This window comes from Ornithodoros turicata, unplaced genomic scaffold (assembly GCF_037126465.1).
Source record: "Ornithodoros turicata isolate Travis unplaced genomic scaffold, ASM3712646v1 Chromosome14, whole genome shotgun sequence".
NCBI classification, from domain to species: domain Eukaryota; kingdom Metazoa; phylum Arthropoda; class Arachnida; order Ixodida; family Argasidae; genus Ornithodoros; species Ornithodoros turicata.
Window position 1 is genome coordinate 2,043,823 of NW_026999314.1, and position 72,089 is coordinate 2,115,911.

The following is a 72,089-nucleotide window of genomic DNA, read 5'->3' on the forward strand; positions in this document are numbered from 1 at the left end:
CTTGACCTTCGAATATCTGTACTGACTTGCTTTACAGTTTTTGTAGCGCACGGTAGCCTTTATGTCAGCCCTAAGGAGATCAAGATGAGTCCTTAACGGGCGTCCAAGAAGGAGCGCTGCGGGAGCTTGCTGGGTGGTGGCATGCGGGGTATTTCTGTAAGTCAGGAGAAAACTTGCCCGTCTGATTTCCACGGGGCATTGTGGACATCTTTGCGCATGGCTTCCTTCATGGTGCGTACGAACCTCTCAGCTAACCCATTTGTGGAGGGATGATATAGTGCAGACCTAATATGCTCGATATCGTTTTGCCGGGTGAAGTCTTGGAACTCCTTACTTGTGAACTGTGGCCCGTTATCCGAAACCAACACCTCCGGGACACCAAAACAACTGAACATTGGCTCACCACACCACCGGCGCTCCAGCCTCAAGCTGGAGCCTTTTCAAAACAGACTACAGGAAGTATTATCAAGCCGTTAATGCTGGGACACACTTACCTAACACATAGACATTTGCTACGGGGAGAAGATGCACCCCAGTGTGAACACTGTGGAAGAAACCTTACGGTTGTACATATACTCATTAACTGCCCAGCTTTCGAACAACATCGCCAAAATTACTTCACTCAGTTTTATAAATACGCTTTACCTCTTCACCCAGCCCTATTGCTGGGTGATGAGGCCCTAATTCCTTTTGATAACATCTTCCAGTTTTCAAGAAATGTAGGCACCATCAACGAATTTTAGTATCATATTTCCCCACTTTTATATGTTTTGACACCCTCTGAACTTTCTACCCCTGTTTTAAAATAATCAGCTTATTTTTAAGTTAAATTTGTTTTAACCTTCAACAGAGTCTTGGCGCATTATGATCCTCGTTGTCGTTGCGCCATGAAACCCCTAATTATCATCATCATCGTCATCAAGCTGGAGCCTGCCACCATGACCCTTCGCACTTACACCGGGCAGGAGGAACATCCTAGAGGGGTCATCAACGTCGACGTTCAGCACGCATTCCTTCCTCAGAGTGATACGCTAGTAGCGAGGGGACCCAGACACCTGTTTGCAAGTCCGTACGGTACCGTTCGCTGCTAGCGTGTCACCTTGAAGAAGGAATGCGCTGGACTACGTTCCGTAAACTTTTATCTAGTATTGCACAACAGAATTCCATTAATCGTGCCATCCTCGCTTGCTTTGCAGAGAAGTTCGTGCCCCCACTTATCGGGTTTATTCTCTACAGGGCTTTTCGTTATCCTTAACAGATTTTTTTAAATATAAAAAGCTATGCGAGCAGCACACATGTCAAAAATACTCCAAAAACCGGTAGACGACGGTTAAGTCGGAGTTCTCTACTTTTTGTCTAGCGCACATGTCGTTTTTGCAGTAGAGTTATACAGCAAGGATGGCATCCTCTCGAAGGAAGTATGTAACTGTACGGTAATTACTCAAAATTAATTAACTCTGTAGTTCGGAGGCGGGAGTTCGTGTAAAAGCGATAAAGCAGAATAGGAGACAACTCTCGTTCAAACCCTGACATTTCCATTTTTCCATTTTTTAAACCCTGATACGCCCAAATGCGTTGAAATATCAATTGCCGAATTTTGGTATGCAAATGAGCGGAAACCGCGTTGATCGGGAGCACAGCGCTAGTTTCAAGTCAGGAAAGAGGACCGCGTGTTTTGGAGCAATGGAAATGATTAAAGCATGCGCTGATTTTCTGGCCAGATCAACCGCTTTCCGATCCAGCGCTCCGTCAGTGAAGGTGATGCGCTTCCGTGGTTTCGGCTGATTTGCATGTCAAAATCTGACGCACGTGCGCGTTTTGGGATTTAAAGAAATGAATGACTTCAACGAGGAGTGTTTCCAGTTCTGCTATCTCGCTCTTCCCGGAGTTCCCTAATCCGCCTGTTTAAACAAAGCGAGGGCGCATGCGTCAGCTCCTTGCCTCCTCCCTGCTCCGCGCGTGACCTTGAACTGGTTAGAAAAGTACTCGCGCGCCATGCCGGCGAGTTACGTTTCGTATGGGTGCACAAATTACTATCGGATCGACAAGCCGGTTCGTCTTTTTAGATTTCCCTCAGAGATGATGATGATGATGATTGGAAGGTTAGTGGCGCAATGACACGAAATTTCCGGAAGGTAATGTCTTGCAACGGTATTGCTGGGCCATGTTCTTTTGCTGCAGTGGAAAAACAAACTGATTAGCATGAGTACATTACACAAATGTGAAAGGTCTGCGATGGGCAAAGTACATCAAGCTAGTGCTTGCAAGTACCAAGTGCACGGTCCCATTAGTGCTTCAGGAGCAGTACAATGTACCTTACCCAAATGTTAATTTTTACACAGGTCATAGCGTACCTGATCATCTAATAGGCTGTGTATGTTTGCCGAACTAAAGGAGGTACCGCTGAAATATAAAATTTATACACACATTGTCTGGGAATAATCCATTGATCTGGCAGGTCCGTGCATGAAAGCTCGGTTAACGCAGTGCGCCGGGCTTTCCCTGACACGTAGAAGAACAATCCGGCAACGTGATCGCACGTTTCACTCAGCCTGAAAAAGTAACAAAGGGCTGATGGTTAGTTTGGACATAAAGCTCCGGCCTTGTGCAAAATCAGTTCGCGCATACATTAAAACGTGCGACATACGCGGCACTGCGTTCACTCACCCAGCAACGCATGTGCAGTAACCTCCTAGAACTCGCCCATGTACACGGCGAAACCACGCCGACACAATGTGTTGCCTGGTCTTTATCGATGGCAGGCACGAAGAGGAAGAGCTCTGAATCTTCTGAAACAGGATTGACCATTACGTTCCGCATGTGTCCCTCTGCCATGAAAGAGCAGCCACGGTGCGCTTGCTTAGCAAACGATGTATTGCTGTCCAGGTATTCCCACACCTGTTCTTGGTCTAAATTACCACATTCGCTCAAGTCTTTAGTCCATCAGGAGTGCACGAATGGGAGCGGGATGCCGTCTTCTTCGACCATCGTTTCAGAACGTTAGTCGAATCCAACGATGAAACAACAATGAACAGCGGTGTACCCAGCGATACTGTTAACCATAATCAACAGCGGTACAACTGAAGATATAAACAAACAAGATCAACAAGAGAAGGACTACCGGCCGACGACACATTCAACAAAACAGCATACACGCATTTACGGTTGGGTCGCCGCGGGAGGGAGACCCCCACGCCTAGCTGTGCGTGGCTCTCCCGTGTCTGGGGAAAAGGGGACCCTGGCGGTTGAGTGGCCCCGGAGGATGTTTAGGACCCTTAAGGCCCCTCCGGGAAAGCAACACACCGCTTTGGCCCCAGCTTCCCATAGTCGGGTGGTCCTGGAAGGCCCGGCCAGGGCTATCCAGCTTAGTCGCTGCGGCGGCAAGGGTCAACCTCGTGCAGAGCTACGCGCCTGCGCCTGGGTATAGTGTGAGGGCACGTGCCACCGTGCGGAGCACGGTCCCCTGGTTGGGCTCGGTGGTGGGCGGCACGGCCTCCGCACTGAATCACACACACAACACATATGGCGAACAAACCCCTTAAAAACCCCCATGATCGGCGCCTGAAGAGGCGCTGCACCGAAGATAATCCAGCAACCGAGTTTTTCTACCAGAAACAGCCAGCATGGTTCCCTAGAATCCTTGTCATACACGCAGATGAATCGATCAAGTCACTGTCAAAGCTGTCTCCATTTGCAACTGCTAAAGTTCTGGAACAGACGATAGGCAAAAATTACACTGCTCGAAAGCTCCGCTCTGGTGACATCCAGGTGGAGGTCCAAGAAAAGGAACAGAGCGTATCCCTCCAATCCCTGAAGGCAATTGCCGACATACCTGTCACGGTCACTCCGCACAAGACACTCAACATCGTAAAAGGCGTCATTTCAGAGGAAGAGCTCCTGATGTGCTCTGACTCTGAAATTGAGGAGGGTCTCAGGGAGCATGGAGTGGTCAGTGCACGGAGAATAATTATGCGTAGAGACGGCAACGAAATACCAACAAAACATGTCGTACTATCATTCCAACTTCACACTCTTCCATCTACAATACATGCTGGCTACCTCAACTGTAATGTACGGCACTACGTTCCAAACCCAAGGCGCTGTTTTAAATGCCAGCGCTTTGGGCATGGCTCACAGACATGCCGTGGACAAACAACATGTGCAAAGTGTGCGGGAAAAGACCATGAGTCGCCAACATGTGAAAATGCCGTGAAATGCATCAACTGTAGTGGCAGCCACCCAGCATACTCCAGGTCCTGCCCACAGTGGAAGGACGAAAAGGAAATCCTGAAAGTTAAAGTTGAGCAGAATCTTTCTTATACTGCAGCGAAGGCACAGGTGGCATTTTCTAGAAAGGGCTCGTACTCCGAGGTTATGCGCAGGGGAGTGGCGCCACCTCGGAAATCTGTGGAGACTCAGACTGAGTCCCCACACAACACTCCCAACACAGACGTTGGGGACACAGCTCATGTGTCTCCCAAGGGAAACGTGGCCTGCCCAAGGGCTGGCCACAAGGAGGTCGCCAGCCCCAATCAGGCTGGCAATACCTCTTCCGAAGGGAATGGGGGCGGTGAGGGCTCGGTCCAAACCGTACCCCAGTCGATGGATGTCGATGACTGCTGCACGCCGCAGAAGTCATCGCCAACCCCTCAGAATTCCCCAGATCAACAGAAGGGGAAACAGCCGGGTCGAGGACATTTGCAGAAGGTGTCACCGAAGGCACCTCCAGCCAGGGTGCAAGCGCCCTAAGTACACCAAGCATGCTGAATACGCAAAAGATTTTCATGCAGTGGAACTGCAGGGGAGTGCTTCCAAATGTTGATGATGTGCATGACCTCCTGGAGGCGCACAGGCCAATTGGCGTCTGCCTCCAAGAGACGTATTTGAACTCTGGACACACAAATCCGTTCCAACAATACCAAATGTTTAGAAGGGATCGCCCGGTGGTTACGCGATCCTCAGGTGGAGTGGCGATTCTAGCATCCCGGTCTGTTGCTGCAGTTGAGGTGCCGTTGACAACAACATTGGAAGCTGTGGCTGTTCGATTGAATCTCTCTACACCACTTACGCTCTGCTCAATATATCTTCCTCCTGCAGCAGATGTGCAGCGACAGGATATCGAAGATCTCTTGGACCAGCTGGCAGCCCCATTCCTCATTATGGGGGATTTTAATGCACACAGCCGTTTGTGGGGATGTTCAGATGTGGACTCGAGGGGCAGACTTCTTGAGGATTTACTCCTCCGCCACTCCATCACGCTCCTGAACACAACACAACCAACATACTGCAGCACATCAACACGGACATTCTCTGCATTGGACCTTTCCATCTGTAGTGCGACCATTGCACAAGATCTGCAGTGGCACGTGATCCAAAACCCCTATGGCAGTGACCATTTTCCAACTTGGGTCGAGTATCAGTGTGATGATGCTGTGGTGTGTACGCGAAAACCCCGCTGGAGGCTGCAGGATGCGAACTGGGCGGTGTTCAGCGTGCTGGCTGATCTGACCCTACACAACACTGACAACATGAGTATCGACGAGGCCAACGAATTCATAACAAACACGATAATACATGCTGCTACACAATCCATATCCAAGACGTCGTCCTCTCTGCCCAAGCGTTCAAAGCCTTGGTGGAACGACGACTGTAAACGGACGCGCAAGGAACAACAAAAGGCGTGGGATCGTTTGCGTCGATACCCGACAGTTGACAACATGATCCAATACAAAAGGAAGCGTGCTGCAGCCAAACGCACAAGGGAGGAGGCCAAGCACAACTCGTGGAAGGAGTTTGTGGGTACATTGAACTCGCGAACTCCAGCCAAGGTTGTGTGGGACCGTATCAATAAGATCTCCGGGAAATACAAAGGGTTTACAGTGCCTTGTCTTTCGCAGAATGGCGTTCCCTGTACGTCCTTGGAGGAACAGGCTAACGTACTTGGCGGACACTTTGAACACGTGTCTAGCTCCTCGCATTACAGCCAGCGTTTCCTGTCACACAAAACCGCTGCTGAAAAACGCATCATTAAACAACCTAAACAAGATACAGCACCTTACAATGTACCCTTCAACGCACATGAACTTCAGAGAGCCCTACAGGCAAGAAAGAACACTGCACCTGGCCCTGACGGCATACACTATGACATGTTGCGGCATTTAACACCCCAGTCGCAACAAATCTTACTCCACTTTTTTAACCGTGTGTGGAGAGAAGGAACTCTTCCGTTGTCCTGGAAGCTAGCCGAAGTGGTTCCGGTTCTCAAGCCAGGGAAAGACCCGTCTGCTGCTATTAGTTATCGCCCCATCGCATTAACCAGCTGCCTTGGGAAGACTTTCGAGCGTATGGTAAATGCAAGGCTCGTATATGTTTTGGAAGAGGCAGGCATCTTTGACAAACACCAAAGCGGTTTTCGTTCCGGCCGGAGCACCCAGGACAACCTACTCCACCTAGAATCACAAATCAGAGAGGCTTTTGTTCGAGGGCAGTTCTGCGTATCCGTGTTTTTTGATCTCGAAAAGGCGTACGATACCACATGGCGCTTCGGGATTCTGCAAGATCTACACGCATGTGGTATCACAGGGTGCATGTACAGGTGCATCGATAATTTCCTCAGAGATAGAAAGTTTCGTGTCAGTCTGGGCTCAACTTTATCTAACGTCTTTGTACAAGAGAACGGGGTTCCACAGGGGTCTGTGCTGAGCGTTACGCTATTCGTTGTGAAAATGAACTCGATAGCCAGAGCCATCCCACCTGGCGTCCAGTACTCCCTGTACGTAGACGATGTCCAGGTTTCCTACTCGGCATCAAATCTTTCAACAGCTGAGAGGCAGGTGCAGCTCACGATCAACCGTCTATCTAAGTGGGCTGATGAAAACGGCTTCAGGTTTTCCGCGCAAAAGACAGCGTGTGTTGTCTTTACTAGGAAGCGAGGCACATTTGCTGAGCCCTCGCTGCTCCTCGGTGGCAACACACTACCAGTTTCTGATGAGCAAAAATTTCTGGGGGTGGTGTTTGACAAGAAGCTGTCTTTTGTGCCACACATAAACTATATAAAACAGAAGTGCCTGAAATCCTCCAACATACTCAAAGTTTTATCCCATCGATCGTGGGGAGCCGACAAAGTCACACTGTTGCGGGTCTATGACTCGGTTGTGCGATCAGTAATTGAGTACGGGAGTGTCGTGTATGGCTCGGCGCGGCCTTCGGCATTGAAGGTGTTGGACCCCATCCACCACGAAGGCATCCGACTCGCCACCGGTGCCTTCCGGACGTCCCCTGTGAAAAGTTTGTATGTTGAGGGCAATGAATGGTCGCTCGAGAGACGGAGACAATTTGAACATGTGAAGGCTGCGCTAAGGTACAGATGCCAGGGCGATGACCCAGTTGTACACTGTAGTGTGAACCCCGCTCTGGAGCGACTCTTCCTTGCAAAGCCCTCTGTTGTACCCTCGTTCCCGCTTCGTGTGGAGGCGGCGAGTTCCCGTGTGGGATTCAGCCCCTCTGGCGTTCCCTTGCAGCAGGCAGTCCTCGATGCTGCGCCTTGGCAGAGACATCTAATACAATCCAATTTAAAAATGACACAGTTTGACAAACAATCCACTGCACACACTGTCATTCTCCAGGAATTCCTGGAGATTCACCATAACTTCGGGAACCACCATGCAATCTACACTGATGGGACTAAAGTAAGCAATGGTGTGGCGGCCGTTGCCCTTGAAGGTGATTCTATTATGACGGCACGCCTGAACACGAACGCCACAGTTTTCACCGCAGAGCTTTACGCGATTCTCCTGGCTCTGCGGCACATTCAACAAAACGACCTTCAAAATTCAGTGATTTATTCCGATTCGCTAAGCTCTGTGCGTGCGCTGCTTTCATGCTATGACAGCAAGAATCACCTCGTCAAGCGAGTACGAGCGCTTGCGACCCAACTTTGTTCCCGAGGCTTTTCAATCTGTCTCTGCTGGGTCCCCAGCCACACTGGGATCCCGGGGAATGAACGAGCCGACCGTGAGGCTCGGCGAGCGTTGGCACAAGAGGAGTCAGCTCTAGGACTACCCTACCAAGACATCCTGCCAGTGTTAAAGAGAGCTGTCTGCACACAGTGGCAGCAGGAGTGGGACATGGAAGAAAATAACAAGCTACACCTCACACAGCCACACGTTTCTCCCCCGCATCGGACTGAACACATCAACAGATCATCCGAAGTTCTTTACGCGAGATTGAGGATTGGACACACATGGCTCACGCATCACCACCTACTCAGAGGTCAGGATCCGCCAGCTTGTGCGCACTGCGGTGACAGCTTGACTGTCTTGCACGTACTGGCATCCTGCCCTCACTTCGAACACCAACGCCAACAGTATTTCACCGCATTCTACAGATACCATGTCCCACTCCACCCAGCCCTTCTACTGGGTGACACCCCTCTTGTGCCGTTTGATAACGTAATCAAATTTTTGACCACGTGTGGGTTTCTTAGTCAGATGTAGATGATAAGCATTGCTCCGCTTTTATCCATTATCACCGAACTCCTCATGTAAATATCTCATTGTCACACTTGTAGATAGCTTTTAACTGCCATGCTCGCCCCTCTCTCTTATCCTGGTCAATCAATCATCGCTCATCGCTCATACCTGTAGATAGGTTTTAACTACCACACTCTCTCTCACATCATCTTTCCCATAATCATCTCCGACACACTCACCATAGTTTTGGCGCTCTATGGCCTTTGTTGCCTTTGTGCCATTAAACACATAATCAATCAATCAATCAAAACAGGCACCGAACGATGAGATTTCGGGGTTTTCTAACCGCGTACCCTCAAACCCAGACGCGTCCCCATTTGGTTTGTTTGACGACAGACGGCGCCAGTTCTTCCGGAAGGGGATTACAGAAGTAATAAATAAATTTTAGGCAATTCGTCATCCTGTAGTCTCATGCTGTGGGTGGGACGGAGGGCGAATGGATGGATCGTCAGATTCTCACAGCTTTCCTCGTCTGTAAATCTAGTCGTCGGGTTTTCGTTATCTTCGAGCGCAGCTGTCAAAGTGTATCGCAGGCACCGGTGCAGCCTGTCGGTTTCCGTTCCACCAACAACTCAGCATTTTACGAAGGACTGAAATGGCTACTGGTAATGTACCACAGTCGAGGTCATCATGGGCGGTAATGTAGACATGGTGGGATACAGTATGTTGCACCATCCCGCTTGTAAGCATATTATGGCCAGGGAACCAAGAACCGATCACAATTTAAGAACATTGTGTGGCAGGTTTCTCTGACTACGAATGCATTGACTGACCTGTCAAGCCTGCTCAATGCCATAAGTGCTGCTGTGAACATAACATTTTGCTTCAGAAGGAATATGAGTTTTACAAATCCTGGAGGAGTAGCCGGTGTTCCAACCATTACAATATCTGTCACATGGATGGCCACATTGTCTTGCATAACAGTCGGCACAGAGGTCACTGTTAGAAAAAAAGGTGTACATTAACTCCCCAAAAGGAGTAAACCGCTTGTCCCATAGCGAACTCCTTTTTTACTCTAATTTTCACTCCTCCAAGAAGGTGTATTTTTTACTCCTTCTGGGATGGAGTAAATTTGTAACTCTGTGGCTAGAAGGGCAGTATATCCATAACATTAAAAAGGTGCATATATATTCCTTATACAGTAATTTTCGTACCCCCAAGTGGCACTATTTTACCCCTTTTTTATATACCCCCATTTTACCTGAATCATGCATAAAAGGGACAAAACAAAGAGGCATAATGTACAAAAGCCAGTATTTTATTGCAAACATTTCTAAGAGCCAGGAACTGAAGTTATTTCTCGTTGGGTTGATAATCTCGTCCACCGTGTAGGATGTAGAATTTCAGGAACTCCATTGCTTTTACTCTGGGCTTTGTTTCACTCAGCCCTGCGAAGGCGTGCTCGAGAAATGTGAGCATCTTGTGGGATCCCAATGGGTATTCTATATGGAACACCCAAAATGCTGCAAATAGGCAGCACACACCGCTGAGAAATGAGGACGCTACAAATAGCTCTTGTTTGTCCACGAAGACCTTCACCACCTCGTTTTCCATAACGACGCAAGGCGTCAGTGTTGGAACGTCCTGCAGGAACCAGAAAGAAGAAATAGACATTAGTTTTCAATCATCATTGCAAGAGGGCAGGCGGAGCAAACACTGCCAGAAGGTGTTAGCAGTAAGCTTGTGGGGAAAAGTAGTGGCACACCTTCATGCAAGGTTTGCTTATTAGTTCCTGTGCTATCAACAACAAGCAGGTATGGTAGATTTAAAAATCAAGTAGTTGGCAGTGGGTGTGCCTACCCTGGAAACGATGTTGCTCAGCTTTTCCTTACACCTCTGCGCAATGACCTCAAGTGCCCTCAGTACTGCATTACCTTGTAGCAAATTAAAGAACACACATCTCATTTGTAAAAAAATAGGAAACATGAGGAAAAAGTTGTGCATGTTATCTCATTCAATGTAATAGCGAGATTAAGACTACATCTGAATACATGAACTGCATACCAGTAGAGCTTGCAGACAGTGTAACGACCTCACTTGCCTCTCCATGCTGCAAGATTATGTTTGTCAGGCTCAGGAACGCGTTCTCGAATGCTGTTGCAAGGTCCACCTTCCACAGAAGGCTGAATTCCAGAAGCAGCTGCGAACGAATGCAAGTATTAACAAAGTATGTCAGCCCTGGAGACAAGAGAGCAACAATGAAGCCCTTATATAACCAAAAGTGCAGCCACAGTTTCAAATTGGCATAATTGCAGCAGCAAAGGTCAATACCCTATTTGAAAATGTGAGTCACGGCCACTACACATCATCTGCCTGACTGAAAGCAACCCAAGACACAGCTCATCCAAATCAGATAAGTGTGCTCCTAGACTAAGCAATTTTCACTTAGCTCCACTGCCCCCCCCCCCCAATCTGTTGAGACCCTGCCATAGATCCCAATGGTTCCGGAACATGCATCTAACCTATAGCAAATGAGCAAATGGAATTCTGACAACGCAGCTGCCAGGGTCACAGTCATCATTTTTTCATGCCGCTCCTTTGCTGTAAGAAGAAACCTCTCCTTTGTGACTTGGCTTTCCTCTTCCTCTGAATGGCAAATGAGCCACTGCCTATGGTTCTCCAATGACTGCTCTGTCTCTCCAAGGACTATCAAATGCTCATGACCATACACGTAACAAAATGACGAAACTATTCAGAAACTGTCGATCAATGCTTCCTTCCATGCACGAAAAAACTGTACCAAAGAATGTGATTCATGACGTACTCAACAATGCAAAGAGTATGACTCACATGGAGACGGGAGACCCGTTTCGTTGCATTGGGGCATGCTTCCTCGGGTGGTTTCACTCGCTTTTTGCCATGTTTGTCACGCATCGCTAGCACTGCAGGGTTGTCATCCAATTTCTTCCTCATGTTTTTAAATTTGCACTTCAGTGCCTCCACCCAAGAGTACTGTAAATGTGAAGAGGTTATCCATGTTGACCACAAACTATAAATCTAATTCACGAAGCTCTTGAACTTGATCACTTTGGAAAAGATGGCTGCATGGGAAAGACACGAAGGGAAAAAGTGCCCTGCCCTTAATATATTCAAGAACAGATTTCCTCACATGTCCACCCATCTTCCCATTCACGCTGAAGTTATCTCTCAGGTGCGGAAACTTGCAGCTCTGCAGAACGCCGATACAGACGGTGTGAAGGGTACCTGCAACAGCATTTCTTCAGTTGGATTGACATCAACAACAGTGACAACAAAATGAAACGAAAGTTTCCCCTACAACGCCAATTTCATGCATTTTTGGTGCAAGCTCCATTAAGGGATCTGCCATGGAGAAGTGGTGTTTCTTCAGACTTCTGCCATTACTCCTCGGACACAAAGTTGAAGACGGCAATGATGCTTACAAAGTGTACTTATCACTCAGAGTTGCCGCTGACACCATATTAGCGCCCCAGCTGTCCCCATCGACTCTTCCCCTGTTACAGGTGCAAATATGTGACTTCTACCAGTACTTCCGAGACGTATTCCCTGATGTAAATGTAATTCCTAAAATGCATTATTTGATCCACTACCCCAGACTCATCCTGCTTTATGGCCCACTCTCAAAGCTTTCTAGCCTTCGGTTTGAAGCTAAGCATGAATACTTCAAAAGAATGATCAGGAAAACACAAAATTTCATCAACGTGTGTCGCTCTCTCAGTTTGCGCCACCAAATGCAGCAAACCTACCACCTTTCACAACCAGTAAGCACCTTCATCACACAGGGTTGCAAGAATGTTGCATTTGACACGCTGCCAGAGCTTGTACGTGACAGACTAACATGCATGAACTTACAGGATACAGAAGTCTGCAGTGCACAGTGTGTGACAATACATGAAAGAACATTTCGAGTAGGATATACCATTGTTGTAACAGCGTATGACGATGATCTTCCAACTTTTGCAGAAATTTCTGCTATTATTCTCGCAAACATGCATCTATTTGTTCATGCAACAATGCTGACAACACAACTGTTTGATGAGCATCTCCATGCCTACTTAGTGGAACGCACAGCTCAATGCATACTGATCGAAGACGCCATGCATTTGAATGTGTTTCACGAGTATTACTGTGTGTACACAGTGTCTAAAAAATGCTACATTTCCCCCATGTATGCTTTCTTTACAGGGAAGCACCGATTCACTGAGTAAGCTACCAAATGTGACACGAATAATGTGTATGCCCTCACTTTGGTTTGGAATTATGGATACGGCGTGCTGCTGTTATTGTGTGATGTGTCTAGAAAGGCTGATATTTAGCACTCACCTTTGTGTTGTACTAACGTAGACACATGTGAACCACGCAGATATCCTCGTGTCTTGCATTCAAACTTTCACTTTTGTGCCACCAATAACAAGCCCACTCTCGTAAACCTATGGAAAGAAAATGTGCTGCAGTGGGTGTATGACTTGCGCTGTGAAACAGTAGGAATGTGTTGAACTGTGCAGAATAGTGTCTGCATTACACTGCCGACCCGGACACCCTACACGTTCTGAGCAGACAAAAGGTACTGTTGATGACATTGTTGTGTGCTGAGAACTAGATGTTGCATGCTGATAATGCTTTCAGCATCAGTACGTACTATCAATCTATTAATGAAAATGCATGAGGAATTTCCTAAATAATTCTCATTCAAATAAAAACTATTCCACTTGTGACATACAGTCCAAGATTAAGGTGCTCAAGAGTTTACATCACTGCTGAGCCATCAGGCTGCACACATACATGCATAGGCATGACTTCCTGTCCCTCCCTCGGGGGATATTCAGAATGTGAAGTCATATATTGTTCCGTGCTATCAGGTAAACAACACAAAGGAAAAACAAAGGTCAGCTAGCACTATCGCGATTTTTCCTACCTACCTATGCAGCACAACGGATACCAGGTGTTGTCGCTACAGTCCAGCGCGGTTTTGTGTAGACTTGTACGCTCTGGGTGAACTACAGGGACCCTATAAAGTAACAAAAATAGATATGAGCCCCATACAGTGAGGCTGAAATTCCCAGACAGAAGACGAGACTCACCCTGATGGCACTGACAACACTTGGCCCTCGCAAACCCTTGTGGCTGGACACTCGGTCGAACGACTCGATAGAGGTGAAAAGACGTGCGGTAATTCACGGAAATTCAGCAGGTTTTCTGAAGGAAACTGTACAGAACAACTGAAAAGCGGATAACATGCGCACACGTCTCTCAGGCGGGCGCCATCTTTGTTTTGCATTCGCCGGCTTCGCTTCGCCTCCTTGCGGCAAATACGGGAACACGATAGAAAAGAAATGTGCTGAGGGCCATTACTTCCTTGCAGAAACGAGAGGCACAAAATGAGGCTTGTTGGGACTCATATTCCGCGATGACGAATGGACATTCGGTTGACGAAGACGGGTGTGGTTAACGAAGCAGTTTACTCCTTAAGTAGAAGGTATAGCCACAGGAGTTCTCGCAGTTCAGAAGGTGTAAGCTGCAGGCGTTTTCTGTTTGCTCATGGAGGAAACGCATGCTTTACGCCTTCTTCCTCACGTCGTGAACATATGTGGAGTAAAATAGGCGCCTCCACCACTTTTGTACCCTTTGGATGGAGTAAACGCGTCAAGGAAGTGGTAAATGATACGAAATCACCTTTTTCACTTCATTGAGGCTCCTTTTTTTCTAACAGTGTACCTGACCAAGGAGGCCCGCAGGCAAGCTAGCGCGAACTAATTCTTCAGTGACAAATCCAAGCTTTGGGGAACCATCAGCATCCCACAAACTGTAAGACATGCTGACCTGATACGTTTCGCTGACAGAAAATGGGACGTTCTTGAAGTTGAACAGCTTTTTTGATTTGAGAACAGCATTTTTCCCCACAAATCTCATTGTCCAATGGTGCTTGCTTGGACCAACCTTACGGATTTGTTCAACGAGATGTATCAGCACGTGTAGCTTCGGTATGTAGTTCTCTTGCCTATAGCACTCAATAAAAAGCTGGTTGTGTTCCGCAACAACGCTCTCTATATCACGCACACCATCCGTGGTTATCACTGGTGACAGACATAGTTGAATAATCTGACAGAGAAGCACGAGGCACTCCATGTGCCCGGTAGTAAGCTGATCAACGAGGTCTCTTGCAGTTAACGGAAAGTGCAAAGCAATCACAAGGGCTGCGCTGGCAGATGTCACAACGGACAGGTCAATGTCGAATGCACGTGGTTAATCACTTTTGCTGGCATGATGATCGAAGCTGAATTCTGAGAGACATTTTAGTTGCGCTCATGTGAACAACTGTGAACGAACACAATAGGCTACGAGGAGGCTTATCTGCTTAGGAACGATGCCTTCAAGCAAGATATGCATGGGATCCTAAAGGAGGTCAGCAATTCAGAGAAACATCCAGGCTTCTGAGCAACGACCTCCCGTTGATCCCAAATGAAGACGAAAGCTCCTTCCGTTCACAAGTATTCTGTGCAGCATGAATTATCCGGACCTGTTCGTCTATCTCATTATCTTTCCTGAGTGGACAGTGGATGTGAAAGACGTACGTTCGAAGTTCAGATGTCAGGGACATACATGTCCTACAGCAGTGCCGCACATTCCGACTGAACGACTCTTTAAAGACTCCTATATTGTGGCAAGCTAAGCTATCCCCAATGTAGGCCACAATACAGCCGTGGAATAGTTCTTCACCATGCGTCGTCTGCAGTATTATTCCTTCTTTACTGAGGCTGTTCACGGTTGCAATGCAATCAGCTAGCAGCATTTTTTAGGCTGCTGGCGTTTTCAAGCTCTGTGGCAACCAAATAGCTAGAAAGAAAATGCTGTTCAGCTTAGACCGAACCTCAGATGGAATGTTAACGAACATTATCGTAAGCTTTCCTTTGTTCGTACGTTTCATTCCCAAGGGATTTAAGAGTTCAACATCATCGCAATACAGGATCATACTGACAAGACTTTCATGCTTGGAGATCACCGGGTGTGATTTAAACCTGAGACCATCATTGACGTCCCTAAGCACATCGTCGTTGCACGTATCTCGGTTTGGTAATGACAGGTAGCTATAAACTTCTGAATGCTTGGCTAAATTCGACAGCAACTCCTGAAGTGGCACGAAATAGGCATTTGAGCCGCAAGGCAAAGTTATCTCACTTGCAGGCACATATATACCTTTCCTTTTATATGTACATTTTCTTGCTTTATCATTTTCCAGCGCGGAAAAGTTATGACCCAGTCCCTCAGACCAGAGAATATCAGCAACATGATTGACAACGCTGTCGATCGCAGTTTTAGAACATTTGTGGGCGCCGTCTAAGTTTGCGGCATAGATTAGACAATTTTGACAAACTTTGAGCCTCGTTGTCACAAGAGCGTTCGCCATCGCTGTCTAATGGCACGAAATTATCGCTGTTATCAGGGGCCACGGCTTGAAGGATGAGATCACGTCTGGTGGTTTCAGGTGTGGAGCATACGCTGCTACTGTGGCACAGATTGGCAGAGGGCAAAACGCTTCAGGTTAAAAACGCTGTTCTAAAGTTGCACCCTTGGCAGCGATGGCGTACCCTGGACTTGTGCCGAGATGATGCACTTTCGACTTGCATAGATGCTGACTCCTCAGCATTTTGCGTAGTATCACTACATGTGGTCTCATCTGACCCCAAGCTGCTTCGGCAACCCGCATCTAGGTATAAGAAATATCTTTCGTTAGGTGGCTTCACAACAGACTCATGTGACCTGTGTCTAAAGCTGCTACTTCATGCGCAGTGATGCACAGGCTGTGAGAGGTGTCCTGCACACCAGTGACTTTCCCAAGTAAATCTATGTATTGAAAATCAAAGAAAAAGTATAAAAGGGTCATGCGAGGTTTTTCTTTATGCAGTGGGTGGATCGCAAGCTCAAAATAGCTGCAGTGATTACTAGTTAATGCAGCATGAACTGTGGACGAGTGACCGCAGTAGGAACACCAGCCCGGTATGAGTGGGCCGCCGCTATCATTGCGATGAAACTCAAGGCAGTCTCAGGTACTACAGATGCCTCGAGGCACACCACGCCGGTCTCTTTGTTGGCATCTGCAACGAAAGGAAATCCAACTACTCAGTGATGGGAAGTTATTAATTACAACGTGGTTATCTCCGGTTTCTGGAAAGCAAGTTCTGATCAAAATATAGCCGGAGGATTACAAATGTGATGACCTCTCAAACCAGGGAGCGACGTTCGGCCTCTCCATCCCGCAAATGTGTCCGTTCAACACAAAACCCACGCTAGATAAGGAATCTTTCACATGCGGTGCGCTCCTCGACACGCAATCACTCGCTTTTTCAGTTACTTTAGTACCTGAGAGTTACCTTTTGCACCGCAATGTAATGAGGCCACTACAAGTAATTACCAAAATGCACCCACTTGCAGTTACTAATTTACTGTAATTGGGTCGCTGCCGAGAACTGCAGTCACCGATGAAATTGACCGGAGTAGCTGGACAAGTGACTGTGGGTAGCGCCTCTGTGCAGCTTCCGCGGCACCGCGTTGAGATTTAGTGGAGACGCAGGACGTGACTACCTCGTTTACTATTTACTCACAGCTCCCCATCTTTGCCGCCCGCGTAGAACGTAAAACAAAGACAGGACATGCAAGTGTCCACAGGCGCTTTCCCTGATGGGACATTTCATTCTACGGCATGCAAGAGACATTCTACACAAAGTCACCAACTTCCTGAGAAATCGCCCTATCCAACAAATAATGCGCCCAGCAGCGGTGTGCTCACGGTGTAGCCCGCACGTCGTGCTCGTCACATGCGGATCGCACGGGAATCCTGCCACTGGGACGAGCTCTCCACTACGCGCGTATCATGGCCGTATGTCCTATACAAACCGCATAGGCGGCAAAAATAATACAATGTTACTCACCTTAGAAGCCCGGCGTCGGGAACTTGGCGCCCCCATCGCCCGGCAGCAGCCGCAGTAGCCCTCTCCTGCACTCACGGTTGGGTCGCCGCAGGAGGGAGACCCCCACGTATAGCTGTGCGTGGCTTCCCGTGTCTGGGGAAAGGGGGATCCTGGTGGTTGAGCGGACCCGGAGGTTGTTTAGGACCCTTCGGGGCCCCTCCGGGAAAGCAACACACCGCTTTGGCCCCTGCTTCCCATAGACGGGTGGTCCTGGAAGGCCCGGCCAGGACTATTCAGCTAGTCGCCATCTCCCCTTTCCTTACTTCCTCCTTTCATCTCCTCCTCCTCCCTCTCTTTCCTTACTCACCTTCTTTGGCGGCAAGGGTCAACCTTGGGCAGTTCTTTCAATCTCTCATTGAAGCTGCACTTGGGTATAGTGCAGAGACAAGTGTTAGGGTGCAGGGCACACTCCCTCAGTTGGGCTCGATGGTGGGCGACACGTCTGCTGCACTGAACATACCTGTATCTTTTTATGGATAATATCAACTCCAAAAGAACTGATCGGCACCTAAAACGGAGCCGCACCGAGGAAAGACCATTGAATTTTCTTGATATAAGTTGTCCAGAACCTTGGTTTGCCAAGTTCCTGATTATCCACTCGGATAATGAAACAAAACCTGTGTCTAAAGTATCTCCATTTACAGTCGCAAAGTCACTTGAACAGGTGATAGGAAAGGCTTTTCAGGCAAAGAAATTGAGTACAGGGGACATCCAGGTCGAAGTGAACAACAAGAAACAAAGTACAGCACTCTTGTCGCTAAAGAATATTGGAGAGATACCGGTAACCATTACAGAACACCGTACACTGAACACTGTTAAAGGAGTCATTTCAGAAGATGAGCTAATCGAGTGCACTGAATCAGAGGTCGAAGAAGGGTTGAAAGACCAAGGTGTTGTCTCCGCAAAACGAATAGTCATGCGAAGAGATGGCAAGGAAATTGCCACAAAACATATTGTCCTTTCTTTCAAACTGCACACACTTCCTTCAAGCATCAAAGCCGGTTATGTGAACTGTCATGTAAGACCATTTATCCCTAATCCTCGCCGTTGTTTCAAGTGCCAGCGTTTTGGCCACAGCTCTCAAGTGTGTCGAGGACACCTGGTGTGTCCCAAATGTGCAGGAAAAGAACACGCTCCTGAGTCATGCACTAATGACTTCCATTGCGCGAACTGTGACGGTGGCCACCCAGTATATTCTCGGGCCTGTCCACGTTGGAAAGAGGAAAAACAGATACTAAAAATCAAGACAGAACAGAACATATCTTACAAAGCAGCGAGAGCACAGCTCGACTTTCACAAAAAAGGTAGCTTTTCCGACGTGGTGCGCAGGGGAGTGGCACCACTGAGGAAGTCTGTGGAGACGCAGACCTGTTTTCCGGGTCCTGAGCCTCCACTCGACACTCCCCAACAGAAAGCTGGAGACACTCAGGTGTCCCCTGCTATAACGGAGGCCAGCCGTCCAACTGGCCACAAAGAAGCCGCCACGGCCTGCTCAAAGGTCGATGGCGTACAGTCGATTTGGGACGGGGGCGTAAAAGCCACCTCCCAAAAGGGCTTGCAAAGCATGGAGGTAGATGATGACGACAGAATGTCGCAAAAGTCATCATCAAGCCTCCCTGATATACAAGGTAAAGAAAAAAGGGAAAAAGGCAGAGGAAGAGGTTCAAAGACAGGCGAATCGCAGAAGCAACCCCTGCGAAGGGTCCAACCTCCCTAAATGGAACAAGTTTTTCTTAGTCGGCGTAACCAAGTGCTGCGCTCCCTTCTCCTTCTCCTCCTCGGAGTAGCCACTATTATGAGCCACTTCCTCCAGTGGAATTGCCGCGGCTTGTTTTCAAACCTGGATGATGTTCATGATCTTTTCGATACTTACAATGCAGCATGCATTTGTCTCCAAGAAACTTACTTGAATAGAAGCGCCCCAACTCCTTTACGCAGACACAACATATTTCGAAAGGATCGAAATGATACAACTCGCGCATCCGGTGGTGTGGCGATTGTCACACGAGCATCTATTCCAGCCAAGGCAGTTAATCTCGCTACAGATTTGGAGGCTGTCGCGGTGCAGGTGTGCCTCGACAGAATAGTCACCATTTGCTCCATTTATCTGCCACCAACAGCAATCATTACAGAAAAGGACATGCAAGATTTATGCAGCCAACTACCAACCCCTTTCATTCTCTTAGGCGATTTTAATGCGCACAATCCCCTCTGGGGTAGTACAAGGACTGATTGTCGGGGCAAGATGTTAGAGAAATTTTTGCTCTCATCATCCATCTGTCTTTTGAATACAGGGGCACCTACGTATGTACACTCCGCTACACAGTCTTTCTCGGCATTAGATCTGTCTCTCTGTAGTCCATCTCTTTTCAATGTTTTAGAATGGGCAGTGCAAGAAAATCCTTTGGGAAGTGATCACTTTCCAGTAGTATTGAAGTATATGCCTCAACTAGATATCTTGACAACGTGCCCCCCTAGGTGGAAACTTCATGAAGCCGATTGGAACACTTTTTCTGATAAATGCAACCTCTCTTTAATCCCTGTTACTAGGATGACGACTGACGAAGCAAACCGTGTCATTACCAATGTCATCCTAGACGCAGCAACACAATGTATTCCCGTAACTTCCGGTCGTTTGCCAAAGCGACCGAAACCTTGGTGGAACAAGGAGTGTGGAGAAACACGAAAAGCCCAAAATCGTGCGTGGGGTAGATTTCGAAGATACCCAACGAGTGAAAACCTTCTTCTCTTTAAAAAGGCGAGAGCCAAGGCCAGGTGGACGCGCAAGCAAGCAAAGCGGTCCTCTTGGCGCAGTTTTGTGTCCTCCCTATCTTCCCACTCACCTTCTAAACTTATTTGGGATCGACTTCATAAGATCAGAGGTGTAAACATGAGCCGTGCTACCCCTCTTTTAGTAGTTAATGGTCAGCCATGTCAAGGCTTACAGGAACAAGCCGATGCTCTCGGTGAGCATTTTGAAAGCGTTTCTTCTTCCTCTAACTACACCAATGAGTTCCGTAAAATTAAGCGTAGTGCAGAGAAGAAGAAAATTTCAATGCATTGTGGAGACAGTCTGATGTATAATCAGCCTTTCACCAAAGTAGAACTTAATCGTTCCTTAGAGCACACAAAGGCAACTTCACCAGGCCCAGACAGGGTGATGTACTCTATGCTGAGCCATCTGTCTGAGGCATCCAAAGATGTTTTACTCCAATTTTTTAACCAGGTTTGGGTCCAGTGTATATTACCCTCAGCGTGGAAAATTTCTACTGTAATTCCTTTGTTAAAACCAGGAAAGGAACCTTCAAGCCCGGCCAGTTATCGACCCATCGCTCTCACCAGCTGCATCGGCAAAACGTTTGAGCGTATGGTCAATGCTCGGCTGGTCCATTTCCTAGAGGAGAACAAATGTCTTTCTCAACTGCAGTGTGGTTTTCGCGCGGGTTGTTCCACAACTGACCACCTCGTACGAGCAGAAACAATGATCCGTGAAGCTTTCGTCCGTAGACAGCACTGCCTGTCGGTGTTCTTCGATCTTGAAAAGGCGTATGACACCGCTTGGCGGTATGGTATCCTACAAGACATGTACTCTTTTGGAATCAGGGGACGCCTTCTTAGGTGTATAACAAACTTCCTCCAAAACAGGACATTTCGAGTACGGCTTGGAAAAACACTATCCCGTCCTTTCATCCAAGAAAACGGGGTGCCGCAGGGATGCGTCCTTAGCGTCACTCTGTTTCTGGTGAAAATCAATTCAGTAACTAGCATAATCCCACCTACCATGTCTTATTCATTATACGTGGATGACATTCAGGTTTCTTTCTCTTCCACGAATCTAGCAACATGTGAGCGACAGGTGCAACTAACTCTAAATAAGCTTACAAAATGGTCCCATGAGAATGGATTCAAGTTCTCACATGAGAAAACGGTATGCGTTCACTTCTCGAGGGTCAGAGGACTGTTTTCTCCACCTACTCTTAAGCTGAACGGACAGAACCTCACTATTAAAAGCGAACACAAATTTCTTGGGGTCATCCTTGACAGCAAACTGACATTCTTATCACACATCAAGAACCTTAAAACTAAATGCATTAAGTCCCTAAACCTTTTGAAAGTGCTGTCTCACAAATCTTGGGGGGCCGATCGTGACACTCTACATAGGATCTATGTGTCCACAGTTCGGTCTAGACTGGACTATGGATGTGTTGTTTTTGGGTCTGCTCGGAAATCTGTCCTGAAGATATTAGACCCAGTGCATCACCAGGGACTGCGTCTGATAACTGGTGCTTTCCGCACGTGGCCAGTGGAAAGCCTCTATGTTGAGAGCAATGAATGGTCGCTCGAAAGAAGAAGATTTTACTTATCTGTCTTATATTCTTCGAGGGTAAAAGGGTATCCCAATAACCCAGCCATTTCCTCTGTTGAAGGCACACGCTTCAAGCAGCTCTTTCTTAATAAGCCCAGCGTTATTCCCCCATTTAGCATGCGTGTTCTTCAGGGATGTGAGGATTACAATTTCCCACATAATGATTTTACCGTAGTGCAGGCTAGCCCACGGGTCCCGCCCTGGCAATCTCCTCCATGTTTTAATCGTTCCCTGTCTATGTTCAAGAAACATGACACACCACCTGTTGTGCTCCAGCAGGAGTTTGAGTCCCTTAAAGAGAGTCTTGGGCAACACAGAGCTTTTTACACTGACGGTTCCAAAACACGCACCTCAGTCTCATGCACAATGGTAACCGATGGACGCACACAGTCATATCGTCTACCTCACATGCTCTCAGTTTTTAATGCCGAAGTATACGGAATAATCCTCGCACTGAACTTCATCTTAGAAAGTCACACCAAGTCGTCAGTCATTTACACAGATTCTCTGAGCTCTTTTCAAGCAATAGGCAACATAGTGATGTCCAAAAACCTCCTTGTGCAGAAGGCACAGTGCCTTGCTGCTAAGGTAATAAAAAAGGGCCTATCTTTGACATTCTGCTGGGTACCCAGTCATGTGGGTATAGCCGGGAATGAACTCGCTGATGCAGCTGCTACAGCTGCTCTTTCATCTGAGGTCAGTCGTTTTGATGTACCCTTTCAAGATCTCCGACCTACACTTATGAGGGTCATAAATAACAAATGGCAACAGCACTGGAATACACTGCGCAGCAACAAACTTCATCTAGTTAAGCCCACCATTGTAAAACGGACAGAAATTTTTAACAGTCGTCTTCATGAAGTTGTTTCTGCCAGGCTGAGGATTGGGCACACGCATTTGACCCACAGCCACCTCCTCCGCAATGAAGAGGCTCCGCATTGCATGCAGTGCAACGAGACGAAATCTGTCCTTCACATGCTGATTACATGTCCATCATACGATACACACAGACTTCACCATTTTCACGAGCTGTACACCTATCATACACCTCTACATCCCTCCCTTTTGCTGGGGGATGAGGCTCTTTTACCATTTGAACGGGTTTTTAACTTCTTTCAAGACATTGGCATTTTAACTGCATTGTAGTTTTATTATTTGATTTTTATGTCATTTGGTACTGTAACTGTAAAGTCTTGTTTTAACTAAATCACTATACTTTTAACTTGTACTTTTATTACCATTGTCTTGGCGCATTATGGCCTTCGTCGCTTATGCGCCAGGAAAACCTGAATCATCATCATCATCATCATCATCACCTTAGAAGCTTCAGAACATTCCCTTGGCGGGGCCAACACGCGCCACGTGTTTGAAAGGATGACGGTTGACTGCCGTGGCGTGGGTGAGAAGTACCGATCCTTGTTGTCATCCGCGCCGGAGACGATGAAAACGTTGTTTTCTTTTAGACTCCTTTTCATACGATGATCAGGGACTATAGTTACGCTGCACTGACGGTTAAGGAATGCAGACTATTGACACAGTTAGCTAACCGCAATGCGGCCTTATTCTGCCGCGCATTCGTACACCGTAGCGCTTTCCTCCCAGCCAGCTCGCGGGGGCGACGGTGGTGGGCGGGGAAGGGAAATGTACGAGACTGAGAGAGAGCAACAAGCGTCAGTTCGCCAAAAAAGACAGCATAATGGGCAGCACATTCCTCTGGTCGGATGACGTGCCGCGGAATACGTGTCACAATTGGATTTATATTGCTATTAAAATCTGGGGCGATTTGTGCCGCCTCAGATTTTCGGAAAAAAACGCCTAAAATAGCCGTTTTTATCCTCGAAGAGGCACAATAGCCGTAATCGGATTTAGAGTGTACTTTCCAACGGTTGCCCCCTTCATTGACTCTCTTATGATAGCACCAATCCCACAAACTGAACCAGACGGACTCACATCTCTCACGAACATGCTTTCGATGGCCTCACTTTTTTTTACAGAGGCGCTGAGGAACTTAAAGGCATGAACATCCAATATGTCTGGAACGGTAAGAGGAGTTACGAAAGAACTTCTCTGACAATGCCCAAATGTGCTTCCAGATCATGCATATGAAATTATGATAGATTATTTCGGAAGCACACCTGTGAGCAGCAGAAAGGCGCAAAGAGATGTTCAAGAAAATTGTGTCCTTTTTTGGAACTACTGCGACAAGCACATAAAGAAAGTCTCAAACTCCCGTTTTCTACCTGCCTTGCATGCCTTCCATGTCTTGATCAGCAACTAGACGCTCTCGGAGGTCGTCTGTACAATTTATTTCACGCTGGATCACAAGCTACCGGATTTTATGCGAGCAGTGCGTGTCCCCTCTAGAGGATCCTGGTTGTAGGTTCTTTGAAATTCTTTGGAGAGCTACACAAGCAAGCATGGATGCTAATTATTTAGTAGTGATACAGACAAACTACGTACCCTTCTGGCATCCATTAGATATGGGTACGTCTGCCTGCTGACAGGAACAGAAGTCTAAATAAGGCTGCAGTTCTCTCTGACATAGTTAGAGCCATTCTCACATCAATCAGTTCTTCATTTGGAGACTCCTTTTTGTTTTCTTTGAGAAGCTACTCCTCATGGTAGTACTGTTACTATCTTCGCCAGTCGTATGAGAGGCACTGCTTTGCTGTAATTAAGCAAAGTACACATCAAACATAGAAAAGTATAAAGGGAAAGGAGCAGAAGCTAACAACCAAATAGGGGACAACACTGTGCATGGTGGAAAAAGAAATAACTTCACAGGGCATGTGTTAATATTCACCGAGAAAAATTGCTGACTTCTCGAAGGTTTCCCTGACCATTCCCACAGCTTTCAGTTCTTTTGCATAGCTGAATGCCAATCCGAATGATTAGCACTAAAATTGAATATTTCTCCTCTTGTATTGCAATATCCAAGATTTGAACACGATGTTGCTTAGGATTTCTCTGGCTGTCCATATGTATTAGGATTCTTGTTCGGTTCCAGGTTTTTCCACATTGGTGGTCTCCCTGATTTGCTCTCCTAGGAAACCTCTTCGCCAGATTATTACTGTTTCCATGGCTTCTAACTGAGACATTACGTACAGTGGCACTGTCGATATGTAGCTTCATCCTTTTGAGCTCCCCAGCGTTATTGGCACTGTCTTCGTCTGACTTCCTTTTTGCCCGTCCCCCGTACTTGAGCTTGTTGGCTATGACCCTTTCATCACTTATCTTGCGCCGTTCATTCTTGAATTTTGGTGACAGGGAGGCGACGCAGGCTTCATGTCACCAGAACAGATTCCCAAGGCAGACACTACCTTGCCACATGACAAAATGGTCACGAGCACTGTTCTGAGTGACAACCAAGCAGGAGATACCTCGCATCAGCATAGAAGCACAAAATAAGGGTTCCAAGCATACCTGGGTAAATTACTTCTAAAATGTAATTAAATTACATTACCCATTACTCCAGATAGAATTTACTTAAATTACACTACTCATTGCTGCAACTGAAATGTAATGAAATTACATTACAATTACTAAAAAAAGTAATGACCTTACAAAGTCATTACCGCGAGCTTATATTGAGGATGTGGAAATTCATTGTCACACAACACTACGTTGTAACACGAAGATATATTTTAATATGTGCGTCCCAAGTATTGTCACTCCCTCTTTTCGCAAAAAGCTCTTGTTGCAGCGCAGAGAAGCAACTGACTTTCGAAGTGGCCGTCGGTTAGGCTGCCCCTCGTATGACTGAACGTGTCTTTAGCCATGCTGAAAACTCTCTCGACCGATACAGACAGTGGCAACGCGGTGTTGTATAGTCAATGAACATGGCTTTGATGATAGGAAAGGCATCAAGGCAGGAGAACTCCTGTGGCTTGGTGTTAGCCTCCAGCGCCCAAGCTCGTCGGTCCCTGTGCCGTGCCGCCCTCCGATTGAGTGCGTCACCGTTCATAGTGGGCGTTGGAATTCGTTTAACTCGCCTGTCGTTAGCTCTCTTTCTGCCAAGTGCAAACACAGAACACACACTCGATTCTTTTGTACAAGGTAATGAGTACTGCCGTTAAAATTACTGCCCAAATGTAATTAAATTACATTAAAAATTAGATAATGTCAAAATTTTGACATTATACAACCCATACAACCATACAACTGCCCGTTTGGCAGTTGTACTGTTGAACTGAACGACCCCCTATGGACACCATACACCATACGACGTATGGCCTTGTATGTAGTCCACACATGTAAGGCCTCGTATGGACTCCTTAGCCATGTCTCTTTGTACGGAGCCCGTTACCATTTTGGATCAGATATAGGTGTGTTGTATGGTTCTCCCACAACTGCATGTAATAGCTATGTAACGTATATGCAGAGTGTTTGCAGAAGCACAGAGAAATTCTTTGCATTTACATTTTCTTCGAGAAATCTGCTAAGTAACTATTTACAGAGTGGATACGTTCACAGAGGCTCCTGCCTTTCCTGCATGCTTTCATCTTCGCATACTCCTCAAAGCAACCTGTAATGTACAAAACGAAACATAAGCACTAGTTGTGCACTTTATTTAGATGGATGAATTACTTAAATCCCTGGAACATATTTTGTATTTAACACTTATGTCCATACGGAATATCCTCCGCGCTTCCGGAAATGCGAGTTAATTTTTCATTAAGTATTAATGCTCACACACATATATCGTCGTCCCATAGTTGCCCACATGATATTTGTCAAATCAGCTTGCTTACATCGAAAAGACGTCCCAGGGCGATGCCATTCTGACCAGAAAGTAGCTCGGGTGGCCCAAACATATTCATCACCCCAAACGACCTGTACCCTTTCGCCAAGAGGTTGTTTAAAGCATTGAGGACGATAGGCTTCGACAAATCTGCTACTGCATTGTTTAGATGTCTTCCCGGAAAATAGATTCCCATGTCCGGTGGTGGTCTTACTGCCGGCTTGAACTGAAAGTAGAATTGCTTTCACCTCTTTGGCCTTGTAAGGAAAACTAATCCTGTACACCGTCTTATGTAAGCCAAGAACGGACAGTGAAAACTGACGCGCTTCCTATGGTCCAGTGGTCTATATGGTCTAGTAATTCGGGGGAAGAACCATGCTGCATGAAAAAGGCGTCCCTCAGACGAGTACTATAGGGCGTGCTGTTGCGTATGCGAAGTGGAAATCAAATAGAAAAGTGGAGCCCTTTTCGGTCGCAAGCTTTCAGTGACTCATGGTGACTTTAGTCAATCTGGGGGTGGTTTTTTTCCTTGCTCCATGGTGGAGTGCGATTTACTTGTCGATCCGGATTCCCGTGCCTCACTGATTGCATGCGATCAACTTCTTGCTCGGGTTCCAATAATAATTTGTCACTTCCGGACCTGCGAGGCCAAGGTACTGGGTATGGGCAACGGCTTGCACAAGGCTCTTGGTCTGTTGTTTTGTGCTTTTCACCAAGCCCGGCCCAGGCCGGTGTTTTTGCATATTGTCGGACGCCCTAGGTTCGGTTTCACATTCAGCCTACAGAGTAGTTCAATGAGCAGTGGTCGCCATCGTCACTTGCTTTCGCCTCGACTGCAGTGCTTTTGTCAAATAAACTGTTAATGCTTTTTATCATGGTCTGGGGGCATTACGGTCGTGGTTACCACTGCGCCATTAAAACACGAATCATCATCATCATCACTTTTGTCAAATGGTTCGTCCAGTGTCGAACGTTTAGAGGCGTTTCTCCTTTTTGCGAATTGCCAACAAGAGGCGAGCAGTGTGGATGTACTGCGAGTCAGATGGAAATGCGGTTGTTCAGAAATTGCTTGTCTTCATTTCGCTTTCGTGGACCTTTCACATTTTGTTCGCGAAATAAACGACGCGAGAAACGAAATTGCTGACGTCATCAGCAGGCGACAAGAAAAACATATCGTCTGCCTACACGGAGACGCGCCAAGGGTCTTGGGAGCAACGTCTCAACAGCCCTTCGCACCACCGCCATATTCTTTTGACCCCGACATTCGTACGTTTTCTTTTGACCCCGACACGCACGATAAGATATATCAGAAAACAATGGAAATCATGTATCGATAGTGTCAACAATGGGTTCCCAGGTTTCAATAACATGCGCCGCCAGGATAAGGTAATGGTTAACTCAGGTAAACAATGGGAACTCACGTGTCGATAGTGTTTGATGGGCACCTGGATGCACGTTTAATGACATTTAATAACACGCAATGACATGTAATAACGCACAATGACATGTAATAACACGCAAATGACATGTAATAACACACAAATGACATTTAATAGCAGGCAATAACATCTGATGACATTTAATAGTATTTTTCCGATCGGGTTGACGTCAGTCCGTCACCTAGTTTGGTTGCCGCGTCAGAGCGCCAGGTAGTTTCGGTTCCCACCAAGCGCCCTCTAGTTTTCAAGCTTTGGCCGTCTGTAGTTTCGGTTTCGGTTTTAAATGAATGGACGCCAAGCTTGGTTGCTCCACGTGTAGTTCTGGTTTCAGTTTCGAATTCCTAGGTGTTGCCAGATGCCCTCTGGTTTCAAGCTATTGACCGACTGTAATTTCGGTTTCGAACCGCAGCACGCTAGTTTCGCTGTGACAACGTCAACGCATTTTCTGGCGATATAAATTAAGCGTACGCGTAGAAATTTCATCAGAAAAAGAAAAAAAAACATGGCTGACCAGTTCTATGTGAACCTGCTCTCAAATGCATCTTTGGATGTGTTTCCCGACAACACAATGAGCAAGTTCCGAGTAAAGCTAGCCCATCCACAGACGTTGGAGGGTAGGTGGGAGGCCGCTTTAACAGAAATCAACATCCCTTTTGCGATTAAAAATGTAACTGACACAGTCAATAGTATATCGGAAACGACATTCCTTGGTTCTACGATTGAAGCAACAGAGAAGGTCAAGTTCAACGCTAATGAAAACATTCTCTTGTCTTTGAGACAATTTTTAGCAAAACATTTGCAGTATAAGACAAGAATTATACGTGGTAGCGGTCATTATGAGATACAACTTCCTCTGAACTATGGTTTGGAAATTAGCGCAACTCTTGCCGCTAAGCTTGGCATGGCTGAAAAGATAATCGGCTGTGGAGAGTTGGACAGAGGGTCACCCGTGAAGCTACTCAAATACCAGGTGGATACGGAAGAAACGATTAACATAGTTACCTATCGTTCACGAACGGTAAAGTATGAAGTTCCAGAAGGCTACTACGAATCGGGGAAGGACCTCGTTAATTCCATTAACCATGCCTATCGAACAAAACTTCATTTGTCGCAAGATGCTCGTCTCCTCGTATGTAACCCATACAACGGAATTTGTCACCTGGAACGCATGAACGATGGCTATGTGACCTTTCATCCTTATTTGGCTTTGATGTTGGGCTTCGGAAAGAGGACAACTTTCTCAAGTTATGCAGTCGCCGAACGAGACGTTTGTCTATTCCCTGCTCAAAACTATGTTTTCATATACTGCGATGTCATCGAGAACGAATTTGTGGGTGACGTGACAGCACCACTTCTTCGATCGATACCGTTCAGAGTCCAGGGTAGGAATGATGTGATGTCTTATTTATTCACAAACCTGTACTATAAATATGTATCTGCGAAGGAATTGACAACCATTCAAATCGAGTTGGCAAACGAGATAGGTGATTTCATTCCATTCATTTCTGGCTCTGGACGTGTCGGGTTGACAATCCACCTACGTAAATGTATATAACAAACCCACCATGTTGCATAGCACATTTTGGTGCAGGAAAGCGAGAGCATCTACCACACTATACTGCTCCCGAGCTTTATCAGATTGGAGGAGGCATATTTGGTGACGTATTGAGGGGTTTCTTGCCCATACTGACCAAGAAGGTAGCGCCATACGTTGGAAGAAAGCTCCTTGATACTGGAAGACATATAGCCGAGGAAGTCCAGCAAGGAGCATCATTTCGAGAAGCCGTCAAGAAAGGAGTAGACCGCACAGTGTATAAAACTCGTGACGAGTTACTTCAGAGACTCACAGGGAAAGGAAGAAAACGCAAGGCTGTTAAAAAAGCTCGACCTGCGGAGAAGCGGAGGAAATCTGACATCTTTACTTGACAGAAAAAAAAAAAAAAGAAATGTCTATTGCAGTAGTGCATAAAGATTCCTGTCTGTGTACTACAAACCAGCTGGAACTCTTCTCTCTTCCACCTACAAACTTTGCTTTGGAGAAGTCTGAATACGTCGAGTTTTTCCCAGTATCTGCTCCGACATCAAGCGGAGTGATCGAGTACAATGTTCCGGGACTCGGTGGGGGCTTCTTTGATCTTCAATCCAGCTTTTTGCATATTCAGTGCAAGATCTTTCGAAAGAATGGAGATCCAGCGGTAACTACAACAAGCACTTCAACAACACCTGATGCAGTCATACCTGTCCAAGCGTTTGGTTCATCATTGTTTCAACACGTACATATCTACCTGAATTCAACCTTGGTTTCGAGTTTCGAACATTATGGCTACCGTTCCTACTTGGACATCATTACGAATGCCAACAATGTAACTCAGACACACACCCTTTCAGCAATGTTATACGAGCCAGACCCTTTAGGCACGAGTGAGGTATATGCTCCCACATCTGATTCAAAAGGAGTTTTCGCTCGTTACAAGCGAAACAAAGGATCGGCACTGTGTGACATGTACTGCCCAATCTTCAGCGACATATGTCAACAACAGAAGCTCATTCTTAACGGAACCGACATAAGAGTTGTGCTACGTCAAGCGTCGGACGATTTTCGTCTCTTGCAAGCTGATGGTGCAACAGAAAAGCACACTGTGGAATTTTCACGTATCGTGCTCTATCTCCGACGTGTTCAGTTATCGCCGAGTATACTTGTTGGTATAGAACGAAGACTTCAAACAACACCTGCAGTATACCTTCTCCGAGGACTGGAAATTAAGTACAGAACCATCGCCCCTAACCAATCTCAGGTGATATTTGACGACTTGTACAGCGAGCGAGTTCCCTCCAAGTTAACAGTATTGATGGTCAGGAGCGATGCCTACCAAGGTAGCAGACCACGAAACCCATTCAAGCTTGAGAACTTCAAACTAAAACGAGCACTACTGGACGTTGGTGGACAACAGTACACGGATGAGTTCGACTTCCAACGAGACATCTATTCCAAAGCCTATATACACCTGCTTCACAAACTAAAACGCAAGGATATACCAATAGCTCCAGCTGCGTATGCAAAAGAGACATTTATGCTTTATTACCATCTGACTCCAGATGCAGAAGTGAATGCTCTTTGTCCTGTTGTTCAAACCAACGTTCGTCTGACCCTAACGTTTGCTGCCAATCTAACAGAAGCAGTTACGGTGTTGTTTGTATCCGAAACACCACGCGTGCTAGAAATCAACAAAGACAGACGAGTGAAATTTGTCTGAAAAATAAACATGGTGGAGTGGCAGTTCTATGCAGCATTCAGTAGACACTACTGCACCAGAGAACTGTTTCGGGGAACCTTTGCATGCAATGAAATCGCAAGGCAGGAAGCCATACCCGGGATTTATGTGATTAACACAGCTTCAAGGAGCAGTAACGGTGAACACTGGACCATGACTTATGTTTCCGGTGACAATGTGGTTACGTATTTTGATAATTACGGCATTCAGCCAGTCTACAAAGAATTCTACCAATTCATTCATCCTACCAGGTAATTTTACTATAACAAGAAAAGACTTCAGGGCTATGGATCAACTACATGTGGCCTCTACTGCCTGTATGTAGGCAGCATGCTCGCTTGTGGATTCTCGCTCCGAGAGTGCACTCAGAGATTTTCGTCAACGAACTTCACACTGAATGACAAGCTGGTACCCGTCCTTGTACGGAAGCAATTCCCAAGAAAGACAGACAACATGTCATGTTGCAGTGTACTTTGACACAATAAAATTGTATTTATTTCCATGTCGTTACAGGCACAATCTTATATATATATATATATAAAACAGCATTACAACAACAACAGCCAGGTAGGGCAACATATGCATAAAAACTGTCTACATCTTTCCATTGGATGCGTACCCAAAGGGTAACGTGTGGATACCATCCTCACAAATGAAACGCTTTGTGTCTAGGGGATTTAAAGCTACTTTCGTAACACATACACTTTTATTTATATTTTCCTTGCGCACAATGAGGTTCTGACAAACTTTGTACACTTCACCAAGCTTAAGAGAGTCTATGTACATTGAATAATGCAACTTCTGGGCTTCACATTGTTTCACCCCCTTAGCACGATTGTATCGTCTTTTACTATGGAGGTCTAGTGCATAGAGCTTTGGTTTCAGGCAACAGAACCCTAGGATGTGGTCGTGGGGCATTTCGTTCTTAAATTTTCCTAGCACCATCTTGTTTTTCGTAGAATACATCGAGTCATCACAAGAACGACCAGATGTATCAAGGTGGGTATCGGCGAGCTCCGCAAGGGCCTTCTCATCGCTCAGCATCACGATATAAGAATCTGTGTCCATATACAAGAGCCTTGTGTCCGGGGCTACCCGAAGCAAGTTGTTATAATAAAAGTCATACATCATGACTTTAGACAGCTCGAGAATAGTGAACCCCAGGTACAGAGGCTGTCGCATACAGACTATCGATTGAGCGAACTGAAACAAGACTACGTTAGAGCTTAGAGCCCTGAATTGTTTGAGGTTCGGTTTACGCAAGAATCTCAACACTTGCTCCTCGGAAGTTGCTAAGCGACAGTCGACGAACTTTCGTACATTCATACATGTTTTCCCATATACAGAGTTAATTAAACACTTGTACAGGTTACGTTCGAAGGTATTGGTTGCCTGCTTGCGTAGTTCATGATGGAAGTCAACATAGGATCGCAGGAATGGTTTTTGTTTGAACCTGAGCACCCGGTGAATTTTCTCGAGCCGAAGACCCAACTGTAGGTACAACTTTAGACTGCGATAATGAAGAAAATACTTCTTCTTGTCAAGCAATGTAAGGAGTAATTTCGGTTCTATATCATGCTGTGGAAGGTTAAATTTTTTCATCAGGTCTTTCTGATAATCCAAAAGCAACTCATACGGGACGCTCATTTTTTCGGGCGCGAGCGGTAAATCTTTATGTCGTTCGTGGAGCTCTTGTACGTAGGCCAGGTCTACCTCTAAAAAATAACCAACGTCTGCATAATCTGCAACAAGGGTTACATCTAAACCTGCAACCTCTTCGGGTGACAGCCATTCAAAGTCTCCGAATGGGAGTGGTTCACGCATCACTGTGCCATAGAGTCCATTTATGTCCATGTAATGAATTATGGTCTTTGGTTTTTCGGGATCGTACTGATCTGTCCCTGGGACATTTGCAGTGGCCATTCGCGTTGAACACTGGGTCATACCACCACGCAGGCCCCGTTCAATTAACAGATAGGCATCGGGATCGTGGATTAAATCCAGATTAATCCGGCTCATTTTTAGTGCGCAAGACATGCTTAGTCCCGGGAGTGACACGAAATGAAGTGGTTCAATTTTGTGCGTCTCCAACGCCCATATTCGGAAGTTTTGAAACACGTCTGCCAGAAGCAATGCGTCCGTCAGAAGGTACAAATCCGAGTACTCGCCCAGGCTCTTCAGTTGAAATTTTTCAAACACATTTTGCGCATGGCGGTAATCTTCCTCGCTCACTTCTGATCCGTTCAGTTGGTTAAAGAACTGGTCACGTGATGGCAAACAGGGCTCGTCGTAACGTTCAAAAGAGGTAACGTAGTTATAACAGAAAACCCCTTTACGTACAACCAACCTGAAGTAGTCCTCCTCTGCGAAAAACTGACGCAGACACCTGAAGTTAGATTCACCTTTGTCACATAGATTTTTCGTCAATGTGTCGAGACTAGCATTGAGGAAGCTTAACGAGTCTATGAAGCGGAACACACCAATGTCTATAGCCTTAAACTTTTGACAACTGGAGGCTATCACTCTGATGTCTGTCTTCCGAAGCAGGTGCAGATGAGCTACTATGAATCCGAGGTCATAATTGGCATTATGTGCAATGATGGGCACTTTCCGTGGTATCCGCAGTTTCAGATTACATCCCTGACACAATGATTGGCGAAATTCTCCACTTACGTGATCATGGTCTCGCACTTTCTGCTTCTTAGTGAATGGTTCTTTACAGATGTTACAGTGAGTGGCTTCAGAATGTTCGAGTTTGTCTCCTGGGGTCATTTGCAAGGGCACAGTCTCGTGCAACATCGCATACAGCTCATCATGCAAATTACGCAATAGTTCCATGAATACGGAAACGCAGTCTGCACCACGGTAAATATGTTTCTTCAAGACATACGAATCGCATGAGCGTATGACGAGGAGACAGAAGGATGAAGGGATGTGTTCCTCGTAGACATTCCCGCCTCCCGAACACGGTGATAGTACACTCTCAAAGTCGTATACACAGTAGAAGGGAACTTCCGACATCAAGTGCTCTCCGGCAAACGACAGTGTCTCACCCTTCTTTGCGTCGGGAAAGTGGCGCCCCCATCGCCCGGCAGTAGCCGCAGTAGCCCCCTCCCGCATTTACGGTTGGGTCGCCGCGGGAGGGAGACCCCCACGCCTAGCTGTGCGTGGCTCTCCCGTGTCTGGGGAAAAGGGGACCCTGGCGGTTGAGTGGCCCCGGAGGATGTTTAGGACCCTTAAGGCCCCTCCGGGAAAGCAACACACCGCTTTGGCCCCAGCTTCCCATAGTCGGGTGGTCCTGGAAGGCCCGGCCAGGGCTATCCAGCTTAGTCGCTGCGGCGGCAAGGGTCAACCTCGTGCAGAGCTACGCGCCTGCGCCTGGGTATAGTGTGAGGGCACGTGCCACCGTGCGGAGCACGGTCCCCTGGTTGGGCTCAGTGGTGGGCGGCACGGCCTCCGCACTGAATCACACACACAACACATATGGCGAACAAACCCCTTAAAAACCCCCATGATCGGCGCCTGAAGAGGCGCTGCACCGAAGATAATCCAGCAACCGAGTTTTTCTACCAGAAACAGCCAGCATGGTTCCCTAGAATCCTTGTCATACACGCAGATGAATCGATCAAGTCACTGTCAAAGCTGTCTCCATTTGCAACTGCTAAAGTTCTGGAACAGACGATAGGCAAAAATTACACTGCTCGAAAGCTCCGCTCTGGTGACATCCAGGTGGAGGTCCAAGAAAAGGAACAGAGCGTATCCCTCCAATCCCTGAAGGCAATTGCCGACATACCTGTCACGGTCACTCCGCACAAGACACTCAACATCGTAAAAGGCGTCATTTCAGAGGAAGATCTCCTGATGTGCTCTGACTCTGAAATTGAGGAAGGTCTCAGAGAGCATGGAGTGGTCAGTGCACGGAGAATAATTATGCGTAGAGACGGCAACGAAATACCAACAAAACATGTCGTACTATCATTCCAACTTCACACTCTTCCATCTACAATACATGCTGGCTACCTCAACTGTAATGTGCGGCACTACGTTCCAAACCCAAGGCGCTGTTTTAAATGCCAGCGCTTTGGGCATGGCTCACAGACATGCCGTGGACAAACAACATGTGCAAAGTGTGCGGGAAAAGACCATGAGTCGCCAACATGTGAAAATGCCGTGAAATGCATCAACTGTAGTGGCAGCCACCGAGCATACTCCAGGTCCTGCCCACAGTGGAAGGACGAAAAGGAAATCCTGAAAGTTAAAGTTGAGCAGAATCTTTCTTATACTGCAGCGAAGGCACAGGTGGCATTTTCTAGAAAGGGCTCGTACTCCGAGGTTATGCGCAGGGAAGTGGCGCCACCTCGGAAATCTGTGGAGACTCAGACTGAGTCCCCACACAACACTCCCAACACAAACGTTGGGGACACAGCTCATGTGTCTCCCAAGGGAGACGTGGCCTGCCCAAGGGCTGGCCACAAGGAGGTCGCCAGCCCCAATCAGGCTGGCAATACCTCTTCCGAAGGGAATGGGGGCGGTGAGGGCTCGGTCCAAACCGTACCCCAGTCGATGGATGTCGATGACTGCTGCACGCCGCAGAAGTCATCGCCAACCCCTCAGAATTCCCCAGATCAACAGAAGGGGAAACAGCCGGGTCGAGGTAGAGGACATTTGCAGAAGGTGTCACCGAAGGCACCTCCAGCCAGGGTGCAAGCGCCCTAAGTACACCAAGCATGCTGAATACGCGAAAGATTTTCATGCAGTGGAACTGCAGGGGAGTGCTTCCAAATGTTGATGATGTGCATGACCTCCTGGAGGCGCACAGGCCAATTGGCGTCTGCCTCCAAGAGACGTATTTGAACTCTGGACACACAAATCCGTTCCAACAATACCAAATGTTTAGAAGGGATCGCCCGGTGGTTACGCGATCCTCAGGTGGAGTGGCGATTCTAGCATCCCGGTCTGTTGCTGCAGTTGAGGTGCCGTTGACAACAACATTGGAAGCTGTGGCTGTTCGATTGAATCTCTCTACGCCACTTACGCTCTGCTCAATATATCTTCCTCCTGCAGCAGATGTGCAGCGACAGGATATCGAAGATCTCTTGGACCAGCTGGCAGCCCCATTCCTCATTATGGGGGATTTTAATGCACACAGCCCTTTGTGGGGATGTTCAGATTTGGACTCGAGGGGCAGACTTCTTGAGGATTTACTCCTCCGCCACTCCATCACACTCCTGAACACAACACAACCAACATACTGCAGCACATCAACACGGACATTCTCTGCATTGGACCTTTCCATCTGTAGTGCGACCATTGCACAAGATCTGCAGTGGCACGTGATCCAAAACCCCTATGGCAGTGACCATTTTCCAACTTGGGTCGAGTATCAGTGTGATGATGCTGTGCTGTGTACGCGAAAACCCCGCTGGAGGCTGCAGGATGCGAACTGGGCGGTGTTCAGCGTGCTGGCTGACCTGACCCTACACAACACTGACAACATGAGTATCGACGAGGCCAACGAATTCATAACAAACACGATAATACATGCTGCTACACAATCCATATCCAAGACGTCGTCCTTTCTGCTCAAGCGTTCAAAGCCTTGGTGGAACGACGACTGTAAACGGACGCGCAAGGAACAACAAAAGGCGTGGGCTCGTTTGCGTCGATACCCGACAGTTGACAACATGATCCAATACAAAAGGAAGCGTGCTGCAGCCAAACGCACAAGGGAGGAGGCCAAGCGCAACTCGTGGAAGGAGTTTGTGGGTACATTGAACTCGCGAACTCCAGCCAAGGTTGTGTGGGACCGTATCAATAAGATCTCCGGGAAATACAAAGGGTTTACAGTGCCTTGTCTTTCGCAGAATGGCGTTCCCTGTACGTCCTTGGAGGAACAGGCTAACGTACTTGGCGGACACTTTGAACACGTGTCTAGCTCCTCGCATTACAGCCAGCGTTTCCTGTCACACAAAACCGCTGCTGAAAAACGCATCATTAAACAACCTAAACAAGATACAGCACCTTACAATGTACCCTTCAACGCACATGAACTTCAGAGAGCCTTACAGGCAAGAAAGAACACTGCACCTGGCCCTGACGGCATACACTATGGCATGTTGCAGCATTTAACACCCCAGTCGCAACAAATCTTACTCCACTTTTTTAACCGTGTGTGGAGAGAAGGAACTCTTCCGTTGTCCTGGAAGCTAGCCGAAGTGGTTCCGGTTCTCAAGCCAGGGAAAGACCCGTCTGCTGCTATTAGTTATCGCCCCATCGCATTAACCAGCTGCCTTGGGAAGACTTTCGAGCGCATGGTAAATACAAGGCTCGTATATGTTTTGGAAGAGGCAGGCATCTTTGACAAACACCAAAGCGGTTTTCGTTCCGGCCGGAGCACCCAGGACAACCTACTCCACCTAGAATCACAAATCAGAGAGGCTTTTGTTCGAGGGCAGTTCTGCGTATCCGTGTTTTTTGATCTCGAAAAGGCGTACGATACCACATGGCGCTTCGGGATTCTGCAAGATCTACACGCATGTGGTATCACAGGGTGCATGTACAGGTGCATCGATAATTTCCTCAGAGATAGAAAGTTTCGTGTCAGTCTGGGCTCAACTTTATCTAACGTCTTTGTACAAGAGAACGGGGTTCCACAGGGGTCTGTGCTGAGCGTTACGCTATTCGTTGTGAAAATGAACTCGATAGCCAGAGCCATCCCACCTGGCGTCCAGTACTCCCTGTACGTAGACGATGTCCAGGTTTCCTACTCGGCATCAAATCTTTCAACAGCTGAGAGGCAGGTGCAGCTCACGATCAACCGTCTATCTAAGTGGGCTGATGAAAACGGCTTCAGGTTTTCCGCGCAAAAGACAGCGTGTGTTGTCTTTACTAGGAAGCGAGGCACATTTGCTGAGCCCTCGCTGCTCCTCGGTGGCAACACACTACCAGTTTCTGATGAGCAAAAATTTCTGGGGGTGGTGTTTGACAAGAAGCTGTCTTTTGTGCCACACATAAACTATATAAAACAGAAGTGCCTGAAATCCTCCAACATACTCAAAGTTTTATCCCATCGATCGTGGGGAGCCGACAAAGTCACACTGTTGCGGGTCTATGACTCGGTTGTGCGATCAGTAATTGAGTACGGGAGTGTCGTGTATGGCTCGGCGCGGCCTTCGGCATTGAAGGTGTTGGACCCCATCCACCACGAAGGCATCCGACTCGCCACCGGTGCCTTCCGGACGTCCCCTGTGAAGAGTTTGTATGTTGAGGGCAATGAATGGTCGCTCGAGAGACGGAGACAATTTGAACATGTGAAGGCTGCGCTAAGGTACAGATGCCAGGGCGATGACCCAGTTGTACACTCTAGTGTGAACCCCGCTCTGGAGCGACTCTTCCTTGCAAAGCCCTCTGTTGTACCCTCGTTCCCCTCCCCTCAATCAATCAATCAATCAATCAATCAATCAATCAATCACCCTTCGTTGGAAAAATAGTCTTGGACACTTTTTGTTGTTTACACATTAGTAGATGATCGGCGAGTACACCCGGGGTGGTGAAACCCATCGTACACCGTTTGCAGTGAAAATAACCAGGTGGTGTGAACAAAGCATTGAAATTAGTAATGAGTACAAAATGGAAGTCTGTTGGGCCCTCTGTTGTACCCTCGTTCCCGCTTCGTGTGGAGGCGGCGAGTTCCCGTGTGGGATTCAGCCCCTCTGGCGTTCCCTTGCAACAGGCAGTCCTCGATGCTGCGCCTTGGCAGAGACATCTAATACAATCCAATTTAAAAATGACACAGTTTGACAAACAATCCACTGCACACACTGTCATTCTCCAGGAATTCCTGGAGATTCACCATAACTTCGGGAACCACCATGCAATCTACACTGATGGGACTAAAGTAAGCAATGGTGTGGCGGCCGTTGCCCTTGAAGGTGATTCTATTATGACGGCACGCCTGAACACGAACGCCACAGCTTTCACCGCAGAGCTTTACGCGATTCTCCTGGCTCTGCGGCACATTCAACAAAACGACCTTCAAAATTCAGTGATTTATTCCGATTCGCTAAGCTCTGTGCGTGCGCTGCTTTCATGCTATGACAGCAAGAATCACCTCGTCAAGCGAGTACGAGCGCTTGCGACCCAACTTTGTTCCCGAGGCTTTTCAATCTGTCTCTGCTGGGTCCCCAGCCACACTGGGATCCCGGGGAATGAACGAGCCGACCGTGAGGCTCGGCGAGCGTTGGCACAAGAGGAGTCAGCTCTAGGACTACCCTACCAAGACATCCTGCCAGTGTTAAAGAGAGCTGTCTGCACACAGTGGCAGCAGGAGTGGGACATGGAAGAAAATAACAAGCTACACCTCACACAGCCACACGTTTCTCCCCCGCATCGGACTGAACACATCAACAGATCATCCGAAGTTCTTTACGCGAGATTGAGGATTGGACACACATGGCTCACGCATCACCACCTACTCAGAGGTCAGGATCCGCCAGCTTGTGCGCACTGCGGTGACAGCTTGACTGTCTTGCACATACTGGCATCCTGCCCTCACTTCGAACACCAACGCCAACAGTATTTCACCGCATTCTACAGATACCATGTCCCACTCCACCCAGCCCTACTACTGGGTGACACCCCTCGTGTGCCGTTTTATAACGTAATCAAATTTTTGACCACGTGTGGGTTTCTTAGTCAGATGTAGATGATAAGCATTGCTCCGCTTTTATCCATTATCACCGAACTCCTCATGTAAATATCTCATTGTCACACTTGTAGATAGCTTTTAACTGCCATGCTCGCTTGCTATCGTCATCCCCCCCTCTTTTATCCTGGTCAATCAATCATCGCTCATCGCTCATACCTGTAGATAGGTTTTAACTACCACACTCTCTCTCACATCATCTTTCCCATAATCATCTCCGACACACTCAGCATAGTTTTGGCGCTCTATGGCCTTTGTTGCCTTTGTGCCATTAAACACATAATCAATCAATCAATCAATCAATCAAAATGGAAGTCACTCAGCAGTAGGTCGACATGCTTCTTGCACTGGTCGTCGACAACCTTAATCGGGTAAACATATTTTTCATCTTTGTCATAACCGTACACGTTAATGCTCACATCGTTCTGCTTCTCAAACATTTCTAAATCTTTCGGGAACACTACAGGAAACGTCTCTGGAAATACATATTGAGACAGGTATGACCTGTAGGATGAAGCTCTGCGTCTGTAAGAACCCTTTGCAGGATGTAGACCGGCAAGTACGCAAAATGCGAAACACATGTTCTGTTCACTATCCTCGTGAAGGTCGACACTCAGAAGACACCGACACTTTTTTTTCAAATCGTTTGGCAATTCAAAGTCGGTACAACCAATGAGCTGTGGTGCGAGACGACCGACATGAAGAATGCAGGCGTGAATTCGAAATAAGAAAAATCCCGACCCTTGCATTTCAAGCTTTTCTAAATTGTTGGTGACTTCAGTGCCTACTTCAATGACAGCACGTTCTACGTCTCGTTCCGACCACAGCGTATGCACACTCGAAGGAATAAATTGAGTGACAAATATGATCTCATCCTCAGGCGTATGTCGACCGAGTTCCACCTTCAGCAAAACATAAAAGCGTAACGGAAATCCGAAATGTCGAAGTACACCGGCAAGGTAGCGTCCGTTTTCATGAAAGAATGTGCTGACATCCTGCCCGTCGTCGTCTCTGTCATGTAGATGAAGCTCATAGCGGTTGGTATAGTTGCGGAGCGTACAGAGTGTCTCACAAAATGGGATACAGGGTGTTGCAAGGTTATGAACGTTAGCCAGGTGAACTTGAAGTCCCAGCGCTGTTATGTAGTGCTGCCGATCGGCCGGAGGACAAAGGTGGCATGTCACCATTTCTTTTTCTTTTTTTACTCGGATTGACCGAACACGATGTCTGGCGAAAGAAGACGTTTCCCGTCTTTTCCAACTCGCTCTTTCTTCTCCATCCAGAGTCCGCTCGTGTTCCTCATGTCTTCGATGTCTTGAGTGCTTAGTTTATGAAACCGAGCTGGAAGGAACACCTTTACGTGCTCGTGATCCTTCATAATTTCTACGTAGACCGCCTCGCCATACCTCGTTTCAATTTTGTTAACATCAACCACATCATACTTGATGTTTTTAGGAATTGTCGCCATTTTTTGAAACTCTCCACATTTCTTTAACTTGTCAAGTTTATGCAAGATCGACGAAAACATGATGCTTACTTGTACACTGATGCAATGATGACGACGATGATCCTTCGGACACGTTGGACCGGCTGAAAACAAAAGGAGCACATGTTAGAACACTGCAAAATATTTCATCATTCTGAACACCATACCTCCTCAGAAGGAGGTTCGAGAGTGAAGGAGCTGAGCGTCAGACAGTTCTTATATAAGAAGTTGCCAGCATGGCAACCTTGAGGAGTCTTCTTTTTTTTTTTACATCGTCAACTCTGCAGTCGAACCTACCTTTGCAGTTTGCTTTTTTTCCCTGCAGTTTGCAAGCACGGACTTGTTTATCTAACGAAACATATCTTGACCAGACTTCATTCCCTTGCACGAAATGACAGTGATAGCACCTTTTAGGTTCGTGACGCCTGCCTCGGTGTCAATTTCAGGGGCTAGTCAAAGTGGGAAATCCACCTTCGTGGCACGACTAATTAAACACAGAGCTGTCCTCTTTGACAAACCGTTCAAGCAAATATCTATCTTTATAAGCAGCCGGTATTCGATACTCTTCCTGAAGTAAATTTCAGTCAAGACATCCCTGCAGATCCGGAGAATTATAGCCACTCATTATTTATATTTGACGACTGTTTAGCCGACCGGCAAAGGCTCAAAGAAATCTGCAAATTTTATATCGCTGGGTGTCACCACCTGTCAATCACGGCTGTGTTCATCTCGCAAAGGGTCGTTGACGAACAGGTATTGCGAGATTGATTGATTGATTGATTGATTGATTATGAGGTGTTCATCTCGCAATAACTCATAATCAATCAATCAATCAATCAATCTCGCAATACCTGTTCGTCAACGACCCTTTGTATCGCACAATACAATTCAATAGCACGGCTCTCGTTTTATTTCGTTCACCACGCACTACAGACCAGCTGCGTATGCTGTCCTTGCAGATTTTCGGGCGAAATGATTTGTTGCCCACGATATATAAAGATGCCTGTCAGAAACCATACTCATACTTAGTTATCGACTTGTCTCAACAGAGCAACGATCACTATAAGGTGTGGACCAACATTTCCCCGGATGATCAAAGACAGATCGTATACAGGTCATGAAAAGGCTTAACAAACACATTCGTTTCCTTCGTATGATCGCTGAAGCAAAGACAGGGGAAGATCGTTACAACCTGATTCAACATGCCAGCAGGGAACAGCTACGAACAATCAGGGAGATTTGTATGAACCTCTGCAAAGGAAACATCGACGTACCGCCGAAAGTTAAAAAGCAATTGCAGCCTTTTGCAACACCCATTAGGACACTGGCTTCCAGGCAAGACCGTGCAGATGTGAAGAAAGTTAAACGGATTCTTCATCAGTCCGGCGGGTTTTTGCAATTTTTGTTGCCCCCCTTGTTAGGTCTCGTTTCAAGTTTAGCGGGCAAAAGCATCGCAAAAGCAATCGGCATTTAAATAATGCAGAAATACGAGCTTGTTCCCTATCGAGAAAGCACTATTCCGTCGATATTGAATAAACAGGAGCCTGATGATATCAAGGCCAAGGAGATCATTCAGTACTTGCACAAGCTATTGCATCCTCCCGCGAACACATTAAGACAGCCTAGTGCAGCAGGTGAGGAGACAAATCATGTGGCATCGACAAGAGAGCAGACACAGATTCAAGCGGACGAGGAGGAAGATGCCATCGTTAATTTTATGAGCAGCGGCTACAAGATGAGAGCAAGCCAATTACTGCGTTTACTAAAACCCGTGCTCGGCTGGAATAGTAAAACGTTTGAGCTCATTGTCAATGGTGAACAAATACCAAATACCAACGTTGTAGACCTTGTTTATTATTTGGTCACAAGAGCGCGAAATGTGTGGCGACCCGCGTATCTCGAGAGGATCCTACCACTATTGGTCAAGCTAAATATACCGACACTTATCGTACATCCATCTCGACTTGAAAAGGAGACTGCAGAGCCATCAGCCAGTAGTCCTACGTTCACACCTGAGACACCTCGTCGACGCATTTCTCCGGTTATCACAAGAGCGGCTAAGAGACTTCGAGAATGGAACCAGTATTGAGCACGTTGGAAACGCAACAGGAACACTGTGGTTACCTTCGGGACGAAAACATTCTGGCGCATTTTCCCGCACGACACAGGAAGAAGGCCCTCGCCATTCTGCAGATGCTAAAGACCGTATTTGCGATAGATGAAGAGGGAAGGATTATCTGTCATTCTCGCGTTGTTCCAAGTAGTTCCGGCATCGAGCTTATAAAATACGAACTGCACAATCGATCGCCCTCTTGGTACAAAGGTGACGTGGCAGCCGTTATAAATGCCTACTTGTCATTCGACGGACTTCGTGTTCGTGGAAGAAAATTGTGCTAATGGCTGCTTACGTGGACGTATACCATCCTGGTGCTCTAGGTGGTGTTCAACGACTCGCACGAGCGATCGGTGAAAAGCCGGCGAAGGTTGCCAAGTTCCTGGAAACCAGTGATGTGTACTCTCTCTTCAGAGAACTTAAGCGACCACGTCAGTTCCGGAAGACCATCGTTTTGGGTGTGAAGGATATATTCCAAATAGATTTGAAAGACCTTCAGAAACTGTCGAGATACAACAAGGGTTTTCGCTATCTTTTGTTTTGTATCGACGCATTTTCTCGTATGCTTGCTGTAGTGCCTGTGCAGAATAAACGAGCAGCGGAAATTATACGTGGACTGAAACTCGCTTTTAGACGTATTGGGACTCCGAGACTGATTCATTCAGACAGAGGTACAGAGTTCACCAATAAGTCAGTCGGAGTATTTTTAAAATCAAAAGGGATATCTCTCTTCCACTCTAATTCAAATACGAAAGCAAGTATTGCAGAACGATCTATTCGAAGTCTTATGACGCCACTTCATCGTGCTTTTGAATATCAGGGACATAAATCGTACTTGAAAATTTTACAGCCTCTGGTCAAAGCATATAATCATCGTGTTCATAGAACTCTGTCGGCACGACCTGTGGATGTCAACAAAGAAAATGAACATTTATTTAGACAAAAGCTCTATCCTACTCCGAGCAAACCCCCAGAGAAGCCACGTTTTCGCGTTGGCGACCTTGTCAGAATAGCAAAGTCTAGACACCAGTTAGTCAAAAGTTATCTTGGTTCGTTTACGCGTGAAATTTTTGTGGTGAGAGCAGTCAAGATTGGTTACCCGAATACCTATCTCTTACGTGACCAGCAGGAAGAACCTATTGAAGGTCAATTTTATGCAAGCGAATTAACACGTGTGCAGCCCGGAAAGGGCCACCGCATTATAAAAAGACGCGTTCGGAACGGAAAGGTGCAGTACCTGTTGCAACCTTCTGGAAGTCGTAGAAGGACTTGGGTTCCGGAGAACTACCTGCCACCACCGACGACGAAATGACTGGCGATCACTGGTCCGATGTCGAACAGCCAGCCAACGCTGGCGAGTCCTGGTCCCAATCGGGTGATGATGTGTGCAGCATGCGGGACGTTACCCAGGATCATCAAATCCAAGGAAAATGTCGCCGTCCTCATACCTGTTGGAATGACGTGTTAGAATGCGGTTCATCGAAGTCAACGGACGACACAGTGCTCGTCGCAGCATTTAAGATAACCAGAGACATTTTCCTGTTCCAGTCCCTGCCTCTGAACCTCCCCGCGAAAAAAGACTGTGTGGGAGTCTTCAAAAACAATGTATGCCAGGGTGCACAGGAAGTGTGAACACCTATCCGACCACCCGTTCGACCTGGTCTCCGAATGGGGAAAACAGATTAGCTCCATATTCAGCTATTACGGTGATCGTCACGTCGACGTGATGCAACTGGTGGCCGAAAGTCTATGTATCATGTACTACGCAATGAAGACTGGCTACCATTACCTGGCTGTGTACATAAACGACATGACAATTGACCTGTTGCAAAATAGGTTGACACCCAAAGACGCTTACCAATAAATATTGAAATCCATGACGAGTTGTCTCATTTTACTGTAGGTCGTCATGGTAAATAGATGCCCGGAGATGTTCTGCTACACCTTGTCCTTTCTGAGTGCCGTTTCTCTGTTCGTTTTCGTAGCTACAACAGAATTTACAAAACCGACACTGAAACAGGGAAAATGCACTACCGTGACTCAGATTGACCATAACATCTACGTCCACCGATGTCCAGCTGCAGTAACTGCCGTACGCCTTTGGCTCAGCAATGCTCATCCGACGAGATACGGAGTAAATCTGTCTCAAAATGATACACGTCAACTATGGCATTGCTTGAAAGAAGCAAATGTCGCGCACAATTATTATAACTTCGAGTGCTCGAAGCTATGTGAAATAAGCTTCGAACCCAGGCAAGTAATAGAACGATGTCCCGGCAATGTGTACAATATTGCAAGACTCATCGGAAATGGAAAGCACAGCGGTTACGGTATCACTCTTTCGAAATCGGCTACCATGTCTCTGCTGTCTCATCTGAGCGAAACAATAAAAAGAATTTAAAACAAATACATGCCCGCATTTCATTTAGCTATAAGATACACTGTAACACAAGAATGGTTTGAAATACTCACATCACTTGGCTCTTACGTGGCACACTCACTGCTGGAAGCTCGTACGTGACAGACAGCGTATACCACCGGTCGAAAATGCATCTTGCGAGGGCGATAACGTTTTCTTTTTTGTGTGTGTGTGGCTGGTGTTCCCAAAGAGCGTTTGGAAAAAGCCAGACGGGTGTTTCGCGGTTGTGTTATCATACCAAAAGAAGAAGAAAAAAGAGCGCGTCGCCAAGAGGTATCGCATTTCACATGCTGCTCCTGCGAAAGGAGAAGCTGTCCACGATGCATTCACGTGATCCTTCCTTCCCTTGAAATAAAACAAAAATGAATGGTCTTATAAGCTAGCTGTCGACGACTGAGACCAATCAGACCTTCATCGACGACGCAACTTTGAAAGGATGTGAGTATACCTCTTGTCTTTATGCCATTTTATTTTTTGTTATTTTTATTTCGAAACCATCACAGCTGGTAACCGCAATACGTAGTCATGCAATGCTTCTCGATTCGTTGTATGCTGTTGTCGCAATGCGCAACACAAGTTTGGAAATGCGTGTGTATAGAACACCTCTATTTTATAGTGATTGTTGTCACTGGGTTATTTACTTCCAAACGTCGTACTCCAATGCAAATGCATGACACAGTATCAGAGACATATCGGAAAAGTGGAAAACGTTAACCGATTCTTTGATAATGCTGCTTGTTGTTGTTGCATGGCACCTGATCGAGATTTGAGTCATCCTAGACTTTGTCCTGATTGAGAAGAGCATTCACAGGATGTTTCGTTTTCCCTTTGTTTTTTGCAGATTGCTTCTGTACAAGGATGAAGTCAAGCAAGACTCTGGTAATTTGTAACATATCTTTCGTTAGTTGAATAAAAGAGTAGTAAAATAATGTGCTGAAATAAAAAAGGAATATATACAGTGTTGTTTGGTCTCTGATATACATCATTATTTGAGTGTATTTATCAAAGTAGCATGGGGGGAAAAATCATGCTGTGACGTGGCATTTATTTTTTGTCAAATGAAACCGAAAGTACAGACGGTCAAAAGCTTGAAACTAGAGGGACATCTGGCAACCATTCAACAAACCTGCGTTGACGTTGTCACAGCGAAACTAGCGTGCTGCGGTTCGAAACCGAAATTACAGTCGGTCAATAGCTTGAAACCAGAGGGCATCTGGCAACACCTAGGAATTCGAAACTGAAACCAGAACTACACGTGGAGCAACCAAGCTTGGCGTCCATTCATTTAAAACCGAAACCGAAACTACAGACGGCCAAAGCTTGAAAACTAGAGGGCGCTTGGTGGGAACCGAAACTACCTGGCGCTCTGACGCGGCAACCAAACTAGGTGACGGACTGACGTCAACCCGATCGGAAAAATACTATTAAATGTCATCAGATGTTATTGCCTGTTATTAAATGTCATTTGTGTGTTATTACATGTCATTTGCGTGTTATTACATGTCATTGTGCGTTATTACATGTCATTGCGTGTTATTAAATGTCATTAAACGTGCATCCAGGTGCCCATCAAACACTATCGACATGTGAGTTCCCATTGTTTACCTGAGTTAACCGTTACCTTATCCTGTCGGCGCATGTTATTGAAACCTGGGAACCCATTGTTCACACTATCGATACATGATTTCCATTGTTTTCTGATATATCTTATCGTGCGTGTGCGTGTCGCATGTAACCTGAGCGGCCCATTGTTAACAAGTGCTATATCTATCACTACTTAGCTTCCTCACGACGTGTCTCACTTTCTCGCACTGTGGTTTATAGCAGTGTTTACGTGAATGCGACAAAAGCGGCCCATACCCAATACCACGGAAGCTTCCCACAACCAGAGCTTGATCGACCCAGCTCCCGAAAGCCCGGCTCGCAGCTGCATAGGCAGATCTGTAATGCGATCCGTCCAACAGGTTCTATTACACTGTGCAGAGCAAACAAGGCAGTGCATGTGCTCCAGAGACGGCGGCATAGCGAAGCTAAGCATACGATGAACTAAGAGAGGATCCTTTGCGTAGTAACTCACGGGTTCTCCCAGGACTGCTCGTCATCCGTCGCGGCGAAACCATCATCTGACGTTACTACAGGGCCGTATATTAAAATGTCACATCTTAAGGCCTCGTACACAACCAGATTCCTTGTACCTCTTCCCAAGGTACACATGACAAAGTTCGTAGGAATTTTTCCTATAAAAAGAGAAAAGAAAGGGTGGGTATTTATGGAAGTCTTGCCAGAAAACATTGGGTTTCAACAGTGGACGTGAATTTCGGACATGTCCACCCGTACAGTTGGATGTGTATGTACAGCTCGCGTGAACGTTAATTATAACACGGAACAACACATGGTCTCGTTTCCGAGCGCGATTACAGCAAACCTTGGGGCATAATTAATAAACACAATTACTGTGTTAGTGTAACGCAAGGAGCTTGTTCATTTAATATTCCCCCGGTGCCCCCAGGGTGGCTGCTATCGCGCTTCGAAACCGAGTGTTATTATTAAGGTTGACGGGAGCTGTACCTCCATTTATTAGCACTGCAACTGAAATCCTGTTTGTGGGGACGCATAGTATTTCCTAGCCAAGCACGATATCATTATCTTTTTCCACGACTTAGGGCTACTTCCTTTGAAGGGCATTCCTTTGAACGACCCCGGCGTCGGTAACTTGGCGCCCCCATCGCCCGGCAGCAGCCACAGTAGCCCCCTCCTGTACCAACGGTTGGGTCGCCACAGGAGGGAGACCCCCACGTATGGCTGTGCGTGGCTTTCCCGTGTCTGGGGAACGGGGGATCCTGGCAGTTGAGTGGACTCGGAGGTTTGGTTGGACCCTTCGGGGCCCCTCCGGGAAAGCAACACACTGCTTTGGCCCCTGCTTCCCATAGACGGGTGGTCCTGGAAGGCCCGGCCAGGACTATTCAGCTAGTCGCCATCTACTTTTCACTACTTTTTCTTTCTGCCCTCTCAATTTTCCCCTTTCTCATTTCACCTTCTTTGGCGGCAAGGGTCAACTGTGTGCAGTTCTTTCACCTCTTGCGAAGCTGCACTTGGGTATAGTGCGAACGTACCTGTTATCGCGTGGAGCGTGATCCCGTGGTTGGGTTCCGTGGTGGACGGCAGGGCATTTGCACAGAACATTGCATATTCTTTTATGGCATCACGTAACCCTAAAAGAAACGATCGGGACCGAAAACGGTTCCGCACCGAAGGACAAGCAATGAATTTCTTAGAAACACCTGCGGAAACGTGGTCTGCAAAGTTTTTGATAATTCATGCTGACAATGACACTGGTGCTTTAGGCAAGTTATCACCATTTGTGACAGCCAAGGTTATCGAACAAGCAATAGGGAAGTCGTATCAGGCCAGGAAACTTCGTACAGGGGATATCCAGATTGAGGTGCAAACCAAGCAGCAGAGTACAGTTTTAGAGTCACTGAAACAGATTGGCGATATATCTGTGACGGTAACGCCTCACAGAACACTGAACACAGTGAAGGGCGTGATCTCCCAAGACGAGCTGCTGGACTGTTCAGAGTCTGAGATTGAGGACAGTTTGACGGAAGAGGGTGTTGTTTCTGCAAAAAGAACAACCATGCGCAGAGAGGGCAGAGAGATTCCCATAAAACATGTAATCCTTTCGTTTAGGCGTCACACACTCCCATCGACCATAAAAGCCAGCTATCTCAACTGTCACGTTAGACCCTTTATTCCCAACCCGAAGCGCTGTTTCAAATGCCAGCGCTTTGGGCACAGCTCACAGACTTGTCGGGGACAGACGACATGCCCGAAATGCTCTGGAAAGGACCACATGTCAGAAACCTGCCAGAATGACTTTAAATATGTGAACTGCCAGGGTGGGCACCCAATATATTCCAGGTCCTGCCCTCGATGGCAAAACGAAAAACAAATCCTCAAGATCAGAACGGAAGAGAACATTTCATACAAAGCAGCTAAGGCCCAACTAGAGTTCCAGAAGAAAGGTTCTTTCTCCGAGGTGGTGCGCAGGGGAGTGGCGCCCCTCAGAGTGTCCGTGGAGACCCAAACCGTTGGGCCTCCATTCCACACTCCCCAACAAAAGGAGAAGGACATGGAAATGTCCCCTCCTCCAGTATCTTCTTCCAGCCAAGTGGCTGGTAGTACTAACGAGGTGGCAACAGCTGCCGTAGAGGCTGCTGGCAACCTCTCCATCTGGGAGGGCAGCACTCAGTGCTCGCCTCTAAATGCAAGCCATAGTATGGACGTCGACGACGATGACTGCTCGTCGCAGAAGTCGTCGTCGAGTCTTCGTTTTTTTTCCCAGGCTGTGGAGAAAAGAGAAAAAGAGAAGGGCAGAGGTAGGGGTATAAAACCCAAAGATAAGCAAAGGGTACCTGCACCTAGAGTACAGCCCCCTTAACCGCAATACAAACATGAAAAGACAGTCAATGTCCGCAGACATCCGAGGTACTTTGCATTTTTATGCGGTTCCTTTTCTTTTGCCCGTCCCTTTCCCTGCTATGGACCAGGTTATATGCAGTGGAATTGTCGAGGATTCTATTCCAATTTAGAATATATTAAGGACATTCTAGAGAAGAATAACACTATTTGTGCATGCCTACAAGAAACTTATCTGAGTGCACAAAACATGAATCCCATCCGGCACTATAACATGTTTAGGAAAGACGGTCACTTCCGGCTAAAGAAATTTCTGTTGCAAGTGAGTTAGAAGCTGTTGCAGTCCAAATCCGTATAAACAAACTTGTAACTGTCTGTTCTGTGTACCTCCCTCCTTCAGAAAGAATATTACAAGCGGACATTGAGAAAGTATTAGATCAACTCCCACCTCGTTTCATTGTCTTGGGAGACTTTAATGCACACAACTATCTGTGGGGGAGCTCTAAAGTCGATAGTCGGGGGAAAATGTTAGAGAGGATCTTGGTTGCTCGTCCCATATGTCTTCTTAACACAGGTTCACCAACATACCTCCATACAGCCACACAATCCTTTCTCCGCCATTGACTTGTCTTTTTGCAGCCCATCGCTGTTCCCAGACATTGCGTGGGCAGCGATGACAAATTCGATGGGCAGTGATCACTTCCCAGTGAAGTTGACGTATGTTTCAAGTACAAGCGCAATAACAACACGTCAGCCTCGCTGGAAGCTCCGAGAAGCCAACTGGAGTTTATTCAAAGAACAATCAGAGTTCACTCCAGTATCTTTTAATGGAATGTCGATCGACGACACCAATAATTTTATTACCAATGTTATGTTGGAAGCTGCTGTTCAGAGTATCCCGCAGACCTCCTCCCGTCTACCAAGGCATCCAAAGCCGTGGTGGACAAAGAACTGTGAGGACACACGGAAGCAAGAAAATCGCGCTTGGGGTGTCTTTCGTAGGTATCCCACAGCACAGAACCTCTTAACTTTCAAAAAGGCACGTGCTAAGGCAAGGTGGACACGGCGCCAGGCCAAACGGTCCTCCTGGCGCAATTTTGTCTCGTCTTTAACGCACAAGACCCCATCAAAGATAGTGTGGGACAGAATCAGAAAGATCAAAGGAGAGTACAGAAGTTTTTCTGTCCCTCTGCTTGAGGTAAATGGAATTCCATGCCAGAGCCTAAATGAACAAGCTGATGTATTGGGTGAGCACTTTCACAATATATCAAATTCCTCCCATTACACAGACAAATTCTTAAGTGTCAAGCGACGTGAAGAACAGCGAACTGTCACAACAACGGGAGATGAGAACTGTGCATATAACCAACCTTTCACTGCCCGTGAGCTCCTGCAGGCACTATCATCAGTAAATGTTAGTGCTCCGGGCCCAGATCGAATCACTTACTTCATGCTTGCCCATTTGTCAGAAAAATCCAAAGAAGGTTTGGTCAAGTTTTTCAATGACGTCTGGGGTAGTGGGCAAATGCCGTCAGCATGGAAGGTCGCTACAGTAATTCCTCTCCTAAAACCAGGAAAGGACCCATCAAACCCTACAAGCTATAGGCCCATTGCTCTCACTAGTTGTATTGGAAAAACTTTTGAGAGCATGGTTAATAACAGGCTGGTGTATTACCTCGAAGTGAATAACTGCCTAGACAATAATCAATGCGGTTTTCGAGCTGCGCGTTCTACTACAGACCATCTTGTCCGCTTGGAAACCGCAATCAGAGAGGCATTTGTCAGGCGGAGTCACTGTGTCTCGGTATTTTTTGATCTAGAAAAAGCGTATGATACTGCATGGCGGTATGGTATCATACGAGATTTGCATTTCTTAGGCATAAGAGGGCGACTTTTACGTTGTGTCGTCAGTTTTCTTCCCGGGAGAACCTTCAGGGTACAGTTGGGTTCCACCCTGTCAAGGCCATTTGTTCAGGAAAGCGGAGTACCTCAGGGTTCAGTTCTCAGTGTGACTCTTTTTATTGTGAAAATGAATTCAATAGCTACCGCAATTCCTCCTTCTGTGTCTTACTCGCTGTACGTCGATGATGTGCAAATCTCCTACTCCTCGACAAATTTGAATACATGTGAGAGGCAGCTCCAGCTAACGATAAACAGACTTGTCAGATTGGCTGACCAAAATGGATTTAAATTCTCCCCAGAAAAGACTGTGTGTGTCCTATTTTCCAGGAAAAGAGGACTACTTCCAAGCCCAACACTGTCCATCAATGGTCGGGACCTTACAGTCCAGGACGAACACAAATTCCTGGGAATGGTCTTTGACAAAAAACTCACTTTCTTGCCACACATCAAAGAACTGAAGACAAAATGTATGAAATCGTTGGCTTTGATGAAAGTTATATCACAGCAGACCTGGGGAGCAGACAGAGATATGCTGCACAAAATATACATCTCAGTAATTAGGTCCAAGATGGACTACGGTTCTGTAGTATATGGTTCCGCTCGACCGTCTGTCCTTAAATTAATTGACCCTATACATCATCAAGGGCTACGGTTAGCGCTTGGAGCTTTCCGAACCTCACCAGTGGAGAGTTTGTACGTAGAGTGCAACGAATGGTCTTTGGAGAGACGTCGTTGCTACCTCAGTATTCTCTACGCCCTTAAAATTAAAAGCTATCATCAACACCGTGCATTGTCTTGTGTCCAGGGCACACAGTTTTGTCGACTTTTCATAAGTAGATCATCAGTTGTCCGTCCGTTCAGCATGAGGGTATCACACTATCAAGAACTCTATGATTTCTCTTGTCGGGATTCCTGCATCTTAGAATCCGGACTGGAAGTTCCCCCGTGGCAGCCAAAACCTGGCTACGATTATTCCTTAACAAAGTATGACAAGAAGGCTACATTGCCCCTGGTTCTTCAACAGGAGTTTGAGGAATTGAAACACTCCTTTGGGGATCACGTGGAAATATACACAGATGGATCACGAACCTCTAGCAGCGTTTCGTGTGCCATGGTCTCTGCAGCAGTGACAAGGTCGCATCGCCTAAATCCAGTCGCATCTATTTTTACGGCCGAAGTGTACGCAATTATATTAGCCCTCAATATTATCTTGCAAACCAGCATTAGATCTGCTGTAATCTACACATATTCTCTGAGCTCTCTACACGCCGTGCACAGTCTGCAGAGAACCCAGAATCTGTTGGTTAAGAGAGCGCTTTCTTTGGTAAGTAGAGTCATAAATAAAGGTTACAGACTAACGTTTTGCTGGGTGCCCAGCCATATGGGTATCCCAGGAAACGAACAGGCAGATCGAGCTGCTTCAGCAGCCCTTACCTTAGACATCAGTCCATTTGACATGCCCTTTCACGACTTCAGACGGGTGCTAAAATGCGCCATTAACGCAAAATGGCAAGAATTCTGGGATTCACAAACACAGAACAAACTTCACCTGATAAAGCCACACATCAGTCATCACACGCACACCTTGGAACACCGCATCTGTGATGTCCTGAGGCACGGGCTCAGAATTGGACACACTTACCTATCACACGGCTTTCTACTTCGTGGGACATGGAAGAAAATAACAAGCTACACCTCACACAGCCACACGTTTCTCCCCCGCATCGGACTGAACACATCAACAGATCATCCGAAGTTCTTTACGCGAGATTGAGGATTGGACACACATGGCTCACGCATCACCACCTACTTAGAGGTCAGGATCCGCCAGCTTGTGCGCACTGCGGTGACAGCTTGACTGTCTTGCACGTACTGGCATCCTGCCCTCACTTCGAACACCAACGCCAACAGTATTTCACCGCATTCTACAGATACCATGTCCCACTCCACCCAGCCCTTCTACTGGGTGACACCCCTCTTGTGCCGTTTGATAACGTAATCAAATTTTTGACCACGTGTGGGTTTCTTAGTCAGATGTAGATGATAAGCATTGCTCCGCTTTTATCCATTATCACCGAACTCCTCATGTAAATATCTCATTGTCACACTTGTAGATAGCTTTTAACTGCCATGCTCGCTTGCTATCGTCATCCCCCTCTCTCTTATCCTGGTCAATCAATCATCGCTCATCGCTCATACCTGTAGATAGGTTTTAACTACCACACTCTCTCTCACATCATCTTTCCCATAATCGTCTCCGACATACTCAGCATAGTTTTGGCGCTCTATGGCCTTTGTTGCCTTTGTGCCATTAAACACATAATCAATCAATCAATCAATCTACTTCGTGGGGAGGAGCCGCCACAGTGCACTCTCTGTGACGAGCCCATTTCTATTCTACATATTTTGATATCATGTCCAAAACACGAACCCCATCGAAATCGTCACTTTACTGAGTGCTACAAGTACTTTTTACCTCTTTACCCAACTCTTCTGCTGGGTGATGAGCCTTTTGTTCCGTTCGAGAACATTTAGAGTTTCTTTAGAGATATAGGAATGCTTAGGAACTTGGTAACTTTTAGCTAAATTTTTTATATCCACCTCTATGTCTATATTTGCTTCTCTCTCCTAATTCCGTCATTTTTACTTTTACTTCTAAGTTGAGTCATTTACAACCATACTTTTTGGCGCTCTATGGTCTCAGTCGCTTTTGCGCCAAAAACCTCCAATTATCATCATCACCATCATCAGCCATTAAACCCATAACCCCCCCCCCCCCACACACATACAATTAGTAGGGAAACAAGCTAACTCGCAGCAATGCTTTCAATCAAGTGTGTCGCAGTATTCCTCACTGTATCATAACGAGACCCTGGACCTACATCAGACGCTACTTGCGCGCACTAGTATAACATTCATATTTATTTATTTATTCATTTCGAGAACCCCAAGGGTCCGGGTTACATGGGAGGGTGGGAACTCGAGCGCAAGACACATTTACAGCAACTTGATAGAAACAAACAAGCAAGGAAAAAAGAACAACACAATTAGCAGTAAGTAAACAGGAAAATAAAGAAACGACGACAGTACAAACTTCTGTGAAAACAAGTATTAAAGCATGAAACAGGGAGTTCGTGCACATAACTACAGATAATTAACAAATATGATAAGGGGGAGGAGATAAATTTCATAGCAACTGATAAGCGTGGTGGTCTTGTGGGTGGAGTGAACGGGAGAGGATGTTACAAAATACTGTATGGTCGATAATAATTGCGAGATGATGATGGGAGGTTGTTCCATTCGATGGCAGTTGAACAAAAGAATGATCTGGATAATGCCTTGGCATTACAGTGAAAGCGTGTGACTTTATTAGTGTGGTCGGTGCGAGGAAAAATGACTATCGAGCGGGTGATGGGCGATTGGTGCGGCGGCAAGATGAAAAATAACCTATGGAAGAGGGCTAGCTTGGCAAGACGGCGACGATGTTCGAGTGAGTCGAGATTAAGATTTGATTTTAATGCGGTTACAGAGGTATTGAATTAGTAGTCGTTGGAAATGAAACGGGCAGCCCGATTCTGGATGGCTTCTATGGCGTCGCAGATATACTTTTGGGGAGGGTCCCAAATAGGTGATTCGTCAAGAGAGACGGGAGGTCGATGGTAAAGAACTTACGTTTCACTTCCTTGATCGAGCGCCTGTATTCCCGCTCACAGTAGTGAAATTTGGCCCATGATACGTCGTCGCCAAGACGCTTTGCCTTCCTGAGTAAACGCTTTTCCTTGGTTAGCAAGATTTTGAGACTTTTCGTGAACCAAGGGTTGTGATCGTAATTCACTCTTATCTTTGGAACATGGTACTCGGTAAGGTAGTTTATGTTGTCACGAAAGAGGGACCAGTTATCCTCAATGTAGTCAGGCGAGGTGCCGTGAAAGGAATTTTCATACAGAGCTTCAACACCCTCGTTGATGGCTTGGAAGTTAGCTCGAGCGAAGTCGTATATGGTTCTATCGTTGAATTTACGAACATTTGGACGACCTGCGTCGTCGCTGTCTCGTTTCTTCGTCTGTCGTCGCAGGGCCAAAGGATATGTACCAACCGGCCCCATACACTATGTGTATGGATTTGGACGACTTGAAGAGATATCGAAGAAAATGGCCTTGTGGTCACTGAGAGCATCAGTGACATGCAAAGAAGTGATGTGCTCAGGATGGGAGGTTAAAACCAAGTCAAGGGTCGACTGTGTGGCACATAGAGATAATATAGTAGGATTCTAGAGAACGGAGTTCGCGCACCACCTATAGGCTCCTCCTGATACCACCGGTGCGCCGCCAAACTTTTGGCATGGACAATGTTATCCAACGAGTTTCCCCGCCCAAATACGGCGGAACTTTGCAGTTTGTGGGCCACACTGGGATGTCACGTGATATGAGAGCAGCCACTGCCCAGAATCTGCAGCGATGTTGTAAGAATCACAAGTGTGGGTCGGTCTGGGCAAGTTTTAAGGCAAACAGAGTACTTTTTAGCGTTCACGGAAACGTTGCTCTGCGATTACGAGACTGATATCGCATCGAGAAATGCTGTGGATCATATTTTTGCGGGATACGGGCGCCCCGACCGTTGCTATGTACGGCGGGCGTGAAGGAGGAATCGCCGATGTCGAGGTTCGAAAAATTCAATTATCTCACGCGGGTACTACAGGGCACTGAGAGCTTGAATACAGGGAATGGACGCAACATGCCGTGCAGACCGTGCTTGTTTCCCGCCGTTGCCACAGATCATGTTACGATGCTACAGCTGGAATGCTGTGTTGTCAATGCTCCATTAAAACTCCAATCATCATCATCACAGCTGGAATGTGGATCTTCATTGTAGACTGAGGCGGTAATCTGAAGTTGGCGTGATGTACGAGGAAACCACACTGTGCAAGACGGGGACTGGATAAAGGTGACCCCAAGATTTCTCTGTTATATTGCACATGTACCCACATGCACTGCAAATAAGCTATGTAATACATAGCACGATACAAAATTTAGGGAATACCAGAAGAGCATGAAAATACAAAGGAAGGGACTCAGAGCCTGTGTATCAATAGAACAGCATAAATACAAATTGGATGTACAGGGTGTTTGCTCTAACGTGTCCAAAAATTATATTTAAAGCGAGCAATAAAAGAAAGGCAAGAGGCACTTTTCTGCTACTTGACTAAGAAACAAGTACTGCTTCATTAGTAGCACTTGTTTCTTAGTCAAGTAGTTGAAAAGTAGCGCTCGTTTCACTTTTATCGCTCGCTTTAAATAAAATGTCTGTACACGTTAAGTTAATGTCTGTACAAGGTAACCACTCGTACCAGCAGAAAACTGCCTCACAATGTAACTAGTGAGGCATTTAAAACATTGTATCAACATGGAAATAATAAAAAAAGGAATATTTAAAAGCCCAGAGTAAAATATGGAATACGCATAGAATATTTACAAGAATGTGCGGAAATTGCCAAATGTCCTTCATAGTTGCACAGCACACCTACTGGTTACGAAACGAAATCTGTTTCGTGAGCATTTGCCTTACTTGAACACCATGATTTGCAACAATAACCCTGCGTGAATGTTCCCTCAGCCTGATGTTATCTCTGTAGTGTTACCTTTGCAAGAGAGATAATATGGCTGGACTCATCAGCATAGTGCTTACACCTCGGCAACTTTTCACCATGTTTAGCAATGAAATAGTTGAATGATTTCAGGACAATGTTGGTTACTGTGAGCTCTCTGCACTTGGACTGCTGAAGCCGGAATATTTCTTCAGCACAACAAAGCAGCCGTTGTACAAAGGAAGATGGCTTCAACAGACCACCATTGTCCCTAAGGACGATCAGAAGGCTTGACGTTTGAAAAATACCTGACGATATCGGCAGCAGAAACCTATGCTTTACTAGAGCTTGCAGTGATTATCCTTTTTATGCAGCACATAAAAAAACACCATACGGCTCCGTCGTTACTCCATTTTCTCAAATACCTTCGTCCCCAATGGCTAATGCGCCAAAAAAACCTTAATTATCATCATCTCGTTCCCAATGGTGGCCGAACGGCCGAACCGCTGAAGCGTTGTTTTCCTAGTATTCATACGCCTAGTTATCTACGCCTGTAACTTAATTAGATTAATGAATAACTGAGAGATACATGCTGAATACGACACAGAATTGCATAAAGACTCGTTATTCTGGAGTGTGACCTTCTTAAACACTGCACAGACCTTAAGTCTTAAGGAGACTTCCACAGAGTCTTAAGGAGCATAGACCCATTGTGATTTATTTTGACAGCTTGAATTTCAAATGATTGGAATTTGAAGAGTGGATTTCTTAGCGTGGATTTCAAAAGTTTTATTATTAAGAGTGGGTAACAGGGTACACCCACTTAAATTACACTACTCATTGCTGCAACTGAAATGTAATGAAATTACATTACAATTACTAGAAAAAGTAATGACATTACAAAGTCATTACCGCGAGCTTAATCGTAACGATATTGAGGGTGTGGAAATTCATTGTCACACAACACTACATTTTAACAAGAAGATAAATTTCATTCTGTGGGTCACAACTATTGTCACTCCCTCTTTTCGCAGAAAGCTCTTCTTGCAGCGTTGAGAAGCAACTGACTTTCGAAGTGGCCGTCGGTTCGGCTGCCCCTCGTATGACTGAATGTGTCTTTAGGCATGCTGAAAACTCTCTCGACCGATACAGAGAGTGGCAACGCGGCGTTGTATAGTCAACGACCATGGCTTTGATGATAGGAAAGGCATCAAGACAGGAGAACTCCTGTGGCTTGGTGTTCGTTAGCCTCCAGCGCCCAAGCTCGTCGGTCCCTGTGCCGTGCCGCCCTCCGATTGAGTGCGTTACCGTTCCTAGTGGGCGTTGGAATTCTTTTAACTCGCCAGTCGTTAGCTCTCTTTCTGCCAAGTGCAGTGATGCCATTCCTGCGCCATTTTGCGCCAAGCGGTGTTTCTTGCACCAATCTGATAAAAATCGAGAATTTTGCGCCAAAGTGCTCCAAACAGAGCATCGACTTTCTTCTGCTGTCTCTGCGCTTCGCCTACTCCCGGTCCCGTGTGGCCCGCTCGTGGCTGCCAGTGGATCACCAAAGAGAGGGTGAGATTTCCTCCTTTCTTCACCACGTGCGTTGCTTGCATGACGCTGCACGCGCGCGCGTACCTGTTGTTATTGCCGAGTCAGGCGTTTTGGCAACTTGAAACAACTGTCAAAGGATAGGTCCACGGCTTGAAATTCTTCGAGCTGGAGCAGTGTACGTGTGGACGCGATGAAAAAAGGTATTTCCCTTGTTTGTAATGCGCATCCGAACGTAGTGTTGTGTGTCAATCAGGCTGAAGTACAGGGTGTCCCAAGATAAGGTACCTTATTTTCCATTGATTGCCACTGCAAAATCGGTACTTTATCCTGGGACACCCTATACATACTTAGCGAGAAACATGCGATTACTCTGTGATCATTGTGAGCATCTTCGAAGGCTCCTGTATAGTTTCGCAAAGTTTCGGATTACCAACTGGTAGGGACGTTACCCGCGTACTGCTCGTTTGTTTTACCTTTTACTAGTTTTCGGAAGCCCTGTTTCCGTTGGCTCTGCACGAGTGGGTCGAGCTGAGTATCGATTAGATTTGAACTCGACCCAATTGCCGTGCTCGACCCTTACAAAGTCAACTCTATGTATGTCGATCGCGGGAGTGACGCGTTTAGTTGAATCGTACCAGTGGTGCTGTCGCTGATTAGTTTTCCCGATCTCGGCCACAAACGCGGCAGCTCAAACTACATCATTATGAAAATCGATACCGATAGAGCATCTTCGAGGGCGGCCGACAGTTTACTGTCCATCTGCCACTGAAATAGCTCACATAGCCACGTCGTGACCGCGTAAATTATGTACCCGTGTATGCCACATGAGGCGGTAACACAACCCAAGTTAGCGCTCACAAATGTATATCTATAGCATTTTTGAATGATTGACGTTGGACCCTTTGTAGACGCGTGTATGTACCATGAACTTAACAAAGACTCCGCGTGCTGTTTCTTTTCAGCCCGACGGACTTCTTTCAACCCGTCAGTGTTTGATGAAACGGACAGCAATGGTGATGTCATCAAAGTTTGGGGCGTGGCTAGTGGTGACCCCAAAAGTACGGAGGCGAAATGCATTTTCTGCAATGTGGTCATATGCTGTGCGCAGCATGGGGCATCTGCCATCAAGAGGCATGCCTCGACAAAAATGCACCTGAAGACCACAGAAAGGCATCGTAATGCGGAACGGCCCGGCGTCGGGAACTTGGCGCCCCCATCGCCCGGCAGCAGCCGCAGTAGCCCCCTCCTGCACCAACGGTTGGGTCGCCGCCGGAGGGAGACCCCCACGTACAGCTGTGCGTGGCTTTCCCGTGTCTGGGGAAAGGGGGATCCTGGCAGTTGAGTGGACTCGGAGGTTGGTTTGGACCCTTTGGGGCCCCTCCGGGAAAACAACACACTGCTTTGGCCCCTGCTCCCCATAGACGGGTGGTCCTGGAAGGCCCGGCCAGGACTATTCAGCTAGTCGCCATCTCTCCTTTCATTGCTTTCTCTTTATCTTCTCCTCCCTTGCTCCCTTTCTCTTTTCACCTTCTTTGGCGGCAAGGGTCAACCTTGGGCAGTCTTTCACCCTCCAGAAGCTGCACATGGGTATAGTGTGAACGTACCTGCTACGGCGCTAAGCGCGGTCCCCTGGTTGGGCGGCAGGACTTTTACACCGAATAGTTCCATTATATGTATGGCTTCTAATTCTTTACCACCCAATGATCGGAGCCTGAAAAGGTCCCGCACCGAGCATAAGAGTACCTTCCTATACAGACCTGAACCTGAACCATGGTATGCAAAGTTTCTCGTGGTACACTCCAAAGACGAAACAAAACCACTTTCGAAAATGTCACCATTTGCAGTTGCTAAAGCATTGGAAAGTGTAGTTGGCAAGAACTACAGCGCCAAGAAGCTGAGCAGTGGTGACATTCAAGTCCAAGTGGAGAACTGAAAACAAAGTAGTGCACTGTATTCCCTCACCCACATCGGAGAAACAGCTGTAACCGTAAGCTCTCACCGCACTTTGAACATCGTAAGAGGTGTGATATCTGAGAGTGAACTACTTGAATGCTCAGACTCCGAACTTGAGGAAGGGCTGGCTGACGAGGGTGTAGTCTCGGCAAAACGAATCGTGATGGGAAAGAGATTCCGACGAAACATGTAGTCCTGTCTTTCAAGCTCCACAGTCTTCCATCAACAATCAAAGCTGGCTATCTAAACTGTCATGTGAGGGCATATATCCCCAATCCGAGACGCTGCTACAAGTGCCAGAAGTTTGGCCACGGTTCGCATGTGTGTCGTGGACAGGCTGTCTGTGCAAGGTGTGCTGGCAAAGACCACTCATCAGAGACATGCTCAAATGATATCCGTTGCACCAACTGTGAAGGTAGCCACCCCGCGTACTCCAGATCCTGTCCTTTCTGGCAGGAGGAGAAACAGGTACTCAAAATAAAGGTTGAGCAAAACGTCACGTACCGAGCGGCGAGAGCCCAGTTACAGTTCCAGAAGAAAGGAACTTTCTCTGATGTGGTGCGCAGGGGAGTGGCACCACTCAGAGTTTCAGTGGAGGCCCAGACGTCTGGGCCTCCACACCACACTTCCCAACTCAAAGAGAGGGTCACAGAGGTGCTCCCTCCAGTGGCCAAACAGCCAATCACCCAGGGAGAGGCCGCCACAGCCTCAAAAGAGGTTGTTGTATCTCCCTCCGTTTGGGACGGGATTGCCAAGGGCCCGTCCCAAAGTACAAGTCAAGACATGGATGTCGATGATGACGACTGCTTATCGCAGAAGTCGTCATCGAGTCTTCCAAGTACTACTTGGGCAAAGAGCAGAGAAAGAAAACCACCGGCAGAGGACGGGGTCTGAAAGGCAAAGAACAGCAAAAGGCCCCTCCACCGAGGATACAAGCTCCTTGATTCTCCACATTCATGTTTTAACATTTCACAGGGTCTTCACGTTTTCAGGTTGCATTTCAGTCCTTGCTGATCCCCTTCTTCTGCTTTCTCCTAATGAGTTCCAGTTGCAAGAGTATCGTTCAGTGGAACTGTCGTGGTCTTCTGGGGAATCTTGATGATATCGATGATATATCAGACAGACACAGTGCTGTCTGTTTTTGTCTTCAAGAAACTAATCTGAACTTTGAAAATCCATGCCACTCCGACGGTGGAACGTATACAGAAAAGACCGAACTAATGCTGCACGTGCTTCTGGAGGTGTGGCCATCCTCACGGCGAGAGCACTCCCCACGAGAGATGTCCCACTTTCTACAAATCTTGAGGCTGTTGCAGTGCAGATTTGCACTGACCGTGTGATGACGGTGTGTTCTCTGTACCTGCCACCATCAGCTAAGGTTGAAGAAAAGCAACTTCAAGACCTTCTCAGACAGCTGCCACAGCCTTTTCTGCTGCTTGGAGATTTTAATGCACACCATCCTCTGTGGGGTTGCTCAAAAGTTGACACACGAGGTAGTATGTTAGAGAAAATGCTAACATCTTTGCCAGTCTGCCTTCTCAACACAGGGAGTGCAACACATGTCAATTCGGCTTCACAGACTTTCTCAGCTATTGACATTTCACTATGTAGTCCATCTGTATTCCAAGACATTTCATGGACAGTTGCCGACAGTCCTTACAGTAGCGACCACTTCCCTCTTGTATTAAAACTCAATCAACTGGCAGCTACCCTCACTACCCGACCACCCCGTTGGAAAACACAATTTGCCGATTGGGGCTCCTTTAAACAAGAAGCCATTCTGTCAGCAGAATCACTTCATGGACTCGGCATTAATGAAGCAAATGACACTATTACAGACATTATTATTAACGCAGCCTCTAAATCCATTCCGCAATCTTCAGGTCGTCTCCCAAGACGCTGCAAACCCTGGTGGACGAGTGATTGTGCGAAAACCAGACGGGAGCAGAACCGTGCATGGGGTAAGTTTAGACGATGCCCAACCCCAGCAAACTTACTCGCTTTTAAAAGAGCCCGTGCGAAAGCAAGGTGGACACGGCAACAAGCGAAACGGCAATCTTGGGAAAATTTCGTATCCACCTTAAATAGTAGCACTCCATCCAAGTTTGTATGGGACAGACTGAAAAAAATCAGAGGCGACTACAAGAGCTTCTCTGTTCCACTTCTGCAAATAAATGGAAGCACGTGTCAGAGCATCGAAGACCAAGCTGACGCCTTAGGTGAACATTTCCAAAACGTTTCCTCTTCTGCTCATTACACACGGGAGTTCTTGAAGATCTATGATTCTGCCGTGAAGTGCACCCTGTCATGTGGTACTGGCGACAACTACTCTTACAATAGGCCTTTTACCATAACAGAATTCCGGGGCCAGATCGCATCACGTACTCTATGCTGCAGCATTTAACACCTTCGTCGCTAGAAACTATTTCAATGTTTTTATTGTTCTTCAAGTATTTATGCTACAGTGTTTCCCTAGTGATCCTGCGCAGTGTTTACTCCGTTCTTCTTTGCTTTGATTGTTTTCCCTGTGGAGGCCAGCATTAGTGAGCATACCTTTATGCTTGATAGAATATAATGTGATTTGTGCACTCTGTTTAAATTTTGTGCACTAAAATTTCGTACCTAAAATGTTAAAGCTGTATGTGCTTCAGAGCACCCCTCGAAAATGCTCCAAGATAGTATATTTACATGCTCCAAAGTGCTCCGAAATCAGAATTTTCTTGCTCCATAGTGCTCCGAAATCACAATTTTCTTGCTCCAAAAATTGCTCAAAATTATTATTGGAGGGTGGCATCACTGCAAGTGCAAACACAGGACACACACTCGATTCTTTTGTACAAGGTAATGAGTACTGTCGTTAAAATTACTGCCCAAATGTAATTAAATTACATTACAAATTACATAATGTCACAGTTTTGACATTCCCCTGAACGATCCCCTATGGACACCATACACCATACGGACACCATACGACGACGTATGGCCTTGTATGTAGTCCACACATGCAAGGCCTCGTATGGACTCCTTAGCCATGTGTCTTTGTACGGAGCCCGTTACCATTTTGGATCACATATAGGTGTGTTGTATGGTTCTCCCGCAACTGCATGCAATAGATATGTAACGTATATGCAGAGTGTCTGCAGAAGCACAGAGAAATTCTTTACATTTTCTTCGAGAAATCTGCTAAGTAACTATTTACAGAGTGGATACGTTCACAGAGGCTCCTGCCTTTCCTTGATGCTTTCATCTTCGCATACTCCTCAACGCAACCTGTAATGTACAAAACGAAACATAAGCTTTTTTTGTTTTGTCACCACGACGAAAGTTCACTGACAAATCCGCCTAGTTGTGCACTTTATTTAAATGGATGAATTACTTAAATCCCTGGAACATATTTTGTATTTAACACTTACGTCCATACGGAATATCCTCCGCGCTTCCGGAAATGCGAGTTAATTTTTCATTAAGTATTAATGCTCACACACATATATCGTCGTTCCATAGTTGTCCACATGATATTTGTCAAATCAGCTTGCTTACATCGAAAAGACGTCCCAGGGCGATGCCATTCTGACCAGAAAGTAGCTCGGGTGGCCCAAACATATTCATCACCCCAAACGACCTGTACCCTTTCGCCAAGAGGTTGTTTAAAGCATTGAGGACGATAGGCTTCGACAAATCTGCTACTGCATTGTTTAGATGTCTTCCCGGAAAATAGATTCTCATGTCCGGTGGTGGTCTTACTGCTGGCTTGAACTGAAAGTAGAATTGCTTTCACCTCTTTGGCCTTGTAAGGAAAACTAATCCTGTACACCGTCTTATGTAAGCCAAGAACTAACAGTGAAAACTGACGCGCTTCCTATGGTCCAGTGGTCTATATGGTCTAGTAATTCGGGGGAAGAACCATGCTGCATAAAAAAGGCGTTCCTCAGACGAGTACTATAGGGCGTGCTGTTGCGTATGCGAAGTGGAAATCAAATAGAAAAGTGGAGCCCTTTTCGGTCGCAAGCTCTCAGTGACTCATGGTGACTTTAGTCAATCTGGGGGTGGTTTTTTTCCTTGCTCCATGGTGGAGTGCGATTTACTTGTCGATCCGGATTCGCGTGCCTCACTGATTGCATGCCGCCGGGAGGAACCACCGGAATGTACGCAGTGTGGGGAGCAGCTGTCTGTGCTGCACATCCTAATCACGTGTCCTGCACATGAACCTCATCGTCAGTATCACTTTAAAGAGCTTTACAGATATCAGTTGCCACTTCATCCAGCCTTGTTGTTGGGTGATGAGCCTCTTTTACCCTTCATGAGAGTTTTTAACTATTTTAAAGATATTGGCTATTTAAACGCAATATAGTTTTACCCAGCTGCTCATGTATCTTGTTTTGCTGTCTAAACATTTCTAAAACTATGGTTTTAGTTTAATCTTGCTGCTTTTACATAGTCACCAACCATCCCCATTGTCTCTTCACCATAGCTTTGGCGCACTATGACCCTAGTTGTCCGTGCGCCATAAAAACCTGAATAATCATCATCACTGATTGCATGCGATCAACTTCTTGCTCGGGTTCCAATAATAATTTGTCACTTCCGGACCTGCGAGGCCAAGGTACTGGGTATGGGCAACGGCTTGCACAAGGCTCTTGGTCGGTTGTTTTGTGCTTTTCACCGAGCCCGACCCGGGCCGGTGTTTTTGCATATTGTCGGACGCCCTAGGTTCGGTTTCACATTCAGCCTACAGAGTACTTCAATGAGCAGTGGTCGCCATCGTCACTTGCTTTCGCCTCGACTGCAGTGCTTTTGTCAAATAAACTGTTAATGCTTTTTATCATGGTCTGGGGGCATTACGGTCGTGGTTACCACTGCGCCATTAAAACACGAATCATCATCATCATCACTTTTGTCAAATGGTTCGTCCAGTGTCGAACGTTTAGAGGCGTTTCTCCTTTTTGCGAATTGCCAACAAGAGGCGAGCAGTGTGGATGTACTGCGAGTCAGATGGAAATGCGGTTGTTCAGAAATTGCTTGTCTTCATTTCGCTTTCGTGGACCTTTCACATTTTGTTCGCGAAATAAACGACGCGAGAAACGAAATTGCTGACGTCATCAGCAGGCGACAAGAAAAACATATCGTCTGCCTACACGGAGACGCGCCAAGGGTCTTGGGAGCAACGTCTCAACAGCCCTTCGCACCACCGCCATATTCTTTTGACCCCGATATTCGTACGTTTTGCATCGAACTTCACTACGATACACTATGAATCTACGATTCCTTGAAATCTTGCGCGCAGAATTCAGGACAACCTAAAATGCTCGTTCATATTGTTTCATATTTAGAGCGGGTTTACACCAGGGGCCAGGCCGGGGAGAAATTCCCTTTGGCGCGGGCGCCCGAATACTAGCTTCCTCACGACTTGTCTCACTTTCTCGCACTGTGGTTTATAGCAGTGTTTACATGAATGCGACAGAAGCGGCCCATACCCAATACCACGGAAGCTTCCCACAACCAGAGCTTGATCGACCCAGCTCCCGAAAGCCCGGCTCGCAGCTGCATAGGCAGCTCTGTAATGCGATCCGTCCAACAGGTTCTATTACACTGTGCAGAGCAAACAAGGCAGTGCATGTGCTCCAGAGACGGAGGCATAGCGAAGCTAAGCATACGATGAACTAAGAGAGGATCCTTTGCGTAGTAACTCACGGGTTCTCCCAGGACTGCTCGTCATCCGTCGCGGCGAAACCATCATCTGACGTTACTACAGGGCCGTATATTAAAATGTCACATCTTAAGGCCTCGTACACAACCAGATTCCTTGTACCTCTTCCCAAGGTGCACATGACAAAGTTCGTAGGAATTTTTCCTATAAAAAGAGAAAAGAAAGGGTGGGTATTTATGGAAGTCTTGCCAGAAAACATTGGGTTTCAAAAGTGGACATGAATTTCGGACATGTCCACCCGTACAGTTGGATGTGTATGTACAGCTCGCGTGAAGCCTAATTATAACACGGAACAACACATGGTCTCGTTTCCGAGCGCGATTACAGAACTTTGGGGCATTATTAATACACAAAATTACTGTGTTAGTGTAACGCAAGGAGTTTGTTCACTTAATATTCCCCCGGTGCCCCCAGGGTGGCTGCTATCGCGCTTGGAAATCGAGTGTTATTATTAAGGTTGACGGGAGCTGTACCTCCATTTATTAGCACTGCAACTGAAATCCTGTTTGTGGGGACGCATAGTATTTCCTAGCTAAGCACGATATCATTAACTTTTTCCACGACTTAGGGCTACTTTCTTTGAAGGGCATTCCTTTGAACGACATTTTCGGAATTGCCAAATGAAGGTAACGTTTTGTGCGAGAGATAGACACCCAACCACCGTGACCTCAAATTCGCATTCATAGCAGCTGCCTTAAAAACACGTTATACACCATTGCCATTTGTGCCATTAAGCCCATAATCTCTCTCTCTCTCTCTCACGTTACACTCTCCCACGTGCGCCCTCATCTCGCATTTCATTAATATCATTCTGTGTCCTGATTTGTTCAAAACAGGGGGGGGGGGCGCGCCTATCTGGGACAAGATAATGTGTACCAGATCGCGCCTCCTCCCATTTTCAACAAATCAATGCACAAGTGATATCATTCGGAATGATGGTTGGCTGGCTGTGTGCTATGTGGTGATGTTCTGTTTTAACAGCCCACATTCGTGAGGCCAACAATGGCAAGCCGTTTTACGCCACCACCACCATCTGTTTTAACAGTGCAGTACGTTGAACTCATTGACTTTGCCTCTATAACCAAGGAGATGTCATGTACATCAGTTGCCATTTCACGAACCACAAGCCAACGCTAGTGCCCGGACAAAAAAACGGCAGTTGAACTGAAGGTGCGATCGGGATACATGTAACCGTAATATTTCATTTAGAAACGAGAAAGCGAGTACAGAAAAACTGGTACATGACGATAACAAGAAAAATTGGAGACATGGATACAAAAGGGACAAACACGTGAACACTTTTTCTGAGAAAGATTGTGTTGAGCAACATCTAGATCTTGACATCTAACGGAGCTCAACAACACAGACAGGAAGAAATGAGGAAGACATACTGGTATCCAGGGCTCTGTCTTCCTGGTTTCTTCTTGTCCGTGTTGTTGTGCTCTATTATACAAGGTGCGTAGCAATAAAAAGGTGACTGAATCTGTCTCTACAGCCACTGCAGCGCTACTTCTGAATTGGTGGACGCATTACATAATGACATGTCGTAACTATTCGCCGCAATAACATTGTCGTTGCCGGCGTGCTTACTTTGCATGTTGTGACAAGAAACGTGAACGTACCATCAGCGACCTTTTCGAAATCCTGCGATAGAACAAAATGCCAACATTAAATTTTGAGACAGAATGGCTTTGAGACAGAAAAGATGGCTGAAGAGCTAGTTTCCCACTCCACACTCATTTTGTAAAGCCACTTTGTCACTAACGCTGCACTGAATGGACAAGCCTGGTCTTTGAAGTTCACTATGAATGGGCCTTGGTTACTCGTGCAAGCTCGGCCTGACCAAAGTCATATCTCATGCTAACCTCTATTGGGAATGATACCTCTTCCATTCTTGGGGCAGTATTGTACTCCATAGGAATCTGTGTGGTAGACAGTGGTTGCTCGTGTTCTTTGTAATGTTCCACACGGAAGACCCGTTGCCTCCAGCCTAGAACACTGGAACGTAACTTTATTGTTTTCCTTCGCAACCTCTACCTCTTCGTCTTCTGCCCACTACATTCTTTAAATGTGACATTCGTTACTCACCACATTTGCATATTTTCAGTGCTTTTTTCTTTCAGAATTATTGTGTACGAAGTAAAACTCAAACAAAATGACTCAAATACTGAAGTAGAAGCATATTTACCTGTTCAAGCAGGTCTCCATCACGAACACGTCGTAACGACCTCTGCAGATTTTCGAAGGCTCCTGGCTGTGCCACTCTGCCTGCAGGGGTACTGCGGGGGGTGCACATACAGTGCTCGTGTGACTTGAAAACAGCGTCTAGGTAATAAATGTAATCAGCAACATTTGAGTTAATATGGAACGGAACCTTAAGCCCGGCCAGTTATCGACCTATCGCTCTGACGAGGTGCATCGGCAGTACGTTTGAGCGCATGGTCAATGCTCGGCTAGTCCATTTCCTAGGGAAAAGGACTGTCTTTCTTAACTCCAGTGTGGTTTTCGCGCTGGACGGTCCACAACGGAGCACCTCGTTCGAGTACAAACAATGATCCGTGAAGCTCTCGTCCGAAGGCAACACTGCCTGTCAGTATGACACCGCTTGGCGGTATGGTATTCTACAAGACATGTATCCTTTCGGGATAAGGGGGCGCCTCTTTAGGTGTATAAAAAACTTTGTTCAGAGTAGGACATTCCGACTAATGCTCGGAATGATACTATCCCGTCCTTTCATGCAAGAGAAGAGGGGGCCGCAGGGATCTGTTCTTAGCGTCACTCTGTTTCTCGTGAAAATCAATTCAGTGGCTAGTATAATTGCCCCTCTATGTCGTACGTGGATGACTTTCAAATATCTTTCTCGTCCACGCATCTAGCTAGCAACATGTGAGCCACAGTTGCAGCTAACTTTACAGAAGCTTACCAAATGGTCCCATGGGAATGGATTGAAGTTCTCACATGAGAAAACCGTCTGTGTTCACTTCTCGGGGGTCAGAGGACTGTTTCCTCCACCAACTCTTAAGCTGAATGGACAGGACCTCGCTATTAAGAGAGAACACAAATTTCCTGGGGTCATCCTTGATATCAAACTCACTTTCTTGCCACAGATCAAGAGTCTGAAAACCAAATGCAAAATGCACGAAGTCCCTAAACCTTTTGAAGGCGCTATCCCACAAATCTTGGGGGACCGATCGTGGCACTGCACATAGGATTTATGTGTCTACAGTGATGTCTAGTTATGACCTTTGTTGTCAATGCGCCATTAAAACTTCAATCATCATCATCATCAGTGATGTCTAGAATGGACCATTAATGTGTTGTCGTCCGGTCTGCTCGGAAATCTGTCCTGAAGATTTTAGACCCAGTACATCAGCAGGGACTGCGTCTGCTTCCCGCACGTCCCCAGTGGAAAGCCTCTATGTTGAGAGCAACCAATGATCGTTGGAAAGAAGATTTTACTTATCTGTTTCGTATTATTTGAGGGTAAAAGGGTATCCAAATAACCCAACCATTTCCTGTGTTGAAGGCACAGGCTTCAAGCAGCTCTTTCTTAAGAAGCCCAACGTTGTTCCCCCATAATAATCTCCCACACAATCACCATAGCAGACATCATGAAATCCATCGCAAACATCACTTCAAGGAATTTTATAAATACTTCTTACCTCTTCACCCAGCCCTATTGCTTGGTGAGGAGGCTCTCGTCCCTTTTACAAGCGTCTTTGATTTCCTGAGAGACGTTGGCGTTATTAGCCTTTTGTAGTCGCAGAGTAATGTTTTACACGTATACGCTCATCTTTTATTAGTCATCATGTTTACTCTTAAATAACCATAACATCACCACTGTCTCAATCATACCTCAGTTTGTGGCGCATTATGATCTTTGTTGTCAATGCGCCATTAAACTCCAATCATCATCATCATCATCAACACAATCACCATAGTTTTGGCGCTTGGTGGCCTTTGTGCCATTAAACCCATAATCTCTCTCTCTCTCTCCCATTTAGCATGCGTGTTTTTCAGGCATGCGAGGATTACAATTTCCCACATAATCATTTCACCATAGTACAGGCTAGCCCACGAGTCTCCTGTGGCAATCTCCTCCATGTTTCAATAGCTCCCTTACTACGTTCAAGAAACAGGACACACAACCTGTGGTGCTCCAGCAGGCGTTTGAGTCCCTTAAAGAAAGTCTTGGGCAACACCGAGCTTTTTACACTGACGGTTCCGAAACACGCACTTCAGTATCATGTGCAATGGTAACACATGGACTCACACAATCATATCGTCTATACCTCACATGCTCTCAGTTTTTAATGCCGAAGTATACGAAATCGTCCTCGCACAGAACTACATCTTAGGAAGTCACATCAAGTCGTCAGTCATTTACACATATTATCTGAGCTCTTTTCAAGTAATAGGCAACATAGTAATATTCAGAAACCTCGTTGTGCAGAAGGCACAGTGCCTTGCAGGTAAGTTAGTTAAAAGGGTCTGTCTTTAACATTCTGCTGGGTACCCAGTCATGTGGGTATACCCGGGAATGAACTCGCGGATGCAGCTGCTACAGCTGCCCTTTCATCTGAGATAAGCCATTTTGATGTACCCTCTCATGATATCCCCGGCGTCGGGAAATTGGCGCTCCCGTCGCCCGGCAGCAGCCGCAGTAGCCCCCTCCTGCACCAACGGTTGGGTCGCCGCAGGAGGGAGACCCCCACGTATAGCTGTGCGTGGCTTTCCCGTGTCTGGGGAAAAGGGAATCCTGGCGGTTGAGTGGACCCAGAGGTTGTTTTGGACCCTTCGGGGCCCCTCTGGGAAAGCAACACACCGCTTTGGCCCCTGCTTCCCATAGACGGGTGGTCCTGGAAGGCCCGGCCAGGATTATTCAGCTAGTCGCCATCGCCCTTTTCATTACTTTTTCTTTCCCTACCCCTTCACTATCATCCTTCTCCTACCTTCACCTTCTTTGGCGGCA

At 46.6% G+C, this 72,089-nt stretch overlaps 3 long non-coding RNA genes across 3 annotated transcripts; all 3 read right to left on the reverse strand.

The window, feature by feature from the left end:
- Positions 1 to 9,782: 9,782 nt before the first annotated feature.
- LOC135372337 (uncharacterized) lies at positions 9,783 to 10,910 on the reverse strand. Its single transcript, XR_010415954.1, has 3 exons — positions 10,536 to 10,910; positions 10,332 to 10,405; positions 9,783 to 10,115 (listed from the first exon to the last, which is right to left on the reverse strand). It is a non-coding gene; the product is annotated as an uncharacterized LOC135372337 (long non-coding RNA).
- A 13,337-nt stretch (positions 10,911 to 24,247) lies between these two features.
- Positions 24,248 to 47,957, reverse strand: LOC135372392 (uncharacterized). The gene is made up of 5 exons (XR_010415983.1): positions 47,877 to 47,957; positions 26,594 to 26,809; positions 26,308 to 26,367; positions 24,404 to 24,502; positions 24,248 to 24,336 (listed from the first exon to the last, which is right to left on the reverse strand). It is a non-coding gene; the product is annotated as an uncharacterized LOC135372392 (long non-coding RNA).
- On the reverse strand, positions 41,201 to 44,997 carry LOC135372391 (uncharacterized). Its single transcript, XR_010415982.1, has 3 exons — positions 44,835 to 44,997; positions 41,536 to 41,588; positions 41,201 to 41,339 (listed from the first exon to the last, which is right to left on the reverse strand). It is a non-coding gene; the product is annotated as an uncharacterized LOC135372391 (long non-coding RNA).
- Positions 47,958 to 72,089: the final 24,132 nt, after the last annotated feature.